The sequence below is a fragment of the Lissotriton helveticus genome, chromosome 1_2 (assembly GCF_964261635.1).
Source record: "Lissotriton helveticus chromosome 1_2, aLisHel1.1, whole genome shotgun sequence".
Lineage (NCBI taxonomy): Eukaryota > Metazoa > Chordata > Amphibia > Caudata > Salamandridae > Lissotriton > Lissotriton helveticus.
The window spans coordinates 374,845,857-374,917,124 of NC_136058.1; the positions used below are offsets into that span (position 1 = coordinate 374,845,857).

Here is a 71,268-nt window from a genome sequence, read left to right on the forward strand (position 1 = left end):
CTCCTTAGTCGTATTACCCCTTCCTCATGGATAACCATTAATGCCTGCGAAGGATACACTCTCTCAGTAAGCATCACAGATACAAACTCTTAATTAACCACAGGCACGATATGCAGTTCGTTGAAATTCCCCCCAGAAGGTTGCTGCGTCATATACCTCCCCACCTCCTGACCTTCCTTACTTATCCGGAGATGTCCCAGCTGAAGTTCGTGGGGTTTTAGGGTCACTTCTATCACCTGTGGGAATCTCTAGGAAGCTTCGAGGGAGACAGGCTGATCTCTCCCAGCCAGTCGCTCTACCACACCAGCATTTAACAGACCCCCAAAGCCGGTCCTGTATTTAGCAGAGGACCGAAGGGCCAACGAACTTGCTGGGAAAATATTACCAATTAGGTCGGACTGACATACGGGAGGTAACTCGTAGGCAAGTCTCTCTGTCACTCGCGCCTCAGCTCCGGCACTACTCCCTTTCCTCACGCCTTCCTTTGCCCGACTCCTCCACTCCTGACCTTGCCGGTTCACGCCTTCTTTCTTCCCGGGGCTCCGCTCCGCCTCTCACCCGGCACCAAACCTCACAGACGTCAACGGGGCAGGGACCTCAATTAACTCGGCACTACAGCACTCGGAATGAAGTTCCCTGCGGTCCTGGTACACTCCGCTGCCCTCAGTAAGTCGCCGCTGGTTCGGTCACTGATGCGCAGCGCCTCCCCCAATCCCGCCACTCCGGTTCTTACAGCTGCGGGCAACTTCTCTGGAGGAGGGAAATCGCGATAAAGGGGGTGGTCAAACAAAGAGAGGCCTCTGACGATTTTAATGCTTGTGGTAGAATGGGAAATAATACAGCCTCCCGATTCTGTATTCTAGAGGCCAGCGGGGATAACGTTACAGGGCCGCTCTCAGGCCGTGCTTGGAGTGGGCACACCTCAGAGTCAGGGTCACACAACAGGCCAGCGCGGGATGTATTCAGCTCGCTGGGGTGGCGATATCAGCTCTCTGCCTCACTGTACACTGTAGTACCTGCCACTGTCCTCTGTTGGTAGGCCTGCTCAGTATTCTCCCAATTCCTCTTCAGCAAAGGTGGGCAGGGTCAGGTCAATGGATTGAGGGGCCGTATCACCAGGGGGGCAGCAGCCTCAGAAGGAAGTCAGCCCCACACCGTGCATCAACCTCCTGACTCCACTGTCTGGACGCCAACTCCTCTCTCTTCAGTTGACTCCAGCTTCTACAAAATGGTCGCCCAACATTCCACTATTTATAGCTTTGGGTCCAGTGGGACTAGAGGGGTCCAGAAGGTTCTAGATCCCTCACTTTAGTCTATGGCCCAGTCCCTGAGGTAAAAATATGCGGCAGTTACCAGCCACCATTTTGTGTGTCGATGTATCCAGTATTTTGAGTGGACAGCTAGGCCTCAAAAATAAGAGGGGCAAGGTAGCACCTAACCCCCAAGGAGAACACCAAAAATTCCAGTGGACATAAAAATAGAAAACTTAGGAGGCAGAAAGGGGACAAAATAAATAAATAATAGGAGGGACCACCCAAAGGGCTGACAGGTCTAACAGACACAACAATTTTTTTAGTGGAGAAAATTGCTGCAGGTTTATTTGCATAACAAATATGCCAACATGGTGGGTTATCTTACGGGCGATCCCAGGGAAGGCAACCCCTAGCCACCTGCCCACCTGATGAGCCAACCTACCCAGTGGCCCTCGCCAACCGGTGTTTGTCGATTTGGGGGAGGGTATAGCCCCTCCCACCGGCAGACCGCCAGTCTACCCTTTACTCACGCCCCTCCCAGCTCAGGGGGTCGGAGAGTTGCAGGCAACCCCCAGTTGATCAGGTCCACAACCGCCCGAAGGACTAAAGGGGCGCCGTCGCTCCTCCTGGGTCCAATGTGAGGACCTCCCTGGGGATTTTTGGCTTTCGCACCCTTACTGTGCTCCTGCAGAGGGTACCCTTACTGTACCTTATAGCCTCTGGATCGCCCTGTAACTCCACCTGCAACACAAAATAATAAGTTAGTAAAACACCCCCCCCCCTGCCTGTACGCCGGGTATGCGGTGGGGAGGGAAACGGCGTCAGGGCAGCAAGAGAAAGAGGGTGCTCAGTGGGCGGGAGAGATATAAGTACCTCTCCCCCCGCCCTCTCCTGCCCGGAAGTGACGTCGGCCTAGGGACCCTCGAGGATCCCAAACACTGGAAGGCTGACATGTCGTGTGCCATCCTGTGGCACTAAGTGGGGCCGCCCTCTTAGGAGGGCCCCCTGCATGGGCCCGGGGCAGCCCTGCAATATGTCCGGAATCTGTATGCTTTAATGAATAATTTATTGAAGGAAATAATATAACAGGCCAACACCTCTTCAGCAACCCAGAACAGCTGCTGCATCAATTCAGTTGCTGCCTCAACTGATCACCGATGACACATGGAGATTCCATGTTGTAAAGAGCGGTGGAGGCAGTAAGGTTTAAAATTTATATTTATTTTAAGTTTAGTCGAAGGACCCACTGGTGCACAAACCAAAGCGTCTAGATCAGATCAGCTCCAACCGCTTCTCTGATCTAGAACTCAGGTTCACAACACATTCTACATTACATGTGTAACATTCCATATTGCATATACAATGTTCTATATGACATCAACTACCACATGTATCTTTTTCCAAAATGAAACAAAATAAAAATAAAAAAACAAAACAAAACAAAGGTTAATCTAAAATATAATCATCAAACCTCTTTGGCAACCTGACACATCTTTTATGAAAGTCATGTGAACCAGGAACAGATGAACTGGTACCAACATCACCATCAGAAACAGAAGAATCCAGAACAGGATTAGTCTCTGAATAAAGAGTAGCACCAAGACCATCACTAGAACAAGCAAACTGCTCCTTCTGTAATGAACCAGATGAGGAGTCACCACTACAAGAAGCAATCCGCTCCTTTTGTAATGAACCAGATAAGGAATTATCAAACCAAACATCACCATCCTCCATTTTACCCAAAAAAAAATTCTTGGCCAGGTTTAAGAACAACCACTGAACTCTTGCTCCACCAACCTTTTCCCTTGAGCAACACAGTAGATTCTGTAACTTTTTCAACTTCAAATGGCAGACTGAACTTAGAAATACCTTTAGGTGTATGAGAAGGATTTACAATTCTTACCCAATCTCCAACTTTCAAATTTTTACTCTTACAATGATGAAAATCATCATGTTAAGACTTCCCAGACATACGTGCAGAAGCTATATTGTCTCTAGCTTTGGTAACAGAAGTTTCAAAACTTTCTGTAAAATTGTTCTTCTTTTTAGGTCGAGCTGACGTTAGCATTCATGCAAAGCATGAATGCTGTCAGCTCGACAACTAATGTGATCCGTTTTTAGGAGAGTGGACACCAAAGTGTTACGAGCGTTTTCAGTGCCGGATTTCACCTCGGGAGCGCGCAGCATTGTCTGCAGTGGCAGTGTCAGTTTCGCTTTTTTATTACTTTCGTTTTTCCCGAGGCTGGCTGAGGCTGGCTTGGAATGAACAGGCTTGCCCCCGCGCATGCGCAGAGTAACTCACAGCCCTTGTTTATATTTGTTTTAGTTCCGTGATGCTCCGATCTTTGCCCCTTCCGAGTGGAGCTTCCGAGTGGAGCTTCCGAGTGGAGCTTCCGAGTGGAGCTTCCGAGTGGAGCTTCCGAGTGGAGCTTCCGAGTGGAGCTTCAGAGTGCAGAGTGGAGCTTCAGAGTGGAGCTTCAGAGTGGAGCTTCAGAGTGGAGCTTCAGAGTGGAGCTTCAGAGTGGAGCTTCAGAGTGCAGAGTGGAGCTTCAGAGTGGAGCTTCAGAGTGGAGCTTCAGAGTGGAGCTTCAGAGTGGAGCTTCAGAGTGGAGCTTCAGAGTGCAGAGTGGAGCTTCAGAGTGGAGCTTCGGAGTGGAGCTTCGGAGTGGAGCTTCAGAGTGGAGCTTCAGAGTGGAGCTTCAGAGTGCAGAGTGGAGCTTCAGAGTGGAGCTTCAGAGTGCAGAGTGGAGCTTCAGAGTGGAGCTTCAGAGTGCAGAGTGGAGCTTCAGAGTGGAGCTTCAGAGTGGAGCTTCAGAGTGGAGCTTCAGAGTGGAGCTTCAGAGTGGAGCTTCAGAGTGGAGCTTCGGAGTGGAGCTTCGGAGTGCAGAGTGCAGATTCAGAGTGGAGCTTCAGAGTGGAGCTTCAGAGTGGAGCTTCAGAGTGGAGCTTCAGAGTGGAGCTTCAGAGTGGAGCTTCGGAGTGCAGAGTGCAGATTCGGAGTGGAGCTTCAGAGTGGAGTGGAGCTTCAGAGTGGAGCTTCAGAGTGGAGCTTCAGAGTGGAGAGTGGAGATTCAGAGTGGAGATTCAGAGTGGAGAGTGGAGCTTCAGAGTGGAGCTTCAGAGTGGAGCTTCAGAGTGGAGCTTCAGAGTGGAGCTTCAGAGTGGAGCTTCAGAGTGGAGATTCAGAGTGGAGATTCAGAGTGCAGATTCAGAGTGCAGATTCAGAGTGCAGATTCGGAGTGGAGCTTCGGAGTGGAGCTGAGCTTCAGAGTGGAGCTTCAGAGTGCAGAGTGGAGCTTCAGAGTGGAGCTTCAGAGTGCAGAGTGGAGCTTCAGAGTGGAGCTTCAGAGTGCAGAGTGGAGCTTCAGAGTGGAGCTTCAGAGTGCAGAGTGGAGCTTCAGAGTGGAGCTTCAGAGTGGAGCTTCAGAGTGGAGCTTCAGAGTGGAGCTTCAGAGTGGAGCTTCAGAGTGGAGCTTCAGAGTGGAGCTTCAGAGTGGAGCTTCAGAGCGGAGCTTCAGAGTGCAGAGTGGAGCTTCAGAGTGGAGCTTCAGAGTGGAGCTTCAGAGTGGAGCTTCAGAGTGGAGCTTCAGAGTGGAGCTTCAGAGTGGAGCTTCAGAGTGGAGCTTCGGAGTGGAGCTTCGGAGTGGAGCTTCAGAGTGGAGTGGAGCTTCAGAGTGGAGCTTCAGAGTGCAGAGTGGAGCTTCAGAGTGGAGCTTCAGAGTGCAGAGTGGAGCTTCAGAGTGGAGCTTCAGAGTGCAGAGTGGAGCTTCAGAGTGGAGCTTCAGAGTGGAGCTTCAGAGTGGAGCTTCAGAGTGGAGCTTCAGAGTGGAGCTTCAGAGTGGAGCTTCGGAGTGCAGAGTGCAGATTCAGAGTGCAGATTCGGAGTGGAGCTTCAGAGTGGAGTGGAGCTTCAGAGTGGAGCTTCAGAGTGGAGCTTCAGAGTGGAGTGGAGCTTCAGAGTGGAGCTTCAGAGTGGAGCTTCAGAGTGGAGAGTGGAGATTCAGAGTGGAGCTTCAGAGTGGAGATTCAGAGTGGAGAGTGGAGCTTCAGAGTGGAGATTCAGAGTGGAGAGTGGAGCTTCAGAGTGCAGAGTGGAGCTTCAGAGTGGAGCTTCAGAGTGCAGAGTGGAGCTTCAGAGTGGAGCTTCAGAGTGCAGAGTGGAGCTTCAGAGTGGAGCTTCAGAGTGCAGAGTGGAGCTTCAGAGTGCAGAGTGGAGCTTCAGAGTGGAGCTTCAGAGTGCAGAGTGGAGCTTCAGAGTGCAGAGTGGAGCTTCAGAGTGGAGCTTCAGAGTGGAGCTTCAGAGTGGAGCTTCAGAGTGGAGCTTCAGAGTGGAGCTTCAGAGTGGAGCTTCAGAGTGCAGAGTGGAGCTTCAGAGTGGAGCTTCAGAGTGGAGCTTCAGAGTGGAGCTTCAGAGTGCAGAGTGGAGCTTCAGAGTGGAGCTTCAGAGTGCAGAGTGGAGCTTCAGAGTGGAGCTTCAGAGTGCAGAGTGGAGCTTCAGAGTGGAGCTTCAGAGTGCAGAGTGGAGCTTCAGAGTGGAGCTTCAGAGTGCAGAGTGGAGCTTCAGAGTGCAGAGTGGAGCTTCAGAGTGGAGCTTCAGAGTGCAGAGTGGAGCTTCAGAGTGCAGAGTGGAGCTTCAGAGTGCAGAGTGGAGCTTCAGAGTGGAGCTTCAGAGTGGAGCTTCAGAGTGGAGCTTCAGAGTGCAGAGTGGAGCTTCAGAGTGGAGCTTCAGAGTGCAGAGTGGAGCTTCAGAGTGGAGCTTCAGAGTGCAGAGTGGAGCTTCAGAGTGGAGCTTCAGAGTGCAGAGTGGAGCTTCAGAGTGGAGCTTCAGAGTGCAGAGTGGAGCTTCAGAGTGCAGAGTGGAGCTTCAGAGTGGAGCTTCAGAGTGCAGAGTGGAGCTGCAGAGTGGAGCTTCAGAGTGGAGCTTCAGAGTGCAGAGTGGAGCTTCAGAGTGGAGCTTCAGAGTGCAGAGTGGAGCTTCAGAGTGGAGCTTCAGAGTGCAGAGTGGAGCTTCAGAGTGGAGCTTCAGAGTGGAGCTTCAGAGTGGAGCTTCAGAGTGGAGCTTCAGAGTGCAGAGTGGAGCTTCAGAGTGGAGCTTCAGAGTGGAGCTTCAGAGTGGAGCTTCAGAGTGGAGCTTCAGAGTGGAGCTTCAGAGTGCAGAGTGGAGCTTCAGAGTGGAGCTTCAGAGTGCAGAGTGGAGCTTCAGAGTGGAGCTTCAGAGTGCAGAGTGGAGCTTCAGAGTGGAGCTTCAGAGTGCAGAGTGGAGCTTCAGAGTGCAGAGTGGAGCTTCAGAGTGGAGCTTCAGAGTGCAGAGTGGAGCTTCAGAGTGCAGAGTGGAGCTTCAGAGTGCAGAGTGGAGCTTCAGAGTGGAGCTTCAGAGTGGAGCTTCAGAGTGGAGCTTCAGAGTGGAGCTTCAGAGTGGAGCTTCAGAGTGGAGCTTCAGAGTGGAGCTTCAGATTCAGAGTGGAGCTGCAGAGTGGAGCTGCAGAGTGGAGCTTCAGAGTGGAGCTTCAGAGTGCAGAGTGGAGCTTCAGAGTGCAGAGTGGAGCTTCAGAGTGGAGCTTCAGAGTGGAGCTTCAGAGTGCAGAGTGGAGCTTCAGAGTGGAGCTTCAGAGTGGAGCTTCAGAGTGGAGCTTCAGAGTGCAGAGTGGAGCTTCAGAGTGGAGCTTCAGAGTGCAGAGTGGAGCTTCAGAGTGCAGAGTGGAGCTTCAGAGTGGAGCTTCAGAGTGCAGAGTGGAGCTTCAGAGTGGAGCTTCAGAGTGGAGCTTCAGAGTGGAGCTTCAGAGTGGAGCTTCAGAGTGGAGCTTCAGAGTGCAGAGTGGAGCTTCAGAGTGCAGAGTGGAGCTTCAGAGTGCAGAGTGGAGCTTCAGAGTGGAGCTTCAGAGTGGAGCTTCAGAGTGGAGCTTCAGAGTGGAGCTTCAGAGTGGAGCTTCAGAGTGCAGAGTGGAGCTTCAGAGTGGAGCTTCAGAGTGGAGCTTCAGAGTGGAGCTTCAGAGTGGAGCTTCAGAGTGGAGCTTCAGAGTGGAGCTTCAGAGTGCAGAGTGGAGCTTCAGAGTGGAGCTTCAGAGTGGAGCTTCAGAGTGGAGCTTCGGAGTGGAGCTTCGGAGTGGAGCTTCAGAGTGGAGCTTCAGAGTGGAGCTTCAGAGTGCAGAGTGGAGCTTCAGAGTGGAGCTTCAGAGTGCAGAGTGGAGCTTCAGAGTGGAGCTTCAGAGTGCAGAGTGGAGCTTCAGAGTGGAGCTTCAGAGTGGAGCTTCAGAGTGGAGCTTCAGAGTGGAGCTTCAGAGTGGAGCTTCAGAGTGGAGCTTCGGAGTGGAGCTTCGGAGTGCAGAGTGCAGATTCAGAGTGGAGCTTCAGAGTGGAGCTTCAGAGTGGAGCTTCAGAGTGGAGCTTCAGAGTGGAGCTTCAGAGTGGAGCTTCAGAGTGGAGCTTCGGAGTGCAGAGTGCAGATTCGGAGTGGAGCTTCAGAGTGGAGTGGAGCTTCAGAGTGGAGCTTCAGAGTGGAGCTTCAGAGTGGAGAGTGGAGATTCAGAGTGGAGATTCAGAGTGGAGAGTGGAGCTTCAGAGTGGAGCTTCAGAGTGGAGCTTCAGAGTGGAGCTTCAGAGTGGAGCTTCAGAGTGGAGCTTCAGAGTGGAGATTCAGAGTGGAGATTCAGAGTGCAGATTCAGAGTGCAGATTCAGAGTGGAGCTTCGGAGTGGAGCTTCAGAGTGGAGTGGAGCTTCAGAGTGGAGCTTCAGAGTGCAGAGTGGAGCTTCAGAGTGGAGCTTCAGAGTGCAGAGTGGAGCTTCAGAGTGGAGCTTCAGAGTGCAGAGTGGAGCTTCAGAGTGGAGCTTCAGAGTGGAGCTTCAGAGTGGAGCTTCAGAGTGGAGCTTCAGAGTGGAGCTTCGGAGTGCAGAGTGCAGATTCAGAGTGCAGATTCGGAGTGGAGCTTCAGAATGGAGTGGAGCTTCAGAGTGGAGCTTCAGAGTGGAGTGGAGCTTCAGAGTGGAGCTTCAGAGTGGAGCTTCAGAGTGGAGAGTGGAGATTCAGAGTGGAGATTCAGAGTGGAGAGTGGAGCTTCAGAGTGGAGATTCAGAGTGGAGAGTGGAGCTTCAGAGTGGAGATTCAGAGTGGAGAGTGGAGCTTCAGAGTTGAGATTCAGAGTGCAGAGTGGAGCTTCAGAGTGCAGAGTGGAGCTTCAGAGTGCAGAGTGGAGATTCAGAGTGGAGCTTCAGAGTGCAGAGTGGAGATTCAGAGTGGAGCTGCAGAGTGGAGATTCAGAGTGGAGCTTCAGAGTGCAGAGTGGAGCTTCAGAGTGCAGAGTGGAGATTCAGAGTGCAGAGTGGAGATTCAGAGTGCAAATTCAGAGTGCAGAGTGCAGATTCAGAGTGGAGCTTCAGAGTTCAGATTCAGAGTGGAGCTTCAGAGTGCAGAGTGGAGCTTCAGAGTGCAGATTCAGAGTGCAGATTCAGAGTGGAGCTTCAGAGTGGAGCTTCAGAGTGGAGCTTCAGAGTGGAGCTTCAGAGTGGAGCTTCAGAGTGCAGAGTGGAGCTTTAGAGTGCAGAGTGGAGCTTCAGAGTGCAGAGTGGAGCTTCAGAGTGGAGCTTCAGAGTGGAGCTTCAGAGTGGAGCTTCAGAGTGGAGCTTCAGAGTGGAGCTTCAGAGTGCAGAGTGGAGCTTCAGAGTGCAGAGTGGAGCTTCAGAGTGCAGAGTGGAGCTTCAGAGTGGAGCTTCAGAGTGGAGCTTCAGAGTGGAGCTTCAGAGTGGAGCTTCAGAGTGGAGCTTCAGAGTGCAGAGTGGAGCTTCAGAGTGCAGAGTGGAGCTTCAGAGTGCAGAGTGGAGCTTCAGAGTGGAGCTTCAGAGTGGAGCTTCAGAGTGGAGCTTCAGAGTGGAGCTTCAGAGTGGAGCTTCAGAGTGGAGCTTCAGAGTGCAGAGTGGAGCTTCAGAGTGGAGCTTCAGAGTGGAGCTTCAGAGTGGAGCTTCAGAGTGGAGCTTCGGAGTGGAGCTTCAGAGTGCAGAGTGGAGCTTCAGAGTGGAGCTTCAGAGTGCAGAGTGGAGCTTCAGAGTGGAGCTTCAGAGTGCAGAGTGGAGCTTCAGAGTGGAGCTTCAGAGTGGAGCTTCAGAGTGGAGCTTCAGAGTGGAGCTTCAGAGTGGAGCTTCAGAGTGGAGCTTCGGAGTGGAGCTTCGGAGTGCAGAGTGCAGATTCAGAGTGGAGCTTCAGAGTGGAGCTTCAGAGTGGAGCTTCAGAGTGGAGCTTCAGAGTGGAGCTTCAGAGTGGAGCTTCAGAGTGGAGCTTCGGAGTGCAGAGTGCAGATTCGGAGTGGAGCTTCAGAGTGGAGTGGAGCTTCAGAGTGGAGCTTCAGAGTGGAGCTTCAGAGTGGAGAGTGGAGATTCAGAGTGGAGATTCAGAGTGGAGAGTGGAGCTTCAGAGTGGAGATTCAGAGTGGAGCTTCAGAGTGGAGCTTCAGAGTGGAGCTTCAGAGTGGAGCTTCAGAGTGGAGCTTCAGAGTGGAGATTCAGAGTGCAGATTCAGAGTTGCATCATTGTAACAGGTGCATCAACCAACTGAGCTAGCTTGAAAAATTCCGGAGTGCAAACATACTAGATTAATAATGTAAGGTTCCTTTTGTAACACCTGCTTAGGACAGCTGCTAATCACCAAACATCTGATGCAGAGACACGCATTTTTTCCTTGACTGAAGCAACTATAACGATGATGCATATGTCATAAGTACATAGAAAGCTCACGAAAGTAAGCATGTGATGCTGAACATTTAAAAACATGATGGAATAACAATCTAGTATTTTAGCTATTCATCTTAACAAGACCAATGCATTGAACACCGTTACGTTGGCTGATAAAAGCGCATTTTATTTACAGTAGTCTAAAAGAGCAAAACTGCAGGAAAATGACCACTATACAAAATAAAAATAGCACTACTCTGCGCGCCGCCACTCCCGTGCACCATTTTAATTATGAAGACCCGGCCCGGCTCCAGTGCGTACCACTACCAACTATTTAATTAATTTTAAAAAGGCTCAGGCCAGGCCGGTAGGGCGTGCGCACCACGGCACCATAATTAATGTTTATAGGCCGGGGCCCGTTACCATCCGTCCCTGGCGTGCGTTGCGCACTGTAACTATTATAATATAGGCTTGCCTGCTTGCTTGCTTCAGCAGCAGCCGAGGGCAAATGGAGCAGGCGAGGAAGCAACAGGGGTTGGGGGGCTGGTTGAGTGCAAGGGCGAACCCAATATGGAGGGAAGCGGCACACAGGCAAGAACAGAGAGCAACACTGAGTGCGGCCCCGGGAGCAAAGAAGTACAGAAGCGAGAAAGCATGTTCTATAGGAGGGACAAACACGAGTGACAAGTTGGGACATAAATAAGAAGCAGGCAAATGCGCGACAGGAAAGCAACTAATTAGTGCACGCAGCAGGCCTGGAGGCAGGCAGCCAGCAGCAGCCCTGCCCCGCCGGTCGGTGACGGAGACGGAGTGACAGACTCTGAGTGACTTACTTTGGTCTTCGGACTCGGATTCGGAAATCGGACAGGGCAGCTCAGCGTGGGCGGGCCTGGCCGCCTGGCTGCTTTGTCTTGGACTTGGAAGGCAGTTAAGTTCGTAGTTTTCGTTGTTCTTCTCTTGTCTTCTTCTTTGGCTATGCGCGCCGCCTGCCGCGCCCCATATGCCACGCACAGGGGCTTACTGCTTATTGGCCCGCATAATGTTGTGCGTGCCCTGGGGCTGCCTGGCATTGCTCACCACCACTCAGCAGCAGCCAGCCCTGCTGCCCACGCCCCCCACGCACGCGGCACGCGCATACGCGGCGGCGGAAGTGCGGAACGGAAAGTGAAAGAAAAGGATAAAGGCCTGTCCCGCGTCCCGCCGCCATTTCATAGAATCAGGCGGGCTTAGACTAAGATAACAAAAAGTGCCTTACACACTGTGTAAGGCACGGTTTGTTATCATTGTCACTTTTGCCTCATGTAATGTAACGTTTGCCTTTGTATTTTGTTCACTAGTAATGTTCTCATGTATCAGTTCTGTTTCTATTGTGAATTCGCTCTGACACCTTCGGGTGAAGTCCGCACATCCCTTCTTACTCGGCTTGCTTAGCTGGCAGAATGGTGTTGCAGCGTTGGCTAGGAGTTTATTATAGTTGAGCTTTTTTCTTTCAGTCAAACAATAAAGTAACATTCATACAACCTAAATTCAGGATGCTGCCTCCCTGCCAATGTTTTAGTCATCTCTCTTTTTAAAGTCGGGAACATTCTGTTAAAACAGCTGTTTAGGATGTAAGGTATTACTTCTCACGAAACAGACTGATTTTTGATAATGTCCTGAATGCAGCAAGGACCGTCTGAATCAATGTAAAGAATTGCAGTGTTCCTAATGTTCTATATGCGATTTGCCTTCAACTAGTAATTACCATTGGATCATTGTGTGCTGTCTCACTCTTAATGCCTGTTTAAAAAGAGTGCTCTATATGCTGGACCCAAGTATGTTGCTATTTAAACAACACCAGCGATCAATGCACGCTTCCACCACACGCACACAGAACCAGACGTCGGTGCACGCTTTCACCAGGCGCACACACACACCACCAACCGTCAGTGCACACTTTCACCAGGCACACCCCATCAGCCGTCAATGCACGCTTTCACCGGGCACACACGCCACTAGCTGGCAGTGCACACTTCCACCAGGCACACACACCATTAGCCATCAGTGCACATTTTCTACAAGCACACACACACCACCAGCCATCAGTGCACGCATCAATGGTTAGCACATCCACAATTAACTATTGTAGCAATCGCAGTATGGCGCACTTTACTTCTAAACATGTCAGTGCACGCTTTTCCACCATGCACACACACCATCAGCCATCAGTGCACACTTTCAACAGGCACACACACACCACTAGCCATCAGTACATGGTTTCATCAGGCATACCCACCACCGGCCGTCAGTACACACTTTCAACAGGCACAGACACCATAAGTCATCAGTGCACGCTTTCACCAGGCACAAACACCAACAGCCGTCAGTGCACGCTTTCACCGGGCACAAACACCACCAGCCACCAGTGCACCCTTTCACCAGGCACAAACACCACCAGCCGTCAGTGCACACTTTCACCAGGCACAGACGCCATAAGTTGTTCGTGCACGCTTTCACCGGGCACAAACACCACCATCCGTCAGTGCACGCTTTCACCGGGCACAAACACCACCAGCCAATACAGAGTTTGGAAAAGAATTCATGCAACACATTGTCATATACAATGCCAATAACTCAAACTTGAATGCTGCGAGACCTATTGCATTGCAAATGCTTGTTTAATTGAGGCATAAACAAAGCTCTTGCCTGTCTGCCTCTCATCAGACTGTAAGGAGGAACTCCAGTACAAGAATTAGGAGTTAGATGATAACTCCATATCTTTTCTTTTAAAAAGTCAAAAACGTCACAATTACTCTCCAAAGCAGCTTGAATACCCTCTTTAAAAAATCTGTTAGCCCTTTCCATCTGACCATTCGAACGAGGACTATAAAGAGGAGCCCTTTTAGCAAACACCCCAAACTTTTTTAAAAACATTTGCATTTCACTTGAAACAAACTGAACACCATTGTCAGACTTGATGGAAATGGGTGCCCCCTCAACCCTGAAAATGTTGTCCAGGAAACTTATAACTATATCAGTACTAGAATGCTCCACAAAAGAATAATATAAACATTTCGAAAAATCATCAATGAGGACAATTAAAAATCTCTTCTCTCTACCAAGACATTCATAAGGCCCCGAAAAATCAATAGAAAGCCTTTCCCACAGGCCTGTAGGACCTTCTCCAATGGACAACGGTTCAGTGGACACTTTCCAATGCTTGTCCGACTTAACACACACAGAACAGTTATCAATGAACCTCTCAACAGATGCATCTAAACCAGGCCACCAATAATGACACTTAAGTAACTTCTTCGTACCTGAAACACCAGGATGCCCTGAATGTGCTAACCTGATAATCTTCTCTCTAAGACTCCCTGGTGGAACAAACAAATCATTTCTTAATAAAATTCCATTTTCAATAGACAATTCATTTGCAACCTGTGCAAAACTTCTCAATGGTAATTCAAGATTTTTAACAGAGGGCCATCCATTAATAACATAAGATTTGACTTTGATCAACAAACTGTCTCTACTAACATGATCATTCCACTCTTTCTCATCAATTCCAGGATTGCTAGACTCTACAGCATCTAAAGTCGCTACAACACACTCATGTTGGTCCAAAACCTCATCACCAGAATCACTAAGTGGAGGTAACCTGGATAAGCAGTCTGCAGTAAAATTCTTGCCACCTGGAATATGCTGAATCTCAAAGTTAAACTCCTGCAGTCTTGCTATTAACCGAACCAATCTAGAAGACGCCTTACCACTTCTCACACCATCCATCATATAAACCAGATGTTTATGGTCCGTCACCAAAACAAAAGGTCTACCTCACAAAAAATTCTTCAACTTCTCCACAGCCCACACACAGGCTAAGGCCTCCTTCTCGATGGTACTATAATGAACTGCAGCCCCTCTAATACCTCTCGAGATAAATGAAATAACCCTTTCCTTGCCATCAACAATTTGCGTGAACACAGCCCCTAGTCCAACGCTGCTGGCATCCACAGTCACAAAAGATCTCCCTTCTGGATCAAAAGTTTTAAGACAAGGAGCTCTAGCAATAAGTTTGATCACATCCTTAAAAGCTGAATCATGAACATCTGTCCAAACAAATCTTGAACCTTTTCTAAGTAGTTGTCTGAGTGGCTCAACAACCAAAGCATACCCCTTCACAAACTTAGCATAGTATTCACTTAACCCAAGAAAAGAGCGTAAAGCATCTTTATCTTGTGGTTTGCTAGCATTTTCAAGATTGCTAATGATGTCTTGTTTTGGAAAAATCCCTTCAGGTGTTATTTTGTGGCCTAAATAGTCAATCTCGTTGACTAAGAATCTACATTTTCCTTTGCTCACAGTCGTGCCTTTGCTGCTTAGAGTGTTCAAAACTCTTTCCAAAGTAAAGTTATGCTCATCAATGGTTTTGGCAAAGATCAAAATGTCGTCTTGAAAAGACTGGACCCCTTTAACACCCTTAAATACATTTTCAATCAACTTCTGGAAAACACTGGCAGCTGATGCCAGGACAAAAGGCATCCTCAAAAATCTAAACAACCCAAACGGAGTTATAAACGCCGTAAGAACTTTTGAGTCCTCATCTAAAGTGACCTGATGGTATGCCGCTTTCAAATCAATAATGGAAAACAATTTTGCTCCATTGACAGCTGCCAGCATTTCTTGTATTCTAGGCAAAGGATAAGTCTCCACTACAATGTTCTTATTGAGAGATCGAAGATCTACACATAATCTGATCTCTTGATTCTTCTTAAGGGCAATAACGATAGCCGAAACCCATTGAGAGCTATCAGTCGGTTCTATGATTCCTTGAGAACACAGACCATCCAAATGTCACTTGAGTTTGTCTCTCACACCCAACGGTACCATACGAACTTTATGTTGTACAGGTAAAGCTCCTTTTTTTAATTTAATCCTATGTGAAAATCCTTTGACTTCCCCCACAACATCTACAAAAACATTCTTATATTTAATAAGAATGGAAGACAAAGGACTCTCCAAAGAAACATTGTTAACAGGCATTTCTCTCAATTGAATGGGACGATCTGAACCTGGACAAAGATTAATACCAAGTTTCCCTAAGTCGTACCATCCTACAATATTTTTTCCATCAATTGCCACATAAATTTCAGTAAATATCTCACGAGTTTCAAATGTCAATGAATCTTTAAAGAAACCTAACATTTTAATGTCAAAATTGCCAAAAGCTTGGGGATTGATATCTGATTTAGCAAGTTTGACACCTTTCCAGTTTAAAAAAAAGAAAACATCTGATAAAATAGTCACTGGCAAACCAGAATCAGCCATAGCCTCAAAGGCAACCTTACCGACATGAACAATCCCTAAAGGAGCTTTAAAAGGAAGAGAAACACTATTTATATAACTATCAAAGGAGTCATCATAAATAGTGATGATTACATTTTCCAAATCATCATTAACATAAGAAACACTACTAACAGTGGGTTTAGTCTTACCACCTTTCTTTTGAATTCTACACGAAGATGTAAGATGACCAATTCTACCACAATTAGTACACTTTTTTTTCAATGCAGGACATTCTGGATAGTTCGCCAAATGTGTTTTTTTGACCCACATCTAAAACAACTTAACTCTCTACTAGTTTGAAAATTAACCCTATTGCGCATTTGAACAGCACAAACAGAAACATGCCTGCTGTGTGTTGTTTAAAGATCCTGCAGAGACCTGCTCTTGACACTAAATTGAGTTATGAATAAAAAAGTATGTATTAATTAGTTATGTGACTTTTCTGTCTTTATTCTCTTTAATTATTAGTCATGGATCATTGAGGCATCCCTAGAACACAATTAAAAGTGCTTTCTATTTATATTTGCTGTTCTAAGTATTCACAGATAAGTGCAAAAAATACAGCTGTAGGTGACTGCTTATTTCTGGGCCATCAAAATAATGAGCTGGTAACCCTAATCATTAGACTTGAAGTTTGTTGCAGGATCAGCAGATTATTTATTTGCTCCACCCTCGAACCCTGATTAATGCCATTATAGCAATAGTTTAACTTATATCTGAAACCCTACGCTTCAAGTTTGTGGGAATGCACCCTGCTTTCAGACTACTCACTTCTCATTCTTGCCTCCACTTTCACGTTCACCCTGCACTCCCAGCGATCACAATGCACTCACACTGATCACAATGCACTCACACTGATCACCATGCACTCACAGCAATCACAATGCACTCACTCTGATCACCATGCACTCACACCATGCACTCACACCATTCACCCGCTCACCCTGCACTCACAGTGATCATAATGTACTCACAGTGATCACAATGCACTCACACTGATCACCATGCACTCACACTGATCACCATGCACTCACACTGATCACCATGCACTCACAACATTCACCCGCTCAACCTGCTCTCACAGTGATCACAATGCACTCACACTGATCACAGTGCACTCACACTGATCACCATGCACTCACAACATTCACCCGCTCACCCTGCTCTCACAGTGATCACTCTGCACTAAAAAATTTGCTTGCATTATTCACTCTGTACCTCACCCTGCAGTCACACGAGCACACTTCTCACCCCGCACTCTTGTGACACTCCACTCACCTGTCCCCCCCTTACTGCTCAATCTGTAGCACACTCAAAAAAGGCCATCACTAACCATGCACTAAATCGTCCCACTCTGCACTTACAACCGAACCCAAATTCATATGGTCACCCCACTCACCCTGCAGTCACTCCTTTTACCCTACTCTCACACTGTTGCATTGCTCACCGTGCAGTCACATGGGCACTCTTGTCACCCACACAGTGCAGAAAGTTAAAGTGCCTGGTACAAAGATGTACCATGCACATCACAGAACTGAGTGTGAGTAAACTATGAGATGCGCTAAAAAAAATGAAATGTTGTCAGACAGGTGCTATAGAGAGATGAGGTGTATTGTTGGTGAGTGGTAGTGAGGGAATTCATGGAGAAGGTGGAAAGACTGTTGCACCGTGTGCAACCAGTGCTTGGACAAGCTGGGAGTGTTAACCCCCCCCCCCCACCCCCACCCCCGAAGTTCGGGTCTAGTGGATCCCCTGCTTCTGCCTATTATTTACATTTGTAGTGAGCTACTGTTACCAAAAGGTGTCCTGGGGCTAATAAGCATCTGCGTGCAATGTGAGAGAGGGACCCGGGGTTGGGAGAGGAGAGAAGAGAGGGATGGAAGGAAGGGGGTGAGAGGAAAGGGGCATGGGTAAACTGCTTAACTCTGCACAAGACCGCCACGGTTTGAATGCACCCTTGCTGCTCGCGGCCATGGCCAGATGAGCTTCTAATGTGGCAGCGCGTATCGCTGTGGATTGGGAGGCCCTTCACAGAGGTTGACTAGACATCTTTCTGATGTTAATTGCTGTATTTTGGTTATAAACTGGTACTGATGGGGTGAAATCTTTCCTCAGTATTACTGTGTTTAAAAAAATTCTAAATAATTAAGCAATGCTACCCCAAAATACGCAGCATCACAGAACATTATTTACATTTTCTACTCACACAGTTTAGTCAAGCCTGTCGCATAATTTGGTCCTCACCTTCCTCTTAACCTAGAGATTTAGACATTTTTGTCAGGAGGGGGTCCTTACGTTTGAAAATGTTGACAAGGGGGTCTCGGCATCCAAACATTTGAAGACCTCTGCTGTAGACTGAAACAAATAAAGACTTCCAGCTCCAAACCTCAACAGGTGCTGATATCCTTATCTTGAAAACGAGTGTGCGAATCACTGAATTCGCGGTAAATAAATGACTTTTAAATCAGTCAATCTCTTGAAATTGCTTCACACCGCTGAGTAACCGTCCGTTACACTCTTCTTAGGACAGTATACAAACTCGCAAAATGGCCGCGACTTTGCACTGTCAAAGCGTTGCGTTTCAAACCAACGTTGCGTTTCAGCGCTGTTTCCAGTTTAAGCCTTGCAAAATGGCAACGAGGTTGCGCGCTGCAAAACGCCACGTTTCAGCAATGCGTTCCAAGCCGCAGCTGACGTCACTGGTAGCGCACAAGTGCGCGAGCAAGTAAACTGCCGTTGAGACGCTCTCTTTCCTTGCGGTCTGAAATCCTCAAAAAAAATGATTTTACAGTACCTTGGATTTCACCAGAAAATAGATTCAACATCTGTGAACACCTCCAAGATAAAAGATCACGCCGTAAGTTCGATTCTCCTTAAAATTTAGAAATCAAGTAAAATTAAAAAGACGCTCAGCAACACAGTGGGTCCATAAATATTTAAATAACAATCGTCGCCAATGTAAAAAGCGGTGGAGGCAGTAAGGTTTAACATTTATATTTATTTTAAGTTTAGTCAAAGGACCCACTGGTGCACAAACCAAACCATCTAGATCAGATCAGCTCCAACTGCTTCTCTGATCTAGAACTCAGGTTCACAACACATTCTAAATTACATGTGTAACATTCCATATTGCATATACAATGTTCTATATGACATCAACTACCACACATGTGGCCAGACAACTTGGCCCTGTTAGAAGGGCCTTGCATAGAGTCTCACCTGATTTGCTAGCCATGGCCGCTGCGGACCACCCGTGCCCTCTTATAGGCGATTTAGAACAGGACGTCGAGTCCCTGCAGGGATGGTTGGTGGAGAGGCTGAATGATTTGGCCCCCCCGATGGCCCTGCGGGAGACTGCCAAGAGGGTTTCGGCACCGTGGTTTACTGAGGCGCTGCGGGCTGCCCGCAGTCAGTGCAAGGTTGCGGAGAGGGCGTGGCGCCTTAATTATGATCAGGGGGCGAGATTGGCCTATAAGACCATGGTTAAGTCATATCATCGCGATATTCTTTGGGGAAAAAGAGACTATCTGGCTAGGAGGATTGATGCCGCTTCCAACTCCTGTAAAGAGATTTTTTCGGTGGTCAGGGAGTTTATGACCCCTAGATCCAACATTTCCCAGGGTGTTCCATCGGAGCTGTGGGTATGTGACTTGGCCAAATTCTTTACAGATAAGATTAGAACTATCCAGGACTCGTTCACAGTGGAGTCTTTAGGGGAGGGTGTGTGTGCGGTGACAGGACCGGCACGGCTGTCCGTGCCGGCTGTGGTTCTCGAAAAGTTCCCTGCCATTTCCAGCGATGCCTCACTAGCGCTTTGACCAACCTTAAATCGGGCTCGCCTCTAGACCCCTGTCCGGCCAAATTCTTGGCTAAGATGGCTACCGTGGTTAATCCACTGGTGAATCCACTTGTGAATCTGTCTCTTAGTGCGGGGAAGGTCCCGTTGCCCTGGAAAAGAGCCATGGTGATCCCCCTTCTTAAGAAGGCCGGTTCGGACCCAGAGGTTCTGGCCAATTACAGGCCAATTTCCCTTCTTCCAGCGTTGGCCAAGATCACGGAGAAGCATGTGCATGGCGTCCTCTCCGGTTATCTAGAGTCCAACGATCTGCTTCACTCTTCGCAGTCCGGTTTCCGCCCTAATTTAAGCACGGAGACGGCACTGTTGGAGGTGTCGGAGATCATTAGGGAGACTCTGGATGCCGGAGGTAGGGCCATGCTGGTCATGCTTGACCTATCGGCGGCCTTTGACACCGTCCCCCATGAGGTGCTCCTCGCCAGACTACATGACATCGGTCTGAGGGGGACGGTGTTCAACTGGTTTTCATCATTTCTTGAGGGCCGCCGACAAACGGTCTGGGCCTCTCCGAGCTCCGCCGAAATGCCGCCATTGGGAGTCGGGGTTCCACAGGGTTCTGGGTTGAGCCCGACTCTATTTAACATCTTTATGACACCTTTGGCGGCACTGGTGGAGTCTTTTGGGGCCCGGATCGTGTCCTACGCGGACGACACGCAATTGCTTTTTGCGTGTGGGAAGGATCAGGCCTTCGACGGAGAGAACATTAGGGGGTGTTTGGAGCTGGTTTTTAGCTGGCTTCAGCGGAACAGTCTTAAGGCCAACCCTAGTAAATCGGAGGTGTTGTTTTTCGGCTGCCTCCAAGACCCTGATTGGCGTGCGTGGTGGCCCGTGGATAGCTGTCCTCCTGCACAGGCATCGTTGGTGGCCAAAAACCTGGGAGTGAAGCTGGACAATGGCCTGTCGTTGGTTCCACACATACGGGGTCTGACGGGGACTTGCTATGGGCTGCTCAAGATGCTCCGGAAGTTCCTACCTTTGCTCACAGAGGAGCATAGGAAGATCACCATACAGGCCTTAGTGGGGTCTAGATTGGACTATGCCAACGTCCTCTATCTAGGACTCCCAGACTATCTGGTTCAGCGGCTGCAGGTTGTGCAGAATTCCGCGGCCCGTGCGATCTTTGGCCTTCATAGGCGAGCGAGAGCTTCCGCATTGGTGCAGGCGCTTCACTGGCTGCCCATCCGAAAGCGGGTCATGTTCAAGGCTCTGACTTTGGCGCATAAAGCGCTATTGGGCGCAGGAGCAAAGTATCTACAACGCAGGTTGACCTTCTATCGTCCGACTAGATCACTGCGATCGGAGTCTTTGTTTCTGGCCATAGTGCCACGAGTGAGGAAGGCACGCACTGGGGGTCGCTCCTTTAGTTTGAGGGCCCCTCAGTTGTGGAACACCCTGCCTTTGGTGCTACGCTCCTCCTCGAATTTGCTCCTGTTCAGGAAAGGCCTGAAGACTTGGCTTTTTAATCTTTAGGAGTCCCTTTTTTTCTTTTCTTTTCTTTGTTTGTGTTGTTTTCTGCATCGGTGTTATGTTGTTTTATTCTGAGCTGCCTGATAAAGTGCCGGGACACTCCCCTGGAGTAGCCGTGCGCTATAAAAATAAACTTATAACATAACATAACATGTGTCATCAGTGATGAGACTCGAGCCAGCTCGTGACAATTAAAGTGCTACATAAACACAACAACTGAATCAATAGACACGCCACATTCAAGCGAAACCTGGGCAGCCACGGGGTGTGTCTCCCACGGTGATACAAGCGGCTCGCGAGCAGAGGGGCCCTGACTCAAGGAGCAGGTCCCAAGTGAGCCGCCTGACCTTGGGCGGGGCCTCCGTGTACACTGCGGCTTATACCGGATGTTATTTTTTGGTGGAGGTCATCTGCTTCCGCCCCGCATTGATATCGTTCACTTCTGCCCGCAGTGCCGTCACCAGACCGTTAGAGGCTCTTCCGTGGCTGCCATTGGTGGATTCTTTAAAGGCCCTCTCTCTGATTGGCTGTCTCCAATGCCGGCTTTTTTGAAAGTGCTTCTTGCTGGAGCTGCTGCTGCTAGCTACTTCGAGGAGAGCCTGACAGCAAGGATCCGGGGCAGCAGCAGCAGCGGGGTAGATCCAGAGCCGGGACCGCAGCGCCTGACACCCGGTGCCGCCCCGGCCGCACCACCTGGACCCCAGCGCAGTCAGCAGGTGAGAGTCTTGGCAGGCTATCCGCGAAGCAGGCAGTGAGGGGTGCTCGAGTCACCTGTGTGCGGGGGTCGGGCTCACTGGATGCGGACATCTGTGTCTCACTGGGTGGGGGACTTCTCGGATGAGTGGTAGTTTTCTCATTCTAGGTGCATGAGGGGGCTTGTGTCCCTCTGAGGGGGCAGCCTCTGCTCAGGTGAGTTGTTCCACCCCTCCTCTCCATGTCCCAGCTCCTTATTCACCTGCCAGCTTCTTCCCATGCTCGTTCTCACACTCGCCTGGCCGTACAGCTCAAGTTACCCCTGCTCGGAGGCCAGGAGCCGCCAACCATGTGTTATGTCTTTGCATTCTGGGACTTGTAGTCCTAGGTTTTCCATTGGGAGCTGGGTGGCCTCATCACACCTCACCTGGACCCGCTGAGATCGTGAACTCTGCCCCTCGCCCGTCCTGGTAGCTGACGAGGACTCCACGCTCTTGAGTGAGATGCAGCCTGTGTAGGAAGATCTCTGCATGTGTCCAGGGTGACATCTTTCTGGTTCGTTTCCATGCTCTTAAACCCTACACTTCTCTACCCTAGAACCCCAAACCCGCCGCACGCACCACCACAGGGCAATCAATATCGATGCCAGGAATCTCCGTGCACGCTTCCATATCACCTCTGAAGCAACACCTCCGGTGGCTCAAACCTGCCTCGTGCAGCGCCCTCCTGCGCCAGAAGGTCTCCACTGCACGATGGCCGCTCCAGGGCGGGGTTGAGGCCAGTTAATGCCTACTTTAGGGTATCCACATGGGGTCCACTTTAATACAAGCCTCTGAATGGGAGTCTTTTAGTGGGTGATTGCCTGGAATTCTGCCCTCTTAGAGCAATGCTGGACACCCCGGGGAGGTGGAGCACAGTTTCCATTGCTAGGCCTCCCTGGTTGCTGTGCCCCCCACCCCTCCTCCTCCTTCTGCTGCTGCTTTCCTCCCTGTCTTTTTCCACGTCTTGTGTTTTGCGAAGCATAGTAGATACTGTGACTTTCCCCAATCACAGGTCAGAGTGTGTGTGGGTAACATAAGGGGGCTGTGGTGGTGGGTGATGCAAGGACTCACTGCCCAGGTGAGTAGTTGCATCGCGTCATGTGCATGATTATAGAAGTGCCTGTTAGACAAGGTGTAAGTGGGGATGGGGCCAGAGGTGACCGCGTTCTCAGTGTCTGATGGGTCTTGCACCAGTGCCCGTCTGCTGTCTTGTTTTCGTCTGTCAGATTCCTTCTGACAGTGGTGAGTTTTTGGATACCGAGGCAGTAGCCTCATTACTCCACAATCGTTTTGAATTTTTTAGTCGCTGTTTAGATTGTCTTATTGATGTGTGACGCTTTGTCACAGTTGAGGTTGCATCACATGGTCATCTCAGTGATGGGCCGCGGGTAGCGGTCGATTGAGTATGCAGAATTGTCAGCATGTTTCCTCAGGGGGTCTTGTCTTTGTCCATCAAGTTCCTTCTGATAGTGTTGAGTTTTGGTTGCTTGCCGAGGCTATCATGCCATCTGGCAGCGGTGGGTTTTGTGTACCTGCCGGCGTTTGCCTTCAAGCAGTGCTGAGTTTTTGGATGCTGCGTTTCTGTTTCAGTTTCGCAAGGTTAGCGCTTCAATGGGACGCGGGTAGCGGTCAAATGGGTTCGTAGAGATGTCTGCGAGTTTCCTGATCAGTGGGTTTTCTTTTTGATCTAATCCTGTGTAGAATTTCCTGTTGAGTTTGAGGAGATGGTCGTCCAGCATCTCAATCCCTAAGTCTCTGTGGAGGTCTGCTGTTCGTGTGAACATAGGTGCACCTGCTGCAATCCGTAAGGCCTTGTTCTGTACTTTCTGTAGGTCCATCCGAAGCTGTGGGCGGCAGCCACTCCAAACTGGTGAAGCGTATGTCATAGTTGGTCGAATTATTGCAGTGACTACTCGCACCTTGCTCTGCATGGGCATCGACTTGGTCTTCAGGAGTGGGTATAATGCAGCCAGTTTGGATGCTGCTTTCTGGCAGGTCTTCTCTATGTGGTTTTTCCAGCTGAGTTTAGAGTCCAGAGTCACCCCCAGGTAGGAGCTGCTGTTTTCCCATTTGACCTCGTCCCCGTTGAGGAGGATCTGTGGGTGTTTCCTGTTCTGCTTCCTGGTAAATAATGTTGCAGTGGTTTTGCCCGTGTTCAAGGTGATCTGCCAGTCGCTGTACCATTCGGAGAGTCTGCAGAGCGATGTCTCCAGGTTCTTAGCCACTTCCTTGTCGCTGAAGGATTGAGAGATGACCGCGACATCATCTGCGTAAAGGGCAAGATCAGTCTTCTTTAGGTCCGTGGGGATGTCGTTTGTGAATATGTTGAAGAGGAATGGTCCTAGGATTGATCCCTGAGGCACTCCAGCAAGAATTGGGCGTGGCGATGAGCATTCTTCTCGCACTGCCACGTGAAAGGTCCGATTTGTCAGGTAGCTGGACAGTAGCATGACCAGGTAGCTGGGAAACTGGAGCTTGATAAGTTTATAAAGCAGTCCCTCGTGCCATACTCGGTCGAACGCTTTGGCTACATCCAGAAAGACTACTCCGGTAGACTTGTTGATGTTGAAACCATGGCTGATGATGTCCACAACTCTGAGGAGTTGGTGATTGGTTGAGTGATCTTTCCGGAACCCAAACTGTTCTTTGGCAAGGAGGTTGTTGCTTGTCGCAAAGTCCACAAGACGGGCGTGGATAACTTTTTCAAAGAGTTTTGATAGGCCAGATAGTAGACTTATGGGCCGGTAATTTGCAGGATCTCGCAGTGGTTTCCCAGCCTTGGGGAATACGACGACTCTTGCTTCTTTCCAGGTGTTTGGGAAATACTGGTGCTTCATGCATGCGTTAAATATCTCAGCAAGGTGATCCACTGCAGTATCTGGTAGCATCTTGATGGCTTGGTTGACTATTCTGTCCTCCCCTGGTGCCTTGCCGTTTTTTAGTGTTTTTGCCAGGTCCAGTAATTCGCCCATTGAGCATTCCTCAATGTGTGCAGTTTCTGTTTCTGGTGGGTGCTCCCGGTGATGCTTGGCGACCTCTTGCTCTACTTCTGGTGCCAGTTTGCTTGCCTGGTTGGGCCTGAATGATGCCTCCAGCGTGTCAGCGAAGACCTCAGCCTTATCCCTGCTGCTGCATGCCAGGTGAGTCGTCCCTTGTATCGGTGGGTTTGGTTCCTTCTTCCCAGTCAGGCGGCGGGTCATTCTCCAGAGAGAGTTGTCTGAGTCCTTAAGGTTGGCTGTAGCTGCTTCCCATTTTTCGCCTCTATGCTGGCTTATTTGCATCTTCAGCTGTCTTGTCAGTTCATTATACTTCTTCAGCAGGTCGGGGGTGCGGTTCCTTTGCCACTCTCTGCGGGCTCTGTTCTTGGCAGCTATTGACTGCTTGATGCCCTTCGGGAGATCGTAGATAGAGCATCGTTGTAGTTTCTGCTCTGGAATGCTGCGCTCAATAGCTGTGTGGATTGAAGCTGTGAAGTGGTGAATTGCCTGGTCAATGTCTTCAGTGCTTCGCAGGGGACCTGGGACCAGTGTCTCCTCCAGGCATCTCTTGTATAGGCACCAGTCCGCCTTCTTGAAGTTGTGTCTGATGCCCTGCTGCTGGTCTTCAAGTACGTCTCCAACTGTGATCAATACTGGGTTGTGGTCGGATGTCAGCGCTGTTAGGGTTTCAAGCTCCATAGACTGGGAGAGATTCTTCATGACCACAATGTCCAGAACATCTGGTTTATGCAGTGCAGAGCCTGGATAGTGCGTTGGTTGAGTCGGGCCGGCCACTACAAAGTCCTCCTTCTTTGAGTGGGCAAGTAGGGCGTGTCCTTTGCTGTTTCCCGTCCGAGAGTTCCAGCATTTGTGCTTGGCATTAAGGTCGCCTCCAATTAGTGTTGGGATGCTGGGGTCCAGTAAAGCATCCAGGTCCTTTGGGCTTAGCTTGCCTGGGGGTGAGTAGGCGGCGATCAGCCGCAGCGGGCCTGCAGATGTCTGAATCTGTATGCCAGTTGCTTCAATGCTCCCAACTGGTGGTAGAGAGATCTCGTGGTGCTTCACTTTTGTGCTGACGATCACCGCTGTTCCCCCACCCTTGGCTCCAGTGGTGCGATCTGTGCGGTATACCCTGTGGTTTGCTATGTTGAGCTTCTGGCTTCCTTGAAGGTGGGTCTCGGAGATAAGCGCTATATCCACGTCCATGGTTTCCATCAGGTGCAGGAGTTCTGCAGTTTTCTTCTGAATGCCATTAGCATTCCACATCACGAAGAGGGAGTTTCTTTTAGATTTTGCTGCCATTGCTGGTGTTTTCTTCGCCCTGGAAAAGTCCGGCGATAATATTCGCCACCATTGTCACCACCGGGTGGATGTTCATATCTGCAACCGTTTTTGCAATCTTCGCAATGAGTTCCTGCCAGTTGATGGCTGAGCCTATTTCACAGGATGGTCCCGGTGCGGTTGTTGGAGGTGGGCTGGTTGAGCCTGTTCCACCGGATGGTCCCGGTGCTGTTGTGGGAGGCGGGCTGACTTGTTTCGGTACTATGACGTCCGCGTATGTCCTTCCATCCACGTGTGCTTCTCTACTGTTGTCGGTTGTATTGGGGGTTGGGATCCTGTGGTCCAGTGCAGGTCTGCGGTTGTAGGTCTTCCTTTGGTGCTGGTCCGTTGCTGATGATTGTTGGGAAGACCTTTGTGGTTGTGAGGGTGGCTTGCGGTGTTCAACCTTCTTTGCATTCTGTAGATAGGGACAGCCGCGATAGCTCGCTGGGTGGGGTCCTGCGCAGTTGGCACACTTTGCTGGTTCGGTTTCCCGGTTCCTTGTGCATTGGGTGGAGGTGTGTTCACCTCCGCAGCGTACACACTTTGGCTTCTGTTGGCAGAAAGCAGAGGTGTGCCCCAGGCGCTGGCAGTTGTAGCACATGACTGGTCCTCGTTGGAGCAGGTATGTCGCTGAGTGTGCGGTGAAGAGTGTTATGGAAAGTGAGTTTAAAACGGCTTGGCGGGGATCCCAGTGCCCGAAGGCAAATTATACTTTAATAGCTGGGTCACCGTCAGTGGTTAAAAATAAGGCTGTTGGATGTTAGAGGCGGGTTACGACCTCCCACATCCTGGGGTATGTCAACATGTTTCAGCCAGTGCCTTATGACTATGCTGGCTTTCTTCAGGACAGATAAAATACGTGTGAGTGATTAAGACTAGTGGGTGTATATTTCAGACTGTGTATACACGCCCTAAAGTGTTTTTCTATGTGTGAGTGGAGGATTCCCATCTCAAAACACGCTAGTTTTAGAAATGTGCTACTTCAAGGTTGAGAAGTGCCACTAACCCGTGACAAAGCATACTTGAGTCCTTGAACTAAAAATGAAATTAATTTTTGATATCTTTACCTATTTCGAGCTAGTCTCTTTTTGATTAACTACATATAAACCGGGGGATATGGACTAGCTTTCTGGTCCTCTCTCTCCCTCTTGATACACAAATTGAGATATATCTAGCTCTATCCACCATGTAGCAGCCATTTGCTTGCAATAAAACTCTTAAATTAATCAGTGCATGTAACTTTACTAGGGCAGAATTGGCACTTTTTAGCATGCAGTGTACAACACATATGAATAATTAAAAAAACAAAGAGTACACAATGGAGCTGAAAAAGCATTGGCCAAGTGGAGAGTTAGCCCTGCAGTGCAGTCAGAAGCTGGAGTGGACTCGCCCATTGTTCCCCATTTTATGCTGTGGTGGGCAGAAGCAAAATATGAAAGACTTCAAGACCGACAGGTGAAGCCACTTGACCCAAGGTACCTGTATGACTCTGTTCAGCGTTGGTTGATTGCTTGTAATTTGTGTCTTTTGAACCCTGTCTGCTTTGGAGCACTTGAGACACCAGGATGATCTTGGCTTTCTTTGTCTCTGCAGGGATTGGCTCTGGGAAGGCCCCTCTCGATCAGTGTATTGAACTGGCGCAGAGACCTGGGGTGCGTCAGCATTGGATCAGCTGCCAGCACCTGATTATCGATGAAGTCTCCATGGTGGAGGGGGAGTTCTTTGACAAGTTGGAGGCTGTTGCCCGGTAAGTTTCCCCAAAGACCAGGTGGCTGCTCTGTATTCTGCTAGCGAGTCAAGAGGTCTGTGACCAGAACAGTGCTGATGGTTTGTTGAGAGAGACACACTGTTACTGCTACTTTCATCCTACCATTGTATTGGGACTTACTTTTTTCGCCACTTTCTTCTCGACTGTGCCTGCGGATGAGACGCTAATACTTGTAGGGTTCAACTTACCAGAGTTGTACTTCTTAAAGGTCCAGGTGAGATCACTCTACTCTGTACAGAAGTTTATGGTCCTCTAAGCGTATTAGGGCTACTGTGACCATCGACTATTTATTCATTTCCCTGCAATAAGATTGGGAATCTATGATTGGTCCATATCGGAGGCCTAGATAGCTGTGAACTTGCAAGATCTAACTAAGTGGCGGAAGGCCAACGCTGGTAGTGGTACTCATATATATTTGTCTTGGATTACGTAGATCGCGGTTTACCTATTTTGGATCCTAGTTCCACTCCTAACGGATGCGCTGCAGTGACGGATTGTGGACACATTTCAGTCTGCCAATATTACCAATTTTTGCCTTGAAATTGTCTATCAGACGAAACACGTGTCTGCTAATCGTGTGCTGGGAATTTAAAGTTTTGGACTCCAATAAAGTGTATATGAAAACTCCTTTTGATCGGATTGGATTAATTGAACTGATTGACGTTTCTTCATCGTCCTCGTTGTGCAAGAGATCAAAACTATTTTATGGGATTACTCTGACCAATACTGTTTTTGGCTAACCTAACGTAATTAGGTTGAATGGTTGACTGCAATAGCTTTGTTTTTTCATGTTTTGTTATATGCATGTTATTGGTTTAATGTGCAGGCAACACCTCTAGGTAGTAGGTGTTTTGAAGCTGACTTAGCACCCGGTTGCAAATATAGCAACGTTTATATTTATCACGCAGAGTACTGATACCTTGAGACAGTTACAACTTTGGATGTGTGGTTATTTCCCTTTTAGGGAACACCACTACCTGTTCTTTCTTTGAATCATTGTATTGGGACTATTACCATGATTTTATTAACCATACATTTCAAGCTCAATATTTACAGCCCACCCTACCAAGCAGTGTAAAGTTGGTGGTGAGTCCTGATTGGGTTTAAAGTGTCAATTATTCAGTCACTTTGTTTTGTAAGATTTTTATTTTTTTATTTTATTTTAAAGGTTTTATATAGCGCTGGCTAGACCCGGAGGTATCGGAGCTCTTTACATGAGTATCAGATCATAGTTACAGGTTACATCGTTACCAAGGTTTCACAGTTATTAGAGCATGGCAACATAGTTACTTGTAAGGTCGAGATAAACAATAAGCACAAATACGTAACGGGAAAAGCAGGAAAGGGGAGAGATTCAGGGGAGGGGGTAGGAGTAGGGGAAGTAGACAGATAATGAAGGCGGGAAGAGATGGGGAGGGAGAGAGACACCGCATGGAAAAGGGCAACGGGGACACAAACCGGTAAACGAGTCAAAGCAACGTCCAAAGTCCAGTAAGCTGTGATCCTCCATGGCTGGCACATAAAGAATCCAAGATGCGGACAGAAGTTGATGCATGCAGTTCTTTTTGTGTCATAGAGGGGTCTGGTGATCTCCTAAGGCAGAAGTGCATCTTTGAAATCTAACACCCCCCCTTTCTCCTGGCCTTACCCTGCCTTTTACTCTGCAACATCAAATATGCTCTGGAGTTGAATGTTTTAATCTGCTTATATGGGGGACTGACACTTCTCAATTCCAGTCTCATCCTAATATGGACCGAATCCTATTTTTGTAATTTTATTTTATTATCCGTGGCTCCTAAAGAGCGCGTCAAAGGTTTAAGAAAAAAAGTCTAAATATTTTCCTTCCAAAGAGAAATTGTGGGGTTGGAGCAGCTTGCTTCTGATTGATGAGCAAATGTTGATGATGTTCCTAATGTGGTTTCCATTGTTGCAGCGCTGTGCGCAGAAAGGATGAGCCGTTTGGTGGTATCCAGCTGATCATTTGCGGGGATTTCCTCCAGTTGCCCCCAGTCACCAAAACATCAGAACGAACCACGTTCTGCTTCCAGGTGAGACATCGTTGGTCTGCATGAAGAATGACAACTGACCAATCAAAGCATGATTGCACTTGCCTGGCTGCGGATCTTATGACTGGCCTATGGCTCGAACCTGCCAGACCAGTGCAGTGTGAGAGGCTTTCATGGGAGCATCACGTGAATGCTGCCAGAGGACGCTCATGAAGGTGATGATGTATGAGGGTTTGCTGTTTTCACACACCGGCAACTGGGCAAAATAAGAAAAAAGGAAATAAAAAAAAAAATGGAGGCAGATGGGAAGGGTCCAGAAAGTATACTACTTCCTGGGTATCCAAAGATGTTGAAATGGACACCTCACTCACTTTATCGTGACATGCTTCATCTTTGACCCATATCCACACCCTGGAAGATTGATCCCACTAGGGCGGACTCAACCAAAAAGATGGGAGTTCTTAGATAAATTCTTGCTGGCTAAGGAGGGATCGAGATGAAGACAGAGAATCTAAAAATACCTCTAGGTATACCGAAAGAATGTATTTATTCGTAGGGTACTTGGGGGGGAGGGGGGGTGTATAGGTTAAAAAATGTATACTTGGTTTTTTTGAACAAATGTAATTTTTTTTTTTTAAACCCTAGTATATTGAAGCTAACCTGTTTCAACCCACGCTGAGAGTGCTTCTGTGTCTGGTTTACTTAATATGCACTTCCTTCCTTTTTGACACTTTTTCTCTCATAGCTTTCCCCCATTGGCGGAAGATACAACACAGGTGAGAGCATTAAGCCTCACGTATGTGCATAGAAGGCATGTATATCAACGCAGGAACAGAATATAGAGAGCCTTGACGAAGGCCCAAGACACAGAAGGGCTCTCAGTGTGGGTCGAAACGTGGTTTTGGCAACTCCTGAAATGAGGAAATACTCCTTGTGTATAAACACCACCACAGAGGCATTTTACAACATACCTCTATGTTTACTGTCATTTGCTCAGACGTTTTTGCAAATGATAATAAATAAACCCGTTTCTCGTCTAGGTCTTTTCTCTGGCAACTTTATACCAGAAATGCAAAATATCTGGTTCAATAAAAGCAATTCAAGTTAAATCCGCAGAATGGAAACAAGATGCCCTTCCACTATTGAGCGAAGTGGACACGGCGCAGTGAAGTGTTATCCGCCCTGTTCGAAGTGGAGATTAAAACTGCACACCATTACTTTTATAGCATAGTCAGAGGTTTCCAGAGTGTGCCTATGCATCAGTCAATGGAGTACTATATTCTTCCCAACACAAAAAAAGACAGGGAGGAGTGTGGTGCGGTGGGCACAGAGGCAACACAGGGAAGGATGAAGGGGTGGACACAAAAGCAACACAGAGAGGGCCGGAGAGGTATGAAAGCAAAATGGAGAGCGTAGGAGGTGGGTTGGCAAAGGGAAGAAGTGCACAGCTCCGTTCAACAGGGAAGAGAGACCTGCACGAGCAAAACCACTCAAAAATAAATGCGCTCGCCTTAAGTCTTCAATAGAGAGAATGTGGGTTAACATGCAGAGCTGCCAACCCGGGAAATGGGTTCAAGCCTCTGCTTCTGCTCTCTCCGTGCCTACAAAAAAATAATGCAGAGACATGCCAATCAGAAAAAATCAAATAAAATCATGGCAAAAGCGCAAAAAATGCAGATTGGAAACCAAATAAGGAACAGAAACAAAATGGCACCTGCAGATACATAAGTTTATTAGCACTTTACGGCCATTGTTGCTGAACTTCAGTCGGGTGGCATACAGGAAGAAAAGCTGAAGTTTCAAAAACACAGACAGAAACAAAATAGAAAAAATAGTGTGCTAAACCCAAACCTACATGCACAAAAGGAAAGCCTGCAAGTAATGGTATCATGCTCCATGGGGGGTTGACACACAGAAAAGAGGGACATATAATCAACACTGACAACAGAGAAGTAGGCCTTTTTGAATGGCACACAAAGCAGCAAATTAAAATCGATGGGCGGGCTGTAAGCCAGCAGAGTGGATACAGCATGTCTCGAACAGAGATCGCCTGCAATACCTAGACGAGACCTAAAAATCACATTCCAGTCACATTTCATTAAGTGCACAAAAACAAGGAACCATACCTTTTTATGCATTGCGGTTGTTTTGCACAAACTGTGACCATTTTGGCACACAACCAGGCTAGGATTGGAAGTAGCATTAAAATTACTTCTAGTACCCTTGCTAGGCACACCACTATCTTCTGGAGGTAAAAGGGACCTGTCCTTCAAGCTGCAGTATTGTGTATTTTGAACACGTCATTCGCTGCAGTTTATAACCCACCAGCCGGATTAGGCTTTGATTTTATCATTTGAGTTTATTATATTTAGACAATATTTAGTTTGCTTAAGAAATCTCTCGTCCAGGACGCGTACGCCCTTGTGTCTTGGGAGTGATGTGGTGAGCTTCCGCTGATGGTTGATCCCTGCAGTTCATCCTCCAGCCTTGTGTGGGAGCCAATATTGCCCCTGTATACTAGTGAGAGATCGCTGTGGTGCCTCTGGTCCGTGGATGTACAAGATAGGATTTCTTTCCTAATAAAATCAGTCCGTTTTTTTCTCTTCTATGTGAAGTAGTGCACAACTCCGAAGTGAGGGGTCCTTCGTAAAGGTTAACTGGTTCTCTTTCAGTTACTTTTATCTGCATTTTGTTGTTGGACCAGTACTAATGAGGTGAAATCTGTATCCAAGCATATGTTTAAGAAAAAAAAATTATAAAATGGAGTAATACTATGACCCGTTATGCCACATAATTTAGACAACCCTGTGCCGCATAATTTGGGGCTCTGCTGCCGTATAATTACTGTGGCTCTGCCTTTGGGGTGTTTTTTTCTGTCCCGCTGAAGTGTGTGGAATACTCCCCCATGCCTGGAGTGTGCAGCGGCTCCTCTGTGCCTGCTATCTTGTCAGTGTTCATATTAATGAAATTGATGCATTTTAAACCTGGGCCATCTCTGACCTTTGACCCGACCCTGCCCACTCAAAGTGGGGGCGAGGTTGGAGTCTTCTGCTGCTCTAAGATATTCTGCCTAAGCTGGGTTAGTCTCATTTTGATCGGTTTGTCTCTGTTCATTTATCCCCAGGCCAAGAGCTGGCAGAAGTGCATCCATCTGAACATGGAGCTGACCGCGGTCCGCAGACAGACGGACAAGACCTTCATCTCTCTCCTGCAGGCAGTCCGGCTAGGGAGGTGAGTTGTTGGGTGGGTGGTTGAGAGGAGGGAGTTGGTGGTATGTTCACCCTTCTTATGTCAGACAGGTCATTGCACCCACACTGTCTCATTGCTGCTCCCCTCAGGCCTGGCTAGGGTTCGCACCTGCCTGGATGGGTTACCCTGGTTCCTGCTGTCTGTTGGGGCTTGTAGGTGTCCGCTCCGCTGGCCCTGTGTGCAGTGACTGGTCTGATTCTATAGAAAGGCTGCATCATCCATTCTGTCTCACTTAAGCTCCACCTCCTTTCACTTGCCTCCTGTGGTTGGCTGTATCATGTATGTACGGTCTGCTCCTGCCTCTCATTGGTTGATTATGTTGTTGCCATGGCACCCTTGGCCCCTCACTGACTGATCTGTCTTGTTTGTAAGATTTACACCAGTCCGTTCTGTAGTGTCTCTGGTGTTCTAGCTACTGCTCCCTCTGATGGGTTGATCCCATGATAGTACATGAAGTTTGGGCCTCCTCTCCCTCATTGTGTTGGATGTCTTTGTCGCAGTTGATGTAGATTTTCTTGATTCTGAGGTGGAAGTAGGTGCTGAGTTTGTTGCAGAGGTCTTGTGAGGAAGTGATGTCCGTAGACTGGCTGGTGGGTTGGGCAAACTCCTTGATGATTCTGAAGAGTTCTTTGCAGTTGTGAGCGTGTGGAGATCCTGTCTTCAATTGCTTTTTTTTTCTTCTCGTTTTTCTGATGAGTTGGTGGTGGGCTTTGGTGGCGGCTCTGAAGTCATTGAGGGCCTCTGTAGATTTGGAGTTCCTCCAGGTCTTTTCGAGGCGGTGGCATGTGCATCTGGATTCTCGCAGTTCGGTGGTGAACCATCTAGCTTTCTTGGCATGGGTGTTGTTTTTCTTGAGGGGGGGGGGCTATGGTGTTGGCGCTGTCTGAGAACAATCAGTGCAGGGTTCGGGCTAAGATTGTTGGGGTCGTTGTCTTCCGCAATAGTTGCGGTGGGGTTGCTGAGTGAGGAGGGGAGCTGGTTGTCGGTGATTTTGGTCCAGTTTTTTCGTGGGAGCAGGTGCTGGTGTCCGTGGATGGTGGGTGTTCTGAAGGAACACCAAAGTGTTCAAAGTTCAAAAGACCTTTATTCGAATTTCTTAAAATTCATAAAAGTACCGATCATAACAACAACAAACCATTTTGATATATGTACATGCATATAACATATGACATTAAATTCCGTACAGTGACAATACAATACATTTCATATCATCCTACTACATTTCCATTATGACACAAATAAAACTGGTTACTATGTTCAGGGATTTTCCATCGTTTTACGTGCTCGTATGGCCGATCTTAAAAAAAGAGCTGGTGCGAAAAGTTAATTCATCGCTATCCAGGGCAATCAACATACTATATGATTCTTTAAGTGTCAGTGGTCTGGATTTTTTAAAATACGGAGTTAAAAACCATTTAATAAATTTGAGATCAAATTTGCAAAAAAATAAAAAGTGCAAATCATCCTGTGTACTCACACCATCACAAGGACAAAAAGTGGAATCAGCATTATGACAATACCCCAATGGAAAAGACAACATAAATTTTACAGTGCCTGCCCTTAAACGAAACAATAATGATCGCTCCCAGCTAGTCATGGGCAGGGAGAGATAGGGCGGCAGAGTTTGACTACACAATCCATTTCCTATGTATTTCATAACACTTGATTTTTGTGATTCACTTCTTAGCCTTTCACTATTGTAAAGTGCATATAGTGCGTTTTTTACCTCGACTTTGTCCTTTGCTTCTATTGTCGTGGGATCAGTGAACAAAATGCCTCTCAACTTCATTAAGTGATTTAAAAACTTCAGACAACCATGGGATCCTCGTTCCGTGGTCACAACTTAAACAATCCTTTATAATATTTTGTGTAAGAGCAGCAGAATCATTCCTCCAGATTCTAATCCAGAAAAGTGCTGATCTTGCTCTAATAAAATCACTTATGTGGAAGATTTAACTCACTGTGACAGATAAAATTGGGTGAGGAGATCGGTACGCCCAACACTTTTCTGCAAAAGCGATTTTCCTCCCTTTGAATACAAAGGCTGTTTCCCGATCCCCATACCTCTGCTCCATACGTGGCAACAGGTGAGCACTGTAGTTTAAAAATCTTTAAAATAGCCTTAGTGGCACCTATTTTCTTTGGGCGGGGGAGACTCAGAACAGAATTGTTGGCTTTCGAGAACTTGCTCGTGGCGTGGGCCAAATGCCCACTCCACGAGCCGTTCGCAGCGAAAACCAACCCTAAATAAGGAAATTTAGGAACAGATTCTAATTTAGTGGTCTTTCCATGGGAGTTCGGTGGTGTGGCTGAAAGTGATGGAGTTTTCTGTTATGAAGAGGGAGTCGAAGGTGAGTCTAATGTTGAGGTTGTCTAGGAGGGATGCTGTGTTTGGGTCTAGTTGTTTGTGGGTGGAAGTTGAGGTCTCCCAGTAGGGTGTAGTTGGTGGATGCGATGGCATGCGGGGAGATGATGTTCGTGATGGAGTTGGCAAAAAGTCTGCGGGGTCCAGGGGGCCGGTGGATGAGGGTTCCTCCGAGGGTGGTGGTAGGGCTGGCTAGTATCTTGAAGTGAAGGTGTTTCATCAGGTCTGTGGGCTCGTCGGGGAGTGTGCTCAGGCGGAGGGTGGATTTATGGATGCTGGCGATTCCTCCTCCAGGGCGGGTGGGGCGGTCCTTCCTGGAGATCTTGTATCCTTGGGAGATTGTAATGGCGGTGTCCGGTCCCGGGGTGGTGTTGGTCCAGGTTTCAGTGAAGAAAGCTCCGTCCGAGGTGGTGCAGTCCCTGATTTGGGTGGCGTCTTTGTGGAGTGGTCTGACATTGAAGAGGCATTGCAGGGTCTTCGGTTTGGTTGTGTTATTGCAGGCGGGTTGTGCTGGGTCCGTGTTCCTGGTAGTACTGCAGGTGTGCCGGCAGTGGTGACCGCTGAAGGGTCCGTGGGTGTCGGCTGGTGATTCTAGCTTGTTGTTGTTGTTGCGGCCTGGGTTGAGTGCATGGAGTGCCGCGGGGTCGTAGCGTTGGCGGTGCAAAGGTACAGGGTTCCTGGCGACTGGCTCAGACGGGCTGCCATTAAATAGGGGTCAGGGAGGGCTGGACAGCTGGGGAGCGGGGAGGGGGAACTGGCTTGGGCTGGTCATGCTGGGGGGAGGGGCAGCAGGAAAAACAGGAGAAGTAAGTAAAAGAAGGGAAAAAATTAAAGAGGAACGAGGGTGAAAAAGTATAGAGAAAGATATAAAGAGTAAGGGGTGATAAGAATAAGTGCTGAAACAAAGCAGAAGAGAATTGCTGTAAAGAGTGAAGGGGTGAAAAGCTAAAAGGGTGAAAAACGGAGCATAGTGGAGAGGGTGAAACTGGACAGAACTGAGGGGGTGAAGGGGGCAGAAAACTGAGTGAAAGACGGAGTCAGAGGTCCACTGGACCACCAGGGATGAGGCACGGGTATAACCTGAGGGTGGAGGAGGGCCTCGAACACCTCACACTGTGGGAGTGCAGGGGCTCGTCAGGGCCTCACTTACTGGTGGAGCTGTGAGGGTAGGAAAGCTGATTCACTGACAATGAGTGTCTGTAGTGTCTGACCCTACTCCTCTCAATCCTACAGCTTTCTCTCTCCATGCTGTAGTGTCTGACTGACCCTGCTCCCTCCCAACCCTAGGTGCACAGAGGAAGTGACGGACCAGCTCACGCGCACCGTCACCCACCGGATAGAGCGGGACGGCATCTTAGCGACACGACTGTGCACGCACAAGGATGACGTGGAGGTGACCAACGAGAGCCGATTGGCGCAGCTGCCAGGTGAGTGTTGCACAATGGCCACCTTCTTCCTTCTCTTTATTTGTGATCATTTTATTCCACCGCTGACTCTGTGTCCAGTTGTCGAGACAGTTGCAGACTTGAACCTACTTACCTCTTCCCACAGAAAACAATGAATTATGGAAAACAAATTAATTACGTTATTGGACTATTTTGTTGTGAAATATCCCTGAAATATTTTAGGGTACTGTTGTGACATCTGCATGATTTTTCCATTGTTGCCCCACCGATCTCTTGTCTGCTGTAACCCCAAATATTTCATTATGTGGGGCTGTACAATGCGTCTGTCCTCTGGTGCCCAGGAGTCCGAGTGTAAGGCGAGCATTAACCGAAAGGGCCACGTGCTTGGGTCACATACTCCACTCCTGGGCCTGATATTCAAGTCTTGCTTTTATATAGCATGGGATACTTGTCTCTAGTGCTGTCAGGGGTCTTTAAAGCTCTTCCTGGAGGTGTGTGGTGTATCTGCACAGTGCAGCTGGTCTTTGGAGAACCTTTTTTTGTGGGCCTACTTTCTGGGTTGTCTGGTATGGAACATGCTTCTGTCCTGACTGCTTCTTCTGTGAGTAAACTCCTGATCCGAAGCCAGGTGAGGTCCCTCTCCCCTCGTTGTCATCCTCTTCGGATGCAAAAGGGGCGGACATTTTAGTTGCGACTCACCTGGCACATGGTCTCTTTCTAAAGGGACTAGGAGGAGTGAATGCTCCTCCTCAAGTCTTCGGTACAAAATGTTAACCTTCGTGCTTTGAAAAGTTTGTCTTCAGTTTTATAGGACTCGGAGCCTGGTTTTAAAAATGTTTTTTATAAAATATGATCCAAGACATCGTAATATTGCGCTTTCACTTTTTGGGAATGTAGGGACTCTTGATCAGAGATTATTTAGCTGCACACTTGCTGAATCCTATGGTGCTAAGGAGTGAATGGACACATAGAGAATGGAGTACTCGAGCTTTATCTGTAATGGGCAGACCCCCCAGGATATAGCGGCATGGATTGGCAAATTTAGCGGCACAAAAATGAAAATTTAGCGGCATTTTATTTTGGGTTTTTTGCAACACCAAACACAGATATCTTACTGTTTGAGTTATTTGACAACATGGAGCTATGTACATTTTGTTTATTTACAATTCAGCCCATTTGTTTTAGTTAAAAGGCATGTTGGAGGCAGAGACAGGTCTCGGAGCGAGTGGGACGGGTATGCTCAGACGTGAGTTCTGTGCTCTCCATGCCACTGGAATCCAGCTATCCAGGCTGATGAGGGCTGAAAGCCCGAAACCTGTCCTTCGATGCTTGTTTCCAGTCCAGGGAGGACTTGGCTTGGCAGTTCGGGCTGGACTGTACCCATGGGGCACAGGGTCAAGACTGATTTGCATATGGCTGGGTTCAAGCTGCTTTCATTTCTCTCTACCCCCAACACTCCAGAACTGCTTCTTGAACCACCATCCCCTTATGCCAACCTCCCCCCTTTCCCCTAACCTAGCAGATCTTTACACTTTCTATAACCACCAACTGGGGCTACCATCCTTTTTGTGCATGTTTCCAGCCCCAATACACTCACCACACCCAGTCTGCACACCTTCTCCACCTCTCTCTCTGCTCTACCCCCCCGACTTTCTGCCTTCCTATGTCCCACTTCCATCCCCTCCACCCTGTCCTCCCACTACAGACCTCACCTTTCTCTCCCTCAGCCAGAAGTCATAACTTCTATTTTATTCTATGTATGCACAGATAATTCTCTCTCCGCCTCAGCTGCATCGACAAGTTCTTCCAATCAACATCTCTTGACTAATCTCCCTCCATTCTTTATTCCTACATCCACCCCCGCTCCATGCTCTCCCTCAAGTTGAACCCCCCCTGAACCCATCGAACAGCCTAACTTTCTTTTTCCAGCTCTTCACTCGGTAGAAAATAAACAGCCATTTAGGGGAGAGCTTTACAAATGCTATCAATCATTCACAGCGCTTTGTAGAGTAAAGAAACTAGGTCTGTTGGCTTTCTAGCACTTTACAACAGCAGCAAAGCCATTTCTTTTTTCTAAAAATGAGGCCAAAGACTACAAGTAATGTAAAACGAGGCGCACATATAAATATATTCAGTATTCTGAGTGGTAACACACACTGGAGATGAAGTGGGAGCGATTTACGAAATAATGATGAAGAAGAGAGGCCAGGGAGACGAGCAGAGAAGACGAATAGCCAAATGCATGGGAGTCCAAGTCTTAAATTTAACAGTAAGATAAATAGAAAGCCATAGTCGGGAAGCAGCGCGGTGAAACATGTAAAATCCTGTACTCTTTCTAAGAATAAATGTAAAATGTTATTTAGCCTTAGACACTTAATGTTTTACTTTCCTGTCCACTCACTACATTCATTTTCCCTCCGTTTACACAAGAAGTAAACATGTACTTTGTCTGGCTTTAAGCAATGGAAAAGAACTCGAGGTGGCCCTCTAACAAACCCCAGCGCACCGAGCCTTACAGCCAGCATGGAAATAACACTGCCGAGTCACTCAGGGCTTGCAATTAGGGCAGAAGCCTGGACGTTTTACCCGCGGCATTTTACTGCCTATCAGTAAACACGCAGCCCTGGGGGCCGGTCGGCCACATCTCCACTGCCCCCTCCCAACCGGGCAGCGCTTCTTATTAACGAAGCTGGTTTTACACTCTAATAACTTGCCTACCTAGCTTATCTCACTATGTGTGCGGCGGGCCCCCACCAGCGTGAAGGACGGACGTACCTCCTGTCTGTGTTCTGTTCGCCGGCCGGCTTTCCTCCTGCTCCGAGTCCGCTTCCCTGGTCTCTGAGGAAGAGTCTTCGTGTGTCGCTGCCGCTTCGTGCTCTCTCCCCCTCTTGCTGGTGTGGTGCTGGTCTTCTCCCTCTCTTGGCCGCCGTCCTCGACCTCCTGGCTCCTTCTCTTCTCGCCGCGAATCAATCCTGGGGGTAATGGGAAAATGGGTGCCTCGCTCCTTCTCTTTTAAGGCGGAAACTGGCGGAAAGGACGGCGAACGGCAGAAACGGCAAATTTCGTGGGCTTTTTTGCCAAATATCGCAGCATTTCAAGGGATCGGCCGATTTCGCGATTTTTTTGCAAATCGCGATAAGCTGGAGGGTCTGAATGGGGCTCGGATAGGGCGGGGGGCATTCGGAATGGTTAAGGGGTGATGGTCGGTATGGGGTTCATTTTAATGTATAATTTTCAACTGTTTTTATGTACACCATGTTTTGAAGACCAGTGTCTAAACATTAATGACCTTGAACAAGCTGGTGTAGTATAGTTCCTATTATCCCAATAGGCTCTGCGCTTTGGAATAATATCTTCAATAGTATAGACCTAGGGCAGAGGTTAACTAGGTCTTCTACCGACGATATTAGACTTAAAGTTTTGTGTTTGCCAGCTAGCTCAGAGTTCACTAGAAACTTTCTCGAATAGGCAAGGAGGATTTTAACCTCCCTGGATAGACAAGAAGGGATTTAGTTTCTGACAACCATAGAACATGACAACTTTGCTCTCCCCTAATCAAGAGTGTATCTCTAGAGTCGTGTGAAAACAAAAGACAACTTATTTTACTCAGTCAGTTCAGTGCATTCTTAGTTTCACCAGATTGTAGAGAAAAGGAAGAGACAGGCGTGTTCAATAAAGAATGGTGTTTATTGATCAGTCTCTTTTCTCATACAAGAGAAATGAATCGCTATTATTGCAATACTTATAGTTAAGTAAAGTGCATACAGTAAAGACAGAATTATAAAATAATACTGTAAAAGCATTGATATGGTTTCTGAGCCATATGATACTTTAAAACGGATAAAATAGATACATACATATATACATTTGACTAATCGTACTCAACTGGTGCTTCTAACCACGCCTATCCCAGTGTACCTGACCTAAGCCTAATACGTGGGCGGGAGTAGATAAGTAGCAGTTTAAGTTTAGTTTGTTTTGCCAAGGGACTGACTCTAATTCTCTGCAAGGGGTTATTCAGTTCTGTACCTGAGATCTAGAATGGTGGAGGGCTGGTATCTCTTATCCCTGGTCTTGATATTCCAGCTGCCTGCGAGGGCTGCTTGGAAGTGCCGGAGCTGGATTTCACAGCAGGAGAAAGGCAGCGTCTCGTTCTCAGCGCGTCAGGAAGGAGGGGCAGCGCCTGTGGGCTTCGCTCTCTGCTGGGCTCCTCGGCACGTCTCGCTGCTCCAATCTCGTCACCACCGCATGTGTTTGCTTAAGGCAATGTCGGTAATATTTATACCTGAAAGGTGCCGAGATTGACGTAAGGATGGACATATATACGTCAATAAGGATGTCATATGAACTGGTTCATTCGCACATTCTTTACTGAAGTTCTCGGTGAAATCAAAACAATGGCTATGGGAATTTCCCAGGTCGCTGTAGGTTTGATTTGTTTTGAGAACTCCGTATGCCTTATCAGGGGCTGGAGGAATATCGCTTGTCTAATTAGATGGCATGCGTTATGACCTAATCAGATAACGCGCTTCTGTGCCGTGGTGTGGCTTAATCAGATAACGGTTTTTGCACCGTTGGATGGCTGCTAGTTAATTATTAACCAAACCAGGGTCAGGAATAGGGGAATCGATACAGTACCTATAGGAATACATCACACCCACTCCACGTAGACTATGTCCATATTTACAAATCTAGGCATAGTGAAATCAGTAGCGTTTGTGTATACCGTACCACCCCAAAATACATTCCTATGTATTCTGAAAATTGGAATTATGAAATATACGAAACACAATCACATGTACTATCACGTGTACTATATGCACAAGCAGTCTAATAATGCTAAACATATAACGCATATTTTTAAATTCAGCATGAATAAATGCGAAAACCACACGTGAAATGGCTCCTAATCCAGAAAAAAAATGCGAGACCATTTCATCACAATCATAAAGTTTTGTATGAGAGCGCTAGAGGATAGCTAATGTCTCGTGACTACCTAAAATAGAAATTCCGTTCTCTAAGAATAATGTCTACTTTAAGCAGAAGATAAGTGTCCCAAAAAATCGTAAATATTTTGGAATTGGGGAAAAAGGTTCTTGCAGTCTGAACAAACTGATGAGAAAATTTTTCATATCGCTTTTTTTAAAAAGTTGAAGGCCAAATTCAGGATGTAGGGAACTACGAGTGCTAGTCTGCTCAAAGTTATTCCTGCTGCTCTGGTGAAAACATCATATCATTTAGACTGTTGAAAAAACTGTCAACAGCTTCTTGCGTAAGTTCCACTAACTCGGAAAAAGTTGTTACCATGCATTCATGAGCCTGAGCATGATTGCCTCCATTGATGTTTTGATCAGCATAGCTGACTGAAGGTCGTACCTGACCGATGCTGCTTTCATCTTGTACTTCACTACCCCTCAATCGTAGTGGTGAAGTCTCCACGAATGCCGTCATCAGGATTGGTAGCCGCTGGGGACAGCACAATGCATGAGCCGTTACCGGACCCAACAAGGTATCTGCGTCCATTGGCACATCCGATTGTAGTGCCAGACAGGTGTCCAACACGCATTCTTCGCCGCATAGCAAGCACCTTAATACAGGCATAACACAACTTTGCCACATTGGTCTAAATGAAAGAAACCAAGTCATGTTCAGGTCCCGAAGCAGTGCTAGTACAAGGACTTTAGTTATGCGGTCCCGGTAGTCAATGGCTAGGATCATTTCTTCCCTTGTCGCAGGTGTTTTGTCTGTGACATGGTTTGCCATAGCGAAATAACAGGATCAAAAATAGGAAGCCTGCCACTAGTCCCAAAAGGAGAGGAAGTCCGACAAAAATTGAATGGACAAAGTCTGGAAAAATACCCAGGATGGCTTTGAATGGTGTTAAAGCTCCTGAAAACACTGTCTTAAATACACATAAGACACCACTGGTATCAGAAATATTTAAGATTTCGTTCAGTATTTCTGCGAAATGTATGGGGGAATTAGTTGATAACAATGAATGAATCTCTGCCGTTGTCCTTGCAACTTGGAGATCATACGTTTCTTTTGATGACGTTAGCCTGGTCGGCGTCTGTAGGAGCACAGTCTTCATTCTGCTTAAAGTATCAATTCGAATAGAAGCAATTTTCAAATCGGGCCATAACCTTGCCTCCCTGTCTGGAGAATCGTTAGGGAACAATACTCGTTCACAGCACATGACCTTCCTAGTCACGGTTATGAGATAAGGTTTTCCGGGCAGCAAACTACAACATCTGCGATCTACTATTAGAATGTAACTCCCGATCGAGAGTCTCCTAAAGAATGGTTCTATTCATGTTGCAGGTGTGCCTAGCTGGTAACATGAAAGGTTATTTGAAGTCCCTTCACAGGCTCCATGCAAGCTAATACCCTGACACAGAAGTGTACCGCTTAGTGATCTTGCACAATTATTGCCACTGAGAAACACTTTCTGGTCTTTATTACTGACACATTCGTGTGTATAGGGCAAGTTCCATATTGACTTAATGTACCCTTTACCCAACCTTTCATACTGGCCTGCCTGTATATATTTTTGGCAGAATTGAAACTGGAAAGTAGTTATCGGAATATTTATTATTCCATGTATTATCCATTCAATGACAGGTCGTTCTGACATTGTCAATGGTAATCTCTCAAGTTTTTCAATGCTCAGAATTGTATAGTCAGCACCCTTCTGTGCCAAACTGATTTGTTTATCAGTAAGGTTAAAGATGTTAAATAATGACGTTGTGTTGATTAAACGCCAAGGCACATAGCCAGAACGCAGATTTTGTAACGTCCAGCCAAGCTGTACAATAGAACGCAATTGGGACTGACCGTGTTGTAACATCAGTAAGTCTTGCGATATTATATCGATTGCCGAAGACAATGCTGTCCAGAGAATATATTCTGGAGGACAGAGTCATTAACCCATTGTCCACCACAGAAAGTGATTTTTCCAAATTAATACGGTCAATCTCCCGTATTTTTTCTGCTGTCTCAATTTGAGTTACTTTCCAGGCTTCGTTATAAGCTGCATATATAGAGGCCGCTATGAAACGTTTTTGACGCTGTTTGCGTGGTCCCATAATGAAATCACGCAAGTCAGCACCTTCTGTAAGTAAAGTTAGGTGTTGCTTAATTTCAGCCAGTGTGGACGTTTGTAGCCATTGAAGGCAGAGCTTGCCCACGCTGTAGGTGGTTACTATACCTGGATGTTGTCTTTGGGAATATCTAGGGTCTGGCCTAGTCAATGTGAACCCCTGTACTTTGTTCAGGAATCTGTCTTGACAGTTATTTGTATCTGTGGGCCAGATCAACCATTTTTTCCATTCAGGATGTGTTCTGTTTTGGTTTAATATATGGTTTACGTCTATCTCAACATCTATAGAGCTATTACTGTTCACTGTTGGCTTTGGAATAGACGGTTTGTTCAAATCTTTGATTTTGGCTAAGCCAAGACAGGTAGTTTGTTGAATAGTGTCGTTCAAAAATATAATTTGTTCTGGGATCATGCAGGCTCTAAACAATGATTCTATACCTTGTACTTGCCAATCTCTTGTACCCCAAACAGTTTTTGCTTCAATATTATTGTTCCAGAAATCAAACCCAAATGTATTCATTTGCTCAAAAAATGAATCGGAATATATCAATTTTGTGTTTGTAAGCATGGTCTTCATACCTGTCTTATTTGACAATTTGAAATAAAATGTTTCTGCATTACTTGTGTTAAACCCTGAAAAGTATGAATATTTATCATAAAATGTTTTCGAGCTATCTTTTGGAGGAGTAGCACAATGTTCCCATTGGTTATAATTTAAAACATTTCTAGGTTGTGCAGATTTATGTAGATAATGGTTACCATAGTGGTTGTAGCAGAACATCTGATCATAATTAGACGAACCCTGCAAATAATCATGTTCTGTGAATTTAGCAGACATCACAAGATCAGACACCATATCATTAATACTTTCAAAGTCCCAATCATCAGCAAATGTGCTTGGTTTTACAAAGTCACTCAATGAGATCTTGAATTGGTGTGGATACTTCAGGATTTCAACCGGACCATAGATTTCATAATCAGTTTTGTCCCATGCTACACCGCCTGGTATAGGATTGGCTGTGAAGTTCACTGAAGAAAGTTCTCTTTTCTCGATATGTGAAGATGTGTGTGGTTTAAGGACCAAGTTGATTTTCTGGCTTGCTGTGTCCATTTTAGCATATTTTCCTTCAATGAAATGTCCCAAGCATAGTACCATGATGAGCCAAAGAATGAGGATAAATGCACCTAAGGCCACCCAAAATTCAATCCATGGAGAAATCAGATAGGTTTCTTTCAGCTGTTGAAGAAGTTCCTTAGCTTTATCTTTAAAAGTTTTTGTTGATGGCTGTTTCTTAGGTTCACTCAGATCTTCAGATGAATCATCGAAGTTGATGAAGTAGCCGGATGCTGTTCTGTCAATTGTTCCAATTGCTTTTGGATTTTGCTTTGTTTCATTAGCAAAGTCTGTAGTTACATCATCATAGGTTGTTGTTTCTTGATGAAAAGCTTTGATTTGGGTTTTAAGAGGTTCAAGTTCCATTGCTTCGTTGCATAGTCCTTGTTGTTTCACTGTAGATTTTCCAAATGTGATCAGTCTTTCAGTTTGAACCTCTGTATTCGTAGCAAACATTGGTGTTCTGCTACTTCTTGGGAGTCCACTTGGCCTACTGTTTGTTATCGGCCACATGATTGTGGTTTAACCAGGTCGATGGATATGACTCGGTTCTCCTTTTTACCAGCAAGGGGCGGTAGTACTACTGATCTTGTCCCGTTGATAGACAAGACAGGAACTGCTTTTCTGTAAGAAGGCCCAAATTCCTTCTTTACCGCGATCTTCTCTCTGACTAGATCCCCGACTTTTGGAATCCAGACAGGCCTTGCTGGGACAGGTGGTTTCTCTTCAGTGGTTGTTGGCTGTTGTTTCAACTTTATGTTGCTCAGGTCTTTTCTTGTTTCATTTAAGTCCTGCAAAATAGCCAAACGATCTTTGATATCAAAGCTTTTGTCTTTAACCACTGAAGTCTGACTATCAAGATCTTGGATCATCATTCTAGTCCCGAACAATAGTTCGTACGGACTGAACCCTTTCAGAGAATTCCTTGGCAGGTTATTTAGACTACGTTGGACACTTATTAAATGTTTGACCCACCCAGCTCCCGAACCTAATACCTTTGCTGTTATAGATTGCTTTATGTCACGTTTTTTTCTTTCTACGATTCCGTTTCCCTCAGGATGAAATGGACAAGAATACCGCAATGCAATGCCCATGCCGGTCATGGCCTCCTTATAAGCTCGAGAGCTAAAAGCAGGACCTTGATCGGAATGCAGCATGCCAATTGCGTATGTGCCGATAAAGACTCGCAAATCTTTTATAACAGTTCTGGCGTCAGCCGATCGCTGGGGCCACATCCATATGAATCTCGTGCATGAATCCACTGCGACCATGATATATTTATAGTTGCCGTCCCTTTGTAAGGGACCGCAGTGGTCCAGGTAAACACAGGCTAATGGTTTATCTGAGATTAGAAGGTGCGTCTGTGCTGGTCGTTTCACTGTTGATACTTTCATTCTTTGACATATTTCACATTCTAGAACATAGTTCCTTGTTTGTCTTCTCATTTGTGGCCACCAGTATCTCTGTTTTAATAATGACACTGTGGCTGAAACGCCAGCATGTACAGAAGCGAGTCCTTCGTGTGCCGCTATAATGAGTCCTAACCTATGTTCCATGTTTGGAATTGCCCTATCCCCCACTCCAGGGATTCGAGCAAACAGAACATTATTTGCATCAGTTATGTATGAGTACTTTACTGGAAAGCCTTTCGGGAGTGTTTCTATCGCATCTTTTACTGTAGTGCTGACAGCCTGTAATATTTCGCTGTCTATTTTTGTTTTTGACCGGGTGATAGCAGCTACGGAAGCCGTTTGCACTGCTGCCTTCGCTGCTTTGTCAGCCAATGAATTCCCTGCAACGTGAACGCCATCATGCTGATGACTCCGTGTATGTATCACGTGAGTCTTTTGTAGTTCCTTTTGCAAAAGAACTACTTGTTCCCAAAGCATTTTGTTTGATTGTGCCACCTTTTGCATCTTTAAAACCATTCTGAACCCAGATCTGCAAGTATTCATTGTAAGATTGGACGCAGTAATACGAATCGCACACAATAAGTGTGGGGAATTCTCGATCGGCATTTTCAAGCGCCATCTTGAATGCCAGTAGTTCTGCTCTTTGAGCTGTACAGTCTCCCAGAGATTGCGTTTTAGTGACCACTGGTTTAAATTTTCCTTTGTGCCAGCGACCTTTAACAATCGCGCACGCAGCACTGTAGGCTTGCTTACCCCCCACTGCGGGTTGTGCTGATCCGTCTGTATATATTATGCAGCCGTAATGTTCTAGAGGCAGAATTTCGGTCGGCGGAGGACATTCAAATTCATATTGGAGAAATTCTTGTGTTTTTAAGTTGGGATCAAATTCGTATACCACGTCAGTTGCAGCAAGAGAGTTAGCCCACTGTATCCACCTCGGATGGAGTGCTTTAGCATTCGGAATGCTTGCCTTTGTTACCGCCTCTAGGGCTGGTATAGGTGTCACGATGATTATTCGTTTACCCTGTGCTAGGGCCCGCTCCTTTGCTACAGCAGTCTGTACCGCGGTCAGAATTTTTTCCGTTGGGCTAAATTTCATTTCAGCTTTTGTGTACAAATGTGATTTGTATGCTATTGGTACCTTCTCTCCCTCATTAGAGGTCAGGTATGTTCATCCGCATCTTCCTGGGATGACTCGAATCACAAGGTTGCGTGTGTTGTCACGTGTTTGTAATTTTGTTTTAACTAACATATCTGTTTGTAAAGATCTCAAAATTTCTGTGTGTTTTTGAGTCCAATTGATTCTTTTAAAATCTGGTTTTATTAGATCATAGAGAGGTTTAATTCTCTCTGCATAATTTATAATGTAAGTTCTTCCGAAATTTAGGAAGCCTAGAATTGATTGTAAGTTTTTCAGTGTTCTAGGTGCTTGGATTACAGCACATTTCTCTAGGAAATTGTCAGCCAGGCTTTTGCCTTCACTTGATAGTTCATATCCTAAAAACAGGACTGTTAGATGGGCAATTCTTGACTTTTTAAAGTTGAATTTGTAACCCTCTGCTGCGAACCCAAGTATTATGGTGTTCACTCTCTTCAAATGAATATCCAAGTCATCATCTGTTAGATAGATGTCGTCGACATAAGATAACGCCTCGTCATCATATGTTTGTAGTAATTCTGTTACTCTAGCTGAGAATAATCCTGGGCTGTTCTTGAACCCCTGGGGCAAACGACAAATTGTTTTGCGTGCCATTTATTGAGAACGCCGTCAAATATCTGCTCTCTGGTGCTATATTTTGACAAAAGAATCCATTAGAAATGTCTAATGTGGTTTTGTATTTTTTGCGCACTGTTATTCATTAGTGCAGCACTATGCGAGTTTTGTACCGCAAATGTTTTGCAACATGAGTTAAGGTGTCTGTAGTCCAAAACAAGACGATATGAATTGTCTGGCTTGGAGACAGGTAACAAAGGGTTGTTCATTTGTGAGGTGCAAGTTTTAATCACCCCCTGGTATTCAAGTTGATCTAGGATCTTTTACCTGTTTTTTAGCTTCTTGCTTAATCGGGTACTGCCTCTGTGTAGTAGGTTGTGATTTTAACTGGATTTTGTGAAGAGGAGAGTCCTCATCCCATCCCACATGATTTTTTATATAAGGCAGGGGCTTGAGCTACTGCCCACTTACTTGCAAGTGTATATTTTTTATGAATTGGAATATGGTTTGAGAAGGCAGGCATAATTATTTCTTCGCCATGTGGGCACTCCCTGACAAACTCTGGAGGCCAGTCTCGTTCAGCTAGAAGGATGTCATAGCCCTTGGAGAGATTATCCCAAAATAGACCCCTTATTTTTCTAGTCTTATCCCCCTCTATACGCAATGTTATTTCATATATTTTATGAGGTTTGCTAACTCTGGTATCTGCAGTTTCCACCTGAATGTATTCATTCGTGTCCACTGTCTCCAGATGATTCATAAGGACTTTGCGAGCTATGCTCACTTCTGCTGCGCTGTCTAGCATTGTCTGAGCCCATTCTCCTTTTTTCAGCTGTGTCCTCAGTATTCTCGGCATTGTTGATTACTTTAATACTGGCTACCTTCTTTTTTGGAAATTGTAATTTTTTATTCAGATGAGCAGGTTCTTTGTCTTTGGACTTGACGTGCTCTTCCCTGTGTTCTGATCGTCCTCTTCTTTCCGATTTCTGCGAGGAAGTCTGAAAAGATTGAGAGGGACGTGTATCAATATCTTTATCTATCAGGTTTTTTTATATTATCCCTATTTCTAAGGTTGTATTTTTTCACAGAGAGCTCCCTTTGGGGAGACTTGCATCCTTGATCAGGAGATCTTTCTCTCCGCCAAGGAGACCTTCCTCTGGACTGGAATCTTCTTTTTTCTTTAGGATTGGATTGTTTATTTCCATCCCAGCTCTTTTTTTTTTGAGTGTTTAAATTATTTTTAATAAATACCTTTTCAGGACTTTCAACTAGTTGGGGTTTCACTGGTATTCCACCCAAACTATCTCTTCCTAGTTCTTCATAGGATTTTTCTATGATTCTGGCAATTTCAGATGGTTGGTCTGCTATATTTGTCTCTTTTAACCTCTGGCGAATCGCCACATTTGCTGCTTCTCCCTTTATGTTGGCTAATAATATTGCCGAGACCTGCTTGAAATCTTTCAGTAGTTTCATACCGAGAGTTAAAGCGGGTTCTGGACCGTATTCATCTTGAATCTGTTTTAGCACATCTGGTATTACTGACATGGATGGTACACCATGTGTTTTTGTGAAAATGGAAGCAAAGACTGTTCCCCAAGTGTCACAATCCTCCACATGTGGTGCGATTCCCATTGGAAGACAGTCAGAATCCTATGTTTCTCAACAGGGGTGGTATCTGGAAACACCACCTCTATTTGAGTGATTTTTTGTGCTAGCCAGAAAGGAATTTGTTCCCGTTTTGCGGATACTTTAACTAGACAGGACTGTATGTTCTGAGGTGTAATTTTATTTGTGTTCCCCTGATGAGTGGTCAGCTGTGGAATTTTAATTGCTGGTTGGACTGTTGAAGTCCGCATTACATATTGGACTAATTGTCTATGTATTTTTATTAATTGTTTTAGCTGTGCTAAAAGATCTGGTGCAGGCATTTCTTCAATGTCTGGATGTGGTGTGTATCCGGCTAGGACCGGCCACGTTGCTCCTGGTCTACCTAGTGGACCGAGCCTGGTGATGTGATTATTATGTTTTAGGGCGCCATTAAACAAGAGCAGGTGCTCTTGGAATTTGAGTGGTATTTCCACCTCCTCGAAAGGAGTGTACTCATTAGGAGGTTCCTCTATTTTGGAATAGTGGAAGTCCTTTGTTACAGCGTTTGCTGCTGGAAAGTTTATCCATGAATAGAATACCTCTGTCTGCCGATATTCGTGTGCCTCAATTACGAATATGAATGTACCACCTCTTGGTGTCAGTCCATTTTCTATAAGTTTTAAGGTTATAGATTTTCTTATGTTGACCGGGATGAGTATTGTATTATATCCGGGTCATTTTGCAGCAGAGTATTTCAACAAGAAGGGTGCTGAACTGTTCCTGAAAGGAGGGGAAAGTTAGGTAAAGCTGGCGTGACCGAAGGTGTGAGTATTACACCCTTGGGCATCCATTTTGTTGGATGTATTTGCCTCACACACCCAGAAGGGTGTCATGCTTCATCATCGGCGGTTGCTCCTTGTCGGGGGGGCGGTGCAATCCCCGACGGGCTCACCTCAAAGAGGGGCACTTTGGCGGAGATCTTTTGTATCCAACTGCCCTGTGGTGAAGTGCGGGTGTGTGGGCGGGATAGCAGGTAAGCCTGGTGTGGTGATTAAAATGCAGCAGGGGGTGCCGGAAACCACTTTATTCTGGAGGTCCCCCTACTACAATTAAAACCGTGAAAGTAGCTCGCTTGGTGTCACCTCGTTAGGTAGAGTGACCCTAGACGAGCCTTGAAGAACAAATGGTCAACATGTTTCTCGCAATTGGGTAAATCACCTGCGATTCATCAGGACCTTATAGGAGTGAAAAGAATAATCATAAAAGAACTCAATAACATGCCAGTGTCATGTATTTGGTGTGGGTATATTTTACCTCTGTGGAAAGTCCTATGCCTAATGGTCAGGATCTAAGAGCCACATGAGTGGTCGGCGGGACAGTACATCGGGGTTAAGCCTTCAGGTGTAGCTTAATCAGCCCGTGACCGCGTGGAAGCACCTACCCATCTCCGCCGAGCTCGGATAGAAGCAGCAGAAGAAGAAAGGGAGCAGCAGAGTATTGTCAGCTGCTAGGAGTTCAGTTGCTATTCTAGCTGTCTCCCTTTCTTCTTCAGTTTCTGACATACTATTGTCAAGAAGATTTTTTTATTTATTTGCAGATCAGGTTTCTATGGAAACAAAGATTAGATGCACAATATTCTGGAACAGTGTATCCTTCAACGTTGAGTAAACCCAGAACCATACATAGGAGTCTCCTCCTGCGAGGTTTGGCGGATATGACCTTTCACCCACTCCAGACGTCTTTGGAGTATTATGGGAAAAAGGGGTCTGTGTGAAAAAGCACGACTGAGTTACTCTAATGTCTTGCGTTAGTTTTATCGCCTATCCAAACGGTTGGGCACCATGTAGTGTAGTTCCTATTATCCCAATAGGCTCTGTGCATTGGAATAATATCTTCAATAGTATAGACCTAGGGCAGAGGTTAACTAGGTCTTCTACCGACGATATTAGACTTAAAGTTTTGTGTTTGCCAGCTAGCTCAGAGTTCACTAGAAACTTTCTCGAATAGGCAAGGAGGATTTTAACCTCCCTGGATAGACAAGAAGGGATTTAGTTTCTGACAACCATAGAACATGACAACTTTGCTCTCCCCTAATCAAGAGTGTATCTCTAGAGTCGTGTGAAAACAAAAGACAACTTATTTTACTCAGTCAGTTCAGTGCATTCTTAGTTTCACCAGATTGTAGAGAAAAGGAAGAGACGGGCGTGTTCAATAAAGAATGGTGTTTATTGATCAGTCTCTTTTCTCATACAAGAGAAATGAATCGCTATTATTGCAATACTTATAGTTAAGTAAAGTGCATACAGTAAAGACAGAATTATAAAATAATACTGTAAAAGCATTGATATGGTTTCTGAGCCATATGATACTTTAAAACGGATAAAATAGATACATACATATATACATTTGACTAATCGTACTCAACTGGTGCTTCTAACCACGCCTACCCCAGTGTACCTGACCTAAGCCTAATACGTGGGCGGGAGTAGATAAGTAGCAGTTTAAGTTTAGTTTGTTTTGCCAAGGGACTGACTCGAGAATTCTCTGCAAGGGGTTATTCAGTTCTGTACCTGAGATCTAGAATGGTGGAGGGCTGGTATCTCTTATACCAGGTCTTGATATTCCAGCTGCCTGCGAGGGCTGCTTGGAAGCGCCGGAGCTGGATTTCTCAGCAGGAGAAAGGCAGCGTCTCGTTCTCAGCGCGTCAGGAAGGAGGGGCAGCGCCTGTGGGCTTCGCTCTCTGCTGGGCTCCTCGGCACGTCTCGCTGCTCCAATCTCGTCACCACCGCATATGTTTGCTTAAGGCAATGTCGGTAATATTTATACCTGAAAGGTGCCGAGATTGACGTAAGGATGGACATATATACGTCAATAAGGATGTCATATGAACTGGTTCGTTCGCACATTCTTTACTGAAGTTCTCGGTGAAATCAAAACAATGGCTATGGGAATTTCCCAGGTCGCTGTAGGTTTGATTTGTTTTGAGAACTCCGTATGCCTTATCAGGGGCTGGAGGAATATCGCTTGTCTAATTAGATGGCATGCGTTATGACCTAATCAGATAACGCGCTTCTGTGCCGTGGTGTGGCTTAATCAGATTACGGTTTTTGCACCGTTGGATGGCTGCTAGTTAATTATTAACCAAACCAGGGTCAGGAATAGGGGAATCGATACAGTACCTATAGGAATACATCACACTGGCAACACCTCAGTGAAGTGGTTACAGACTTCAACCGCAATCAGTCCACTTCAGCCGTTCATCCACCCAATGTCGATAAACTGAATAGTTGTATTCTATAATATGTGGTGGTTTAGAAGGACTCGAGCAGCTGTCCTGTTCTCTGAAGCAGGCAGCTGTTCTGTTCCATCCAGGGTGGTAAACTGGCTCTACTTATTCAAATGCTCCTCTTTCCCCTGCCCCCTCCCCAGCACATACACACCCCTACATCATCACTCTTATGAAGAGGCCAGATCCCACTGGAAGCCAATCTAGAGCAACTCCCGCTTGAATGAAAACCAATGCCACAAAATGTCTAAAATGTGATTTGGAGCTATTGGACTGTGGCACTGACACCTTTTAAATGAATGGTGAAGTCTTACTGGTTCAGGAAGGCGACACTTGGCTTCATTCACAGGTGGTCAAAGCACACTGGGTGGAGATCAAATGATTTAGAAAGACGTGCATGGGTGCTGACAAAGCTCATGAGGAGTCCTGGCCTTCAAAGGTTGTGTCCGGCGGACGCAGCAGATCTGTGCTCTTTGATGCTTGACCTCTGGAAGGTCCCTGCTCTTGTCTTGTGGTGGTTGTTCTGGAATCTGCTCCTCTGCCTCCATGTTACTCTGTACAAATGATGCTTCAGAATGCAAGGCAGACACTTGATCTGTCCACCTCTTGTCCCTGTCACAGGAGAGATGCGCAGCTTTGAGGCGTTGGACAGCGACCCGATGCTGGTGAAAACCATCAATGCGCAGTGCCCCGTTGGACGCCTTATCCAGCTGAAGGAAGGTGCCCAGGTGATGGAGGGGGCTGAGGTTCATGGGGCGTGTCCTAAGGGCTCAGGGCATTAATAAGGGATGGCATGGTGGGAGATGTGGAAAGAGCGTGCTGGGGTTATGATATGAACTATGAAGGATACGTTGGTTGACTTTCTGCACAATAATACTTGCTGGAACGCATAACATTTTCTGGTTACACTTGGACTACAAAATACTGACCAAACTACATATAGAAAATATTAAAAGGTCATCCAACTCGCTTCTAGAGACTCTCTGGAAGAATTATTAATTCTGTTGTACATGTGCATGGTTTACACATGCAGTTTAACCTCTGTGCACCACGTGGTTCTAACCAACATAAGCTGATTGGGGTTCTGCACAAAGCGGCGCCAGGTTTGCATTACCCAATATATGAATCAGTTTGCTGTTGGAAGCCTCTCCTCTAAACACTTTGGCTTTAGTGTTTGGAAAAGGGGCCTGACTGTGGTCGCTGTAGGCCACCATCCTTCTTTGAAATATAAGCCCTACCATGTCCCCAACCCCTTTCAATCACACTGCAGAAGTGGTGCTGTGGTTGGGTTTGGGCATGGGAGGATTCCACACCTGGCCGTGTGTTTTCTGGAATCCTTCTCAGAACAAAGTCCAAGAGCAGATTCTCTAGAGTCCCAGCACCGAGGACCTGGCCCAATAAACCAATATGAGACTGAGAACCTGATAGACTGCAACCCAACAAGCATTATTTGAGTCCGATGTGCATCATGTAAGGATCCGTCCTGTAGTAGGTCGCATCTAAACCCTCTCATCATGAATAGATGCACCCAAGAACACTAGGAAAGGAGGAATATTTATTAAAATCCTACCCTAGTGCACACAGTATGAATAGTAGTTATAAAAAGTAAACAAGCTAGTGCCAATGATATTTGTCAACGGGCAGATGAAGAGAAAATGTTGTAATATGATGGAGCTTCCAGGCTTCTCTACATTGATCACCCAGCCCCTCCCTTCCCTCGGTTAACTCAACTGATCTTGGCAGAAAAAGGACCCTACTCCAGTTTCATAGATGGCTGCACCCGCATTCCTTTTCTGTACAACAGAAGCAGTGCTCAGTGCTGCTGTCCTTGTCTCTGCAGTTCAGCACTTTTGTTGTCCTTGGCCAGTCGAAGCACTCTGTGCCTTTCTCTAGCCTTCAACAAAGAAAGGTGTTTAGAGCGACTGCAAGATCCCCATTGATCGAAGTTCCTCGGTTTCTAATAATGCTTTGTTACAGTTTATATACTCTCTGCGCAATGTTGTTCATTTTTAAAATAAGCACTTCTAGTCTTTCACATACTTAAATTTTGTCAAACCTTCTTTAATGTTAAAAACAATACTGGAAAATGAAGATCTCAAAATAATGAAACCTTCAGGGATAATAAATCAAAATATCAAGGCATGCTAAGAATAAAAAAATATATATGTAGATTTTATCACATTCTCTCCCCTCAACAGTCTCCAGCTTTCCCAAAAGGACTAACTCTGCTTTAAGGCACTAAGAGGAGAATTCCACATGTGTGGACTTTGGCATGTACAAAAAAGACCCTGACTCGGTGCCCAATAGTTTGAGTCCTACAGGCAGCAGTAAGGCATTCTGCTGCTAAACAAACCACTCTTACAGCCTCCTGGCCCAGACACAGGTGCTGGATGAACTAGACACCTACATATGGAATTGCATCCAATGACTGATGGCGATTTCACTGTGGTTGAGATGTGTCTGCCACTTGCGGTGATGGCTCTTTAAGTCCTTTCAAACAGACCAGACACTATACCCGATAGGGTAGCTCCCTTGCAACAGTACTTGATATGATCTAGATATCTAATACCACCTTGCTGCCTTCCCCTTGGTGTCATCAGTGGGGTGTTTGCTACCGTGTGACTGCGTGTCCTTCACTAAGACCAGATGGGCATGTCCTGAAGGGGTTTTCTCTCTCTCGCAGGTGATGCTCGCTAAGAACCTGGATGTGGGCCGGGGCCTTGTGAACGGTGCTCGAGGGGTAGTGGTTGGCTTTCAAGCTGAATCGAAAGGTATGTTATGGACTCTGCAGCTGAACTTGATGTTTTGAGTGGCTGGTTGTGATTGGCGGGCAATTCACCCAGGTCACCTTACCAGACAATGATTGTTTTCTTCTTTTTTTTTTATTTATTTATTTTTTTTATTTTGGAAGGCAACCAAATTCTATGTAGAGATGAGCCGGAGGGCTCTACAATTATAAATAAGAGGCTAGTTATAAAGAATACATCTCTTTCTACTTATATAACAGTTGGTGACGTCCAGTACCATCCAGACACCGCACATGGAGGTTCCACTACCCCTTTCCTCTCCATGTAGTCACTTGGACTACGACAAACTCTTTCTAACATATAAGGGCTTTTTCGTCCTTCACATTTGTGACCACCAAAGCGCTCCTCCAACTGGAGGGGTTTGCTCTCGATTAGCGCTCTTCCCTGCTCCATGCAGTGTGGTGCATAGTTTGCCCAGCTGTGCCACTTTGACGGCACACGCAGTGGTCGTCCGCTCCAGTACAAAACCTGGGGGAGTGGAAGTCTGCTGCATAATCTGAGCAGTTTACACCTGCTGCAACACATTCACTGACTCTCACCACCAATTTCCTTCCACATGCCCAACTTAGCTTGCCTCTGCTGGACACCTGAAGCTGTACAAAGTTCTTAGAGGAGGAACAAGATGGCACAACATGAATGAGGGAAACTCACCCGAATGTCCATTCCTTTATCACAGAGGCCTCAAACAACCCCCCACACTGCCCATACTTTTTCTTATGTTATCACCAACTACTGGGACAGGTGAGCAGCATGAGACTGGCCGGCTTCAGTCATTGGTGCCTTTCAATGAATAGTGTCCTACCTCGCAATAATCGTTGGATCCTGGATGGCAATCTTTCCTCCGGTCTCTTAGTCTGTTCATAGCAAGGGGTCGAAGGGAGACGTACCAAGGTATTTCAAGAGTAACCGAGCAGGTGATCCCATTTAAGAACAAAGTATACTTTGGCGGTTAATGTGTTGAGCCACACCAGGTCCACTTTGAGGAACCAGGAATTTAGGACGGTATCTTTGGGTGCTTCCCGCCCCCTAACCTCCATACCCCCTTTACCAAAATGCTTTTAGGTTAGACTACACCCATTGCTTAAAGTACCCTGTGTTCCTGTTTTAGCAGTGTTTGTATTAACCATTTCTGTTCTCATTGGAAGTCTTCAGGAACTCATGGGTGGACTATTATTTATTCTTTGCAGGTTTGCCCAAAGTCCGGTTTCTTTGTGGAGTTACCGAAGTCATCAAGATGGAGCGCTGGGTGTTCAAAGCCCATGGAGGGATTTTTCTAACGCGCCAGCAGCTCCCTCTGAAGCTGGCGTGGGCCATTTCCATCCACAAGAGTCAGGTACAGAGTATTGCCAGGGGCTCCATAGCAGAGCTCCTTGTATCTATGGGGTTTCCTCTGTCCATGCTTCCTTCCCCAAGGCTCCATGGATTTCACTTGATGGGTGGGCGCGTGTGCCAGAGCACTGAAGTGAGCTAGAGTGCATGTGCAGCCCGGACTACCCTGATCCAACCCACTTGTGGTTCCCAACTCCCTGCTTTCCTCTGCCCCTTAAAACCTGTTTGCTTTCTTCATTTTGATTAGGCTTCTTTTGCGGTTGTGTGTTTTCATGCTCTGCATGTTGTGGTTCCCTGCTCTGCTGTAAGGCCCCTGATTCCTACCTGTAGCATCTCCCCATCTCTCACCTCCTTCTGAAGAGATCTTGGAAGCAGCCTTGTGTCAGTGGCAGCCTAGGGGACTGTTTTGGGAGGGGGTGAGCCCTCTTCACTGAACATATAGTTTAAGATGCAGCCTGCCCCTTTGCTGGTCTGCTGTACCATATGGTAGTTGTTTACACTACAATTTTGCAAACATGGTATTGTCTCCTGTTGCTACGGGGTGGACTCGAGTGCCTCCATGTTGGGAACCGGAGTACTGAGGCCGCCTTTCACCATCTCAGTGTACTGTGGATTCCTACTCCCTTCCGCCACTGCTGGTACCTGCATATTGGGTACGCAAGGTGGCTTGAAGGGTTTTTTGTCCTATTTTCTCCAACGTGGCCTTACAAAAATACTTTAAAGCCACATGGAACATATGGTTTGTATTATGCAGGAGAGCCGTATGTATGTTTGCGCCAGCACCTAGATACCCCTAGGGGTGACAGTGTTACACTTTACAAATGCTGTTTGATTGTGGAAACCAAGGGGTTTTGCGTTCTTCCACCCCATTATTTCCTTTGCTCTTGCTTGAGTAGCCCTTTGCGCCCCTCCATCGTGTGAGCCTGCAGTGAATCTCCAAATTAGCCATTGTGGAGGTAGTCCTTCTTTTAGCAGTTCTTGCAAAACTTGAGCAGAAGAATGGATACGTATCGGAAGATTCCATCTTTGCTCTTTTTCTGAGAGGACCTACTTTAGTGGATTTATTTTGCTTTGGTGGACAAATACTGTGGTCACCCTTCTGCATCTTGAATGATCTGGAGTTTCCAGTGGTTCTGCAATGCCCTTACACTGGAACTATACGTTCCACAATGTGTTTTACACCCACTTGTCCCCACCACCTTGATGCAACTGAGTTCTTAGGGCAAGTGGGGTGTTTAAGGAGGAGTAGTTAGTGCTTCATACATCTCATCTCGGTTCCTGACTTGACCACATGCTGCATGAGGTGCTTGTCTTCAGCTTCCTTGCACTGCTTAAAAAATATAAACATCCTATTGGTGAATAACCCAAGGCTGTGCAATATCTTTTCAACTGGACATGGACAAAACAGCAAAAAAATTTGCCACTGAATGCGTTGAAAAAAGTAGGTAAACCTCCCTTCTCCATCGTTCTTTGTACAGTGTGCTCTTATGCCCCTTAGCCCCCATTTCACTAGTTGATCTTGAATGTTGTGTTCGTTCAACCCGGCCAAATATTTGTACCCACATTACCCAGTTAACCATAACCAGGGACATGATGGCTGCCTCTGCGCTCTTCTTTCTGGTTAATAACGCCTTTAGTGTTGAGCTACAAATACAGTCCAGCTCACGACCGTTGTGCCTTCTAAGGATAATGTGGTCTGCAAAAGAAACATGCATTTCTATCTAAAGTTGTTTTTCTAATGTAAAATAATGCAGCGGGGGGGGGTCCTACCCAAGCTGTACCGGGGTCTTAAGGTGAGTCGCCCCTCCACAGTCAGGAGGTGACTTTAGTTTTACTTGGAGAATAAAAAAACCTCCATTTTGCAGACATCAAGGCCATAGGGAGAGAAGTTCTGCCGCTGATGAGACTGCTGAGGTCCCTGTGGTGTGATGTGTAGGGTGGGAGGATGTCTTGTACCTAGTCTTTGCTCAAGTTCTCTTCCTCCAAGGCTAGGGCACTCTCACACCCTGGTGAACACTCTCTTGTCCTCCTAGGGAATGTCGCTGGACTGCGTGGAGATCTCCCTGGCTCGAGTGTTTGAGAGCGGCCAGGCCTACGTAGCGCTGTCCAGAGCTCGCAGCCTCGAAGGACTACGGGTGATGGATTTTGACCCAAAGGCTGTGCGTGCCAATCCCCACGTCTTGCAGTTCTATTCTAGACTTCGGAAGGAACGAGCTCTCACACAGGTAAGCTCTTCAGTGGTTTGAGGGGACAGTGGGAAGCTTTGTCTGTCTTTCGGGCACACCTTTGTGGACTCCCCTCCTCTGAGTGCTGTGGGATTTGCAATCAGATAATGCAGAGCTGTTGAAGTGCTTTGCAGGAAATCATTTCCTGTGGTACAAGAGTTCTTGAAGGGTACAAAACATAAATATTGAAGTATGGATCGATGCTTTTAGTCTGGGGTGTTGCATCTGTAAGCTTAGCAGGATCTGGGAGAGGAATGGAGACTATGAGAAGTGCATCTAACACCTGAACTCCAAGTGCGAGTTCCTAGACCACAATGGTAAGTTTCCACTAGGCAACATGGTTCTCCATTATAACCCAAGTTTTTGGCACAATTGTAATTGCATTTATATAGCGCTTTCTACCCCGACAAGGTATCTAAGCGCTTTTCGGCGAGTAGCATGCTACTCCGGAACTCAAAGGATTAATGGTGAATTAGTGTATGGATGAGATGTGAACATGAGTCTGTTGGTTGGATTGAAAAGGATAATGGAGGGATTCCTGCCGCACTGCAAGAGAGGTGACACTAACCAGTGTCACTAACCAGGGGCACCCTGCACCAGAGTAGTGATTGGACACTGGTCCTTGTGGGTGGGGGCTGCATTACTGCGGAATTTAGGCATCTAGATGCAAAAGGCTTGTTATGCTTGCAATTTCTGGGTTGTGGTGATACGCTCCCTGTCCTAGTTTCTACTTGTAACCTAGTTGAGGTAGTTCGCTAACACTAGACTGAGTCTCCACCCTGGACGACGTCTTACCCATGAGGGTGTTAAGTTGGCATACGGTGTGGACTGGCAGATTGGGGCTTCTTGCCATGAAGAAAGGTCAGGAACATGGTCCTTCGCAAGGGATGCACAAGGAAGCATCCTTGCCGTAGCGGTGTGGAGGCCTTGGCAGAGTGGCTGCATCGTTGGGTGGGTGGGTGACCTACAGATTAAGTGTATAGTGCACAACCATCTGAAGTGATTATCCTTCTGGTGTCAGAGTGGTCTGTAAAGTGTTGACTTTTTTTTTTCTCCAGACTTCTATTCAGCAATACATGGAAGGAGGAGACAAGGAAAACAACCGGCCCAACTGGTAGCTCATCATTCGCGATTCCTGACCACAGACGAGAACTGCCTCTATCCAGCACTGACCAACCCTTGTATATTACTGTACAGATTTTATTTATTTTCAATAAATGTGCACTTTTTTAACAAGTGTGTAAGCGTTTTCGATTTGGAGGCAGGAGCAGCCCCAGACCATACACTGCCATAAATGCTCCATATGGCTGAAGCCCTCTCTGCCGTCTGTTTGGACCACTGGTAAGACCCCACAGGGAAGGGATGGCCCTCAGTTTGGACCACTGGTAAGACCCCACAGGGAAGGGATGGCCCTCTGTTTGGACCACTGGTAAGACCCCACAGGGAAGGGATGGCCCTCTGTTTGGACCACTGGTAAGACCCCACAGGGAAGGGATGGCCCTCTGTTTGGACCACTGGTAAGACCCCACAGGGAAGGGATGGCCCTCTGTTTGGACCACTGGTAAGACCCCACAGGGAAGGGATGGCTCTCTGTTTGGACGGGATGGCCCTCCTGTTTGGACGGGATGGCCCTCCTGTTTGGACGGGATGGCCCTCCTGTTTGGACGGGATGGCCCTCCTGTTTGGACGGGATGGCCCTCCTGTTTGGACGGGATGGCCCTCCTGTTTGGACGGGATGGCCCTCCTGTTTGGACGGGATGGCCCTCCTGTTTGGACGGGATGGCCCTCCTGTTTGGACGGGATGGCCCTCCTGTTTGGACGGGATGGCCCTCCTGTTTGGACGGGATGGCCCTCCTGTTTGGACGGGATGGCCCTCCTGTTTGGACGGGATGGCCCTCCTGTTTGGACGGGATGGCCCTCCTGTTTGGACGGGATGGCCCTCCTGTTTGGACGGGATGGCCCTCCTGTTTGGACGGGATGGCCCTCCTGTTTGGACGGGATGGCCCTCCTGTTTGGACGGGATGGCCCTCCTGTTTGGACGGGATGGCCCTCCTGTTTGGACGGGATGGCCCTCCTGTTTGGACGGGATGGCCCTCCTGTTGGGACGGGATGGCCCTCCTGTTGGGACGGGATGGCCCTCCTGTTGGGACGGGATGGCCCTCCTGTTGGGACGGGATGGCCCTCCTGTTGGGACGGGATGGCCCTCCTGTTGGGACGGGATGGCCCTCCTGTTGGGACGGGATGGCCCTCCTGTTGGGACGGGATGGCCCTCCTGTTGGGACGGGATGGCCCTCCTGTTGGGACGGGATGGCCCTCCTGTTGGGACGGGATGGCCCTCCTGTTGGGACGGGATGGCCCTCCTGTTGGGACGGGATGGCCCTCCTGTTGGGACGGGATGGCCCTCCTGTTGGGACGGGATGGCCCTCCTGTTGGGACGGGATGGCCCTCCTGTTGGGACGGGATGGCCCTCCTGTTGGGACGGGATGGCCCTCCTGTTGGGAAGGGATGGCCCTCCTGTTGGGAAGGGATGGCCCTCCTGTTGGGAAGGGATGGCCCTCCTGTTGGGAAGGGATGGCCCTCTGTTGGGACCACTGGTGAGACCCCACAGGGAAGGGATGGCCCTCTGTTGGGAAGGGATGGCCCTCTGTTGGGACCACTGGTGAGACCCCACAGGGAAGGGATGGCCCTCTGTTGGGAAGGGATGGCCCTCTGTTGGGACCACTGGTGAGACCCCACAGGGAAGGGATGGCCCTCTGTTGGGAAGGGATGGCCCTCTGTTGGGACCACTGGTGAGACCCCACAGGGAAGGGATGGCCCTCTGTTTGGACCACTGGTGAGACCCCACAGGGAAGGGATGGCCCTCTGTTTGGACGGATGGCCCTTGTAGGAAGGTAGATCCCTGACTATGGTTGCCCCCAACTTTTTGCCTGGTGTTTTGCTGGTTTTCTGACTTAGTTGACCTGAGGCCCTGCTATTCAGGACCTCAGGCCCACTGCTCTCTCTGTTAAAATGGATTCCATGTACCTTAGGTACATATCTAAATTGGATACTGAGTCACCTTATCAGTCCCTGTACAGTGTACCTTAGGTACCCAGGGCATAGGTGTGCCCAGGGCCTACCAGGGGCTGCAGCATGTATTATGCCACCCCTGGCTGGCCATCCAAAACTGACACAACTGGCTGCACGACAGCTGGGGCAAGGTGGTGTACTCACCCTTTGCTTTAGATATAGTATACCTATATCTAACCCTAAAATGGACACACAGATCTCCTATCAGTCACTCCTATGGCAGGCCTTAACAATCCTGAAGGCAGAGTGCTTGGAATCGTGTGAGATGGTGCTCTGGCATGAGCCGAGCCTGTCTGCGGCTTTCGGAATCTATCCCTTAGCCGTTTCCATGATATCGCATACCATATACTCTTAAGTGCATTATAATCCTCGCGGTTATATGCCAACTCTGGTATCGCTTTATCAAAACATGTCGAGTAAGGTGTCATACGAATTGGAATACTAACCCCTCGCCAATTCTGGCGACGGGGTTAGCATTCCACCCTTCTAGAGGGACACGACATGTATGTAACCCCTAACCCCGGTTAAAGTCAAACAGAGCCTCAGCTCCACAAAATGGATGCTGCCACCGAGACACAAGTCTGCCCTCCTGCTGCTGGGAGTCCTCCCAGAGCAGGAGATAAGGACAAAGGGTTTCCTGCCAGGGGCGGTGCCAGCACCGTCCCAGACAGGATTTTGTGTATTGTAGGTAGGCAGGGCTTCAGAGGAAGGTGACTGCACGTGGCACCCCGGTGCTCACTGTGCATAGGCTGGCTTGAACCAGTTCCAGGGACACTCCAGACCCTGTGCTGGGGAAAAGCCCGCCAAGGAAGTGGGTGTAACCACCCCCCTCCTGGTCCCACCCATAGGGCAGGACCTAGTCGCGTGCCAGCCCCCTTTTCCCAGATAAAGGTAGGGACTGGCCCCCTTCCAAATCAGATCATCTTTGGAATCAAGACACGACTTTCTACGAAAGGACTTCAAGATTTCTTCTTCAAGATTCTCCCTTGTGGCTAAGGAGTAGTCACCCTGCATCCGCAGGCACCATCGCAAGAACACTGCGGTCTGCTGTAAGTCCTTCCTCCGGAATCCGACTGCCCAGCTCGACAAGACCCGGCTTCCCTGGCACCTCCGACCTCTACTCACCTCTACAGCCAAGCTGAGAACCGTGAGTGCGACGAGACCTCAAGGGACCGACTATTGCCAAGACTGCACGACTTCTGCACAGCAAGCCCGCCGAGTAATTTCCTGGTGAGTGCTTTGGGGTCCGAGAAGCCCCGACCCTGAGCAGCTCCAGCACCGAAGAGCAGCCCCCCAGCATCTCCACGATCGGCGTGGGGCCCTTCTGCTTTTTGCTGCTCACCGCGTTGTTTGGCTACTAGCCCGCTGGCTTGTGGCCTTCTGAACGACGCCCGACGACATCACTGCTGCTGGTCTGGTTGCTCCAGACTGGCTCTTGCTCCCTTCCAGAAGAGGAGCACCCCGGACCCTCCTGGTCCACTCAAGACACCATTTTGAGTCCACCGCGTGGGCTTGAATTAGCCAAGGCTTTGTTGCCCAATCCTGGGTTCTTCGACGCCGACAGCTTCATCCATCGTGGGACAGCTCGCCTCTCCATCCTGGTCGCCGACAACGCCTCCTGGTCCGTGAGATCTGCAGAGCCAGTGTCGCCCACTCACCTAGTCGAGGTGACTACCATCCGGTGCCCTCCTGGTGCCCCCTGACTACTGGCTAGTAGTCACGAACTTGGTCCCCTCTGCTTTCAGGTGTCATCCATCTTCCAGATCCAGGCTTGGATCAACTCGAACTATCTTCACTGGTCGCCTGCCAGCATCTTTCTTCCAGGCTCCTGGTCCGGCAACGAGGATTCCCGACGTCTTTTGAGACCTATGCAGCTGCAGCCCCTGGGCTAGGTAACTTCGGCACTTCGGTGTCCCAGCATAGCCTCACTATCCAAGGGTCAGGATCCACTGTCGTTTTCTCCCTACCAGGTCGGGTTCGCCCGTGAACACTAACTTTGCCTTTACTAGCTTCCATAGACTTTGTCCCGCATCCCGCGTGAGAGTGCACACTCTGCACCCGAGTCCCCTAGGTCTCCTAGAAGTAATCTAACGATTCCCTAGTCAAGTCCTAGCGATTCCAAAGCCTATTAGTACTGTACTTACCTGCTAGTAATTTCGCATTCCACTTTTAGAGTATATGGTTTTCCGTGCCCCTCGGGCATTTGTATATACTGTGCTAACTTAAGTATTTTCGTAAGAGTTTTGTTGTGTGCCTAACACCCTGTCCTCATAAAGAGTACAGGGTTGTTGTGATTCTAATAAATACATTGTTTATTTTCATAACACTTGTGTGGTGTCCTTTCACTGGGTGTTCAAGGGGTAATGTGATGGTAAAACAGCTGGCTTAACACGCCCTCTAGAGTCTTAGCCTTAGACTGCTCGTATCCACGCTACTAGGATAGCTGGTCTATAAGGTTGACTTACAACCAATCATCAATAAGGGTTGTTTGGACTGATATATAGTGATCACTAGAATAGTGAGCACTGCACATCAGGCCAACTTCTCACAGCCCTCTGTTTGGACCACTGGTAAGATCCCACAGGGAAGGGATGGCCCTCTGTTTGGACCACTGGTAAGACCCCACAGGGAAGGGATGGCCCTCTGTTTGGACGGATGGCCCTCTGTTTGGACGGATGGCCCTCTGTTTGGACGGATGGCCCTCTGTTTGGACGGATGGCCCTCTGTTTGGACGGATGGCCCTCTGTTTGGACGGATGGCCCTCTGTTTGGACGGATGGCCCTCTGTTTGGACGGATGGCCCTCTGTTTGGACGGATGGCCCTCTGTTTGGACGGATGGCCCTCTGTTTGGACGGATGGCCCTCTGTTTGGACGGATGGCCCTCTGTTTGGACGGATGGCCCTCTGTTTGGACGGATGGCCCTCTGTTTGGACGGATGGCCCTCTGTTTGGACGGATGGCCCTCTGTTTGGACGGATGGCCCTCTGTTTGGACGGATGGCCCTCTGTTTGGACGGGATGGCCCTCTGTTTGGACGGGATGGCCCTCTGTTTGGACGGGATGGCCCTCTGTTTGGACGGGATGGCCCTCTGTTTGGACGGGATGGCCCTCTGTTTGGACGGGATGGCCCTCTGTTTGGACGGGATGGCCCTCTGTTTGGACGGGATGGCCCTCTGTTTGGACGGGATGGCCCTCTGTTTGGACGGGATGGCCCTCTGTTTGGACGGGATGGCCCTCTGTTTGGACGGGATGGCCCTCTGTTTGGACGGGATGGCCCTCTGTTTGGACGGGATGGCCCTCTGTTTGGACGGGATGGCCCTCTGTTTGGACGGGATGGCCCTCTGTTTGGACGGGATGGCCCTCTGTTTGGACGGGATGGCCCTCTGTTTGGACGGGATGGCCCTCTGTTGGGAAGGGATGGCCCTCTGTTGGGAAGGGATGGCCCTCTGTTTGGACCACTGGTGAGACCCCACAGGGAAGGGATGGCCGTCTGTTGGGAAGGGATGGCACTCTGTTGGGAAGGGATGGCCCTCTGTTGGGAAGGGATGGCCCTCTGTTGGGAAGGGATGGCCCTCTGTTGGGAAGGGATGGCCCTCTGTTTGGACCACTGGTGAGACCCCACAGGGAAGGGATGGCCCTCTGTTTGGACCACTGGTGAGACCCCACAGGGAAGGGATGGCCCTCTGTTGGGAAGGGATGGCCCTCTGTTGGGAAGGGATGGCCCTCTGTTGGGAAGGGATGGCCCTCTGTTGGGACCACTGGTAAGACCCCACATGGAAGGGATGGCCCTCTGTTTGGACCACTGGTAAGACCCCACAGGGAAGGGATGGCCCTCTGTTTGGACGGATGGCCCTCTGTTTGGACCACTGGTAAGACCCCACAGGGAAGGGATGGCCCTCTGTTTGGACCACTGGTAGGACCCCACAGGGAAGGGATGGCCCTCTGTTTGGACGGATGGCCCTCTGTTTGGACGGATGGCCCTCTGTTTGGACGGATGGCCCTCTGTTTGGACGGATGGCCCTCTGTTTGGACGGATGGCCCTCTGTTTGGACGGATGGCCCTCTGTTTGGACGGATGGCCCTCTGTTTGGACGGATGGCCCTCTGTTTGGACCACTGGTGAGACCCCACAGGGAAGGGATGGCCCTCTGTTTGGACCACTGGTGAGACCCCACAGGGAAGGGATGGCCCTCTGTTTGGACCACTGGTGAGACCCCACAGGGAAGGGATGGCCCTCTGTGAGAAGTTGGCCTGATGTGCAGTGCTCACTATTCTAGTGATCACTATATATCAGTCCAAACAACCCTTATTGATGATTGGTTGTAAGTCAACCTTATAGACCAGCTATCCTAGTAGCATGGATACGAGCAGTCTAAGGCTAAGACTCTAGAGGGCGTGTTAAGCCAGCTGTTTTACCATCACATTACCCCTTGAACACCCAGTGAAAGGACACCACACAAGTTGTTATGAAAATAAACAGTGTATTTATTTATAACAAGACTACCCTGGCTCTTTATGAGACAGGGAGCTAAGCACACAACAAAACTCTTACGAAAATACTTTTAAGTTAGCACGTTACACAAATGCCCGAGGGGCACGAAAAACCATATACGCTAAAAGTGGAATGCGAATTACTAGCAGGTAAGTAACAGTTCTAATAGGCTTTGGAATCGCTAGGACTGGACTAGGGAATCGTTAGATTACTACTAGGAGGCCTAGGGGACTCGGGTGCAGAGTGTGCACTCTCACGCGGGATGCGGGACAAAGTCTATGGAAGCTAGAATTCACAAAGTTAGTGTTCACGGGCGAACCCGACCTGGTAGGGAGAAAACGACAGTGGATCCTGACCCTTGGATAGTGAGGCTATGCTGGGACACCGGAGTGCCGAAGTTACCTAGCCCAGGGGCTGCAGCTGCATAGGTCTCAAAAGACGTCGGGGATCTCGTTGCCGGACCAGGAGCCTGGAAGGAAGAAGTTGCTGGCAGGCGACCAGTGAAGGAAAGTTCGATGGATCCAAGCCTGGATCAAGGAAGAAGAAAACCTGAAAGCAGAGGGGACCAAGTTCTTGAATCACTAGCCAGTGATTAAGTGGGCACCAGGATGGCACCGGGCGAAGTCACCGCAGTCAGGTGAGTGGGCGCTGCTGGGCTCTGCAGTCTCTCGGACCAGGAGGCGTTGTCGGCGACCAGGATGGAGGTGCGAGCTGTCCCACGAAGGATGAAGTCGTTGGCGTCGAAGTTACCCAGGATTGGGCAACAAGCCTTGGCTAATTCAAGCCCACGCGGTGGACTCAAAATGGCGTCTTGAGTGGACCAGGAGGGTCCAGGGTGCTCCTCTTCGGGGAGGGAGCAAGGGCCAGTCTGGAGCAACCAGACCAGCAGCAGAAATGTCGTTGGGCGTCGTCAGGAAGGCCACAAGCCAACGGGCTAGTAGCCAAACAACGCGGTGAGCAGCGGAAAGCAGAAGGGCCCCACGCAGATCGTGGAGATGCTGGGGGGCTGCACTTCGGAGCTGGAGCTGCTCAGAGTCGGGGCTTCTCGGACCCCAAAGCACTCACCAGTAGATTACTCGGCGGGCTTGCTGGAAAGAAGTCGTGCAGTCTTGCAGATGGCCGGTCCCTTGAGGTCTCGTCGCACCCACGGTTCTCAGCTGGGCTGTAGAGGTGGGTAGAGGTCAGAGGTGCCAGGGAAGCCGGTTCTCGTCGAGCTGGGCAGTCGGATTCCGGAGGAAGGACTTACAGCAGACCGCAGTGTTCTTGGATGGTGCCTGCGGATGCAGGGTGACTACTCCTTAGTCACAAGGGAGAAATCTTAGGAAGAAGTCTTGAGTTCCTTTCGCAGAAAGTAGTTTCAGGATTCAAAGATGATCTGATTTGGAAGGGGGCCAGTCTCTACCTTTATCCTGTAAAAAGGGGCTGGCACGCGACTAAGTCCTGCCCTATGGGTGGGACTAGGAGGGGGGTGGTTACACCCACTTCCTTGGCGGGCTTTTCCCCAGCACAGGGTCTGGAGTGACCCTGGAACTGGTTCCAGCCAGCCTATGCACAGTGAGCACCGGGGTGCCACTTGCAGTCACCTTCCTCTAAAGCCCTGCCTACCTACAATACACAAAACCCTGTCTGGGACGGTGCTGGCACCGCCCCTGGCAGGAAACCCTTTGTCCTTATCTCCTGCTCTGGGAGGACTCCCAGCAGCAGGAGGGCAGACTTGTGTCTCGGTGGCAGCATCCATTTTGTGGATGCTAAGGCTCTGTCTGACTTTTAACCGGGTTATAGGTTACAGGCATGTCGTGTCCCTCTAGAAGGGTGGAATGCTAACCCCGTCGCCAGAATTGGCGAGGGGTTAGTATTCCAATTCGTATGACACCTTACTCGACATGTTTTGATAAAGCGATACCAGAGTTGGCACATAACCGCGAGGATTATAATGCACTTAAGAGTATATGGTATGCGATATCATGGAAACGGCTAAGGGATGGATCCCGAAAGCCGCAGACAGGCTCAGCTCATGCCAGAGCACTATCTCACACGATTCCAAGCACTCTGCCTTCAGGATTGTTAAGGCCTGCCATAGGAGTGACTGATAGGAGACCTGTGTGTCCATTTTAGGGTTAGATATAGGTATACTATATCTAAAGCAAAGGGTGAGTACACCACCTTGCCCCAGCTGTCGTGCAGCCAGTTGTGTCAGTTTTAGTTAGTCAATCCAGGGGTGGCACAATACATGCTTCAGCCCCTGGGAGACTTCTGGGTGCACCTCAGCCCTGGGTACAGGGACTTGGAGAGGGCCCAGTGCCAATTCAGTACCTGAGTACAATTTGGATAGAGAGAACAGCTAGGCTGTGGGTCTGATTAGCAGGCCCACAGCCAGGGAAAGTCGTAAACCAGTGCAGCAAAAAGCAAAAATCTGGGTGATCATAGGATTGCAGACCCTACTCTCCTACATGACCCCCCCCCCCCAAACTTTGGGACAATAAGCTAACCTTGACCAGGTGAGTCTTCTTGCTCTAAGTGGAAATACCTGGAGAGCCCATCAGCATTGCTGTGATCAGTCCCAGGTCTATGCTCCACTGTAAAATCCATCCCCTGTAGGGAAATGGACCACCGAAGCAGTTTGGGGTTTTCACCCTTCATCTGATTTAGCCACAAGAGGGGCTTATGGTCTGTCTGAATGGTGAAGTGAGTGCCAAACAAGTAGGCCCTCAGCTTCTTCAGGGCCCAGACCACAGCAAAGGCCTCCCTCTCAATAGCTGACCAATTTTTCTCTCTGGGTGTCAACCTCCTACTAATGAAAGCAATAGGCTGATCATTACCATCAAAATTCAGTTGAGACAGAACAGCTCCCACACCCAACTCAGAAGCATCTGTTTGGACAATGAATGGCTTGGAGTAATCTGGACTCTTGAGGATAGGTGCTGTGCACATGGCCTGCTTTAGGTCATTGAATGCTTTCTGACAGCTTGCTGTCCACTGAACTTTCTTTGGCATCTTTTTGCTTGTCAGGTCATTAAGGGGGGTCACTATGGACCCATAATTTCTGACAAACTTCCTATAGTACCCAGTCAGGCCCAAGAAAGCTCGCACCTGAGTCTGGGTGATTGGAGGAGTCCAGTCCTTGATGGCCTGTATCTTACTCTCCAGTGGCTGAACCTGGCCTCCACCTACAAGGTGGCCCAGGTATACAACCTGTGACTGCCCTATCTGGCACTTGGTGGCCTTGATAGTGAGGCCTGCCTTTTGCAGGGCCTCTAACACTTTCCTCAGGTGGACCAGGTGATCCTCCCAGGTGGAGCTAAAGACAGCAATATCGTCAAGATAAGCTGCACAGAAGTCATCCAGCCCAGTGAGGACTTGATTCACCAACCTTTGGAAGGTGGCAGGTGCATTTTTCAGTCCAAAGGGCATTACCACAAATTGATAATGCCCTCCAGGGGTAGAAAATGCTGTCTTAGGTTTGGCTTCCTCAGCTAACCTGATTTGCCAATACCCAGCTGTCAAATCAAATGTGCTTAAGAAGTTGGCAGAAGCCAATCTATCTATAAGCTCATCTGCTCTTGGTATTGGGTGGGCATCAGTCTTAGTGACTGCATTGAGGCCTCTGTAGTCTACGCAAAACCTCATCTCTCTCTTACCACCCTGGGTGTGAGGCTTTGGCACTAGAACTACTGGGCTAGCCCAAGGGCTATCTGAGGGCTCAATCACTCCCAGTTCCAACATTTTCTGCACTTCAGTTTTGATGCAGTCTCTAACATGATCAGGCTGCCTGTAGATTTTACTCTTGACAGGCAGACTGTCTCCAGTGTCAACATCATGGGTACACCAATCAGTTTGGCTGGGTGTCAGAGAGAACATATGTCGAAAGGATTGCAGAACTTGCCTGCAATCCTGTTGCTGATGTTCAGTGAGGCTGCCACAAAAGACAACACCATCAACTGACCCATCATCAGGATTCTGAGTGAGCAGGTCTGGGAGAGGGTCACTCTCTTCCTCCTGTCCCTCATCTGTGGCCATGAGCAAGCTCATGTCCTTCCTGTCAACATATGCCTTGAGCCTGTTAACATGGAGCACTCTGAGAGGGCTCCTGGGAGTTCCAAGGTCCACCAAGTAGGTAACCTCTCCCTTTTGCTCAATGATGGTGTGGGGCCCAGACCATTTGTCTTTCAGAGCTGCTGGGGCCACTGGCTCCAGCACCCACACCTTCTGTCCTGGCTGGTACACAGTCAGTACAGCCTTTTGGTCATGCCAAGCTTTTTGAAGTTCCTGGCTGGCCTCAAGGTTTTTAGATGCCTTCTCCATATACTCAGCCATCCTGGAGCGGAGACCAAGTACATAGTCCACTATGTTGGTTGCAGGCTTTTTGAGAGGTCTCTCCCATCCTTCCTTCACCAAACACAGGGGTCCTCTTACAGGATGCCCATACAGAAGCTCAAAAGGGCTGTAGCCAACCCCCTTCTGTGGGACCTCTCTGTAAGCAAACAAGAGGCAGGGGATCAGGACATCCCATCTTCTCCTAAGAGGTTCAGGTAGTCCATGAATCATCCCTTGCAGGGTCCTGTTGAATCTCTCAACAAGCCCATTGCATTGTGGATGATAGGGTGTGGTGAACTTGTAGTTCACACCACACTCTTTCCACATGGCAGTCAGATATCCTGACATGAAGTTTGTACCTCTGTCAGAAACGACCTCCTTAGGGAAACCCACTCTGGAGAACACTCCAACTAGGGCTCTTGCCACTACAGGGGC

General features: G+C 48.0%; 1 protein-coding gene across 1 annotated transcript; it reads left to right on the top strand.

Moving 5' to 3' along the window:
• Window positions 1-18,470: 18,470 nt before the first annotated feature.
• Window positions 18,471-60,199, top strand: LOC144804086 (ATP-dependent DNA helicase PIF1-like). Its single transcript, XM_078671896.1, has 11 exons — window positions 18,471-18,878; window positions 21,144-21,276; window positions 27,189-27,342; window positions 29,297-29,411; window positions 32,494-32,600; window positions 36,271-36,410; window positions 53,223-53,329; window positions 55,285-55,372; window positions 56,596-56,741; window positions 58,771-58,962; window positions 60,021-60,199. The coding sequence occupies exons 1-11, from the start codon at window positions 18,471-18,473 to the stop codon at window positions 60,078-60,080; spliced, it is 1,650 nt and encodes a 549-aa protein (XP_078528022.1). The 3' UTR covers window positions 60,081-60,199.
• Window positions 60,200-71,268: the final 11,069 nt, after the last annotated feature.

Bases quoted from the DNA above. Each gene is read 5' to 3' on its own strand.
- LOC144804086 (XM_078671896.1), top strand. From the start codon at position 18,471: ATGGCCGCTGCGGACCACCCGTGCCCTCTTATAGGCGATTTAGAACAG. The intron at 21,277-27,188 runs GTGAGAGTCTTG...TTGTCTCTGCAG, and splicing joins GACCCCAGCGCAGTCAGCAG to GGATTGGCTCTGGGAAGGCC. The intron at 29,412-32,493 runs GTGAGACATCGT...ATTTATCCCCAG, and splicing joins GAACCACGTTCTGCTTCCAG to GCCAAGAGCTGGCAGAAGTG.